The sequence below is a fragment of the Camarhynchus parvulus genome, chromosome 13 (assembly GCF_901933205.1).
Source record: "Camarhynchus parvulus chromosome 13, STF_HiC, whole genome shotgun sequence".
NCBI lineage: Eukaryota > Metazoa > Chordata > Aves > Passeriformes > Thraupidae > Camarhynchus > Camarhynchus parvulus.
Window position 1 is genome coordinate 11958509 of NC_044583.1, and position 60948 is coordinate 12019456.

A 60948-nucleotide genomic window follows, 5' to 3' on the forward strand; every position below is an offset into this window, starting at 1 on the left:
GCTCCAGCCCGGCTCTGGTGGAAAAACAACCGAGCAGGACGGTTCCTGTGAGGGTCAGCCTGCCCTGCACGGCTCCTTTTTGGAGCGGGGGATCCCAATCCTGCCGCATGCAGCCTCCAGCATGACGTGGAACAGTGTGTTGGGAACACTGGGTGACATGCCCAGGATGCCAGGGAAGATCAGTGGCAGAGAGGGAGTCCATTGGCTGTGTCTCATTAACTCCTTCCCCGTTCCCAACCTCCACCAAGGCTGATTTGGCACTGGGACCCAAGGAGGTGGGACTTGGATAAACAGGTCCCTTATTTTTATTTTGGTTTTAGGAAAACTGAGTCCAGGAGTGACTCAGACTTTCACTGCTCGTGGCAGGGATCAGGGACACGTGGAAGGGACACAACCACGCTGTGCCACACACCACTGTAACTAGATGTGGCTGTTCCTGTGGTGGGAAATGTGGGGCAAGGAGCACAGTCCTGAGCAGCTCCCCTGGCCTGTCCCAGCTCCGTTGCAGAGGTGGCTCAAGCCCTGGTCAGGGTCAGAAGTGTGAGCTGTGTTGGGGAGCACAGCACTGGGCACACACTGCTCCTGGTTGGCTGCAGGATGCAGAATGTGCAGGCCAGGAGCTGCAGCCCCATGGCCTCAAACCTCCCCAGAGCCTGGGAAGTAGGTGGGGAGGATCAAATCCTGGTTTTGGCAAGGAGCCACCTCTCTCCACTCACAGCCATATCTGTGAGAGTCATCCAGAGCACCCCTGTGGCTGGCCTGGCTCTTGGCATGTTGTGATGGGCTCTGTGCAGTGCCCAGGCAGTGGCTGAGCACTCTGAGGGTTTGCCTGGACCTGGCTGGACACCCCACACTGCCTGGGGTCCAGGCAGGGCAGAGCTAAGCCATTCCCACAGCAGCAGTGCAGGTTTAAAGCTTTGGGAAATGCTGCCAGTGACAGGGAAACCCACAGCTCCCCTGCTCTGTGCCTTTTCTGTGTGCTTGGGAGACGGACCCAGCCCCCAGCCCTCCCACGCCAGCTGAGGCTGCAGCTGGAGCCTCACAACACCAGCCTTTCCCAGGACATGGTGTTCCTTCTGGTGAGGAACACAGATTGGGAGGCTGCTCCCAGCTTCCTCTTAACCCATGGCCTCACTCCCCTTCCTTGGTGGCGTCTCCAGCAGCTGGCTCAGTGACAGCATCGAGGCAGGGCTGACCTTGCTTTCTAGCAAAGCCAAACCTCCTGCTGGCACCCATGGTCCCCCCAGGGCTCACCCCCTGCCACCCCATACTGTCCTCCACCCCAGGCCAGCCTCCCCCCAAAACCACAACTCCCCCAGCTCCCCTCCAGCCAGTTAATTCTCCCACTGAATAATTTTTTGGGGGGGGGATTTCAGGGAATTTACACCTCACCACGGATATTTTCCTTGGAGACAGCCCAGGGTAAATGTTCACATTCCTTGGCTAAGCAAACAGGACCCTGGAAACTCCAGTCCCTGGGGACACCCAGCAGTGCCCTGCCCTCGACCCCAGCAGGGTCACCGTGCAGCCACAGCCCTGGCAGGAGGGATCCTCCTCCGGAGCTGCCTCTAGCAGCACCTTCCTTCACCGGGCACACAGGAGAGGAGCGGGACCAGCCTTGCCCAGCCTTGCCCAGCCCAGCCCGAGCAGACATTGGGGGCACCCAGCGAACCCCGAGGCTGCTGCTGAGGGGTTTGGTCCGTGCTCCTCGCGTGCCAGCACCCCTGGGGGGAAATGTCACCCTGGCTGGGTGACCTGGGCAGGATGGGGCACCTCTCCCCCCCATGACCTCCTTCCCCCCTTCCCCCCATATCTCTCCCCCACCCCACGGGTTTAATCCCGGCTCGGGTGACACGTTGCATAAACCCTGGGCACATGCCGCTGCCCCGTGTCCCCCTGGATGCCACCGCCGGGCGGTGTCTGTCCATGTGTCCGTCCCAGAGCCCACACGGTTAACGCGGGCCCGGCCCGGCCCCCCCCGGCCATTGGCTCCCCCCTCGCAGCCCGCAGCTATTTCTCGGCCGCCGGGCTCCGAGGTGACAGCAGGCGACAGCGGCGCTTGTCCCGGCCGCTCGCCCCGGGCTGTCGGGGGGTGCTGGCACCCCGCACCCCGCACCCAGCCATGGGGGGCTGCTCCCGCAGCAGCTGGATTGTGCCCCTTTTCTTGGCTGGGCTCCTCCAGCTGGGCCGAAGTGAGGAGAGGGAGAAGGTAAGAGCAGGGGGACACAGCCAGGGGCGGTCAGGGGGGTTTAGGGGGTGTGTGACACCCTGGGGACGCGCCTGTTCCCTGGGCTCTCTGCAGGACTCCCCGGGACACGGAGGGACACGGCTGCCCGGTGAGCCCCCGTCCTTCCCCCTGCAACCCCGGTGCCTGCATCACGGGGAGATTTTCTGAGTTGTTTCTTGCCAAGGGCCAAGAATTGCTGTGCTGGGGTTGGGGACAAAGCCATGTGTTCCTCAAGTGACCTCCCCGGGGCAGACCATGGGGCTTTTTTCCCTGCAATGTCCGGATGGGTTCCCCCATGTCGGGAAGGTGTGGGACCCACCGTGTGCCACAGCCCAGCGGGCAGGGGCACTGTCACCCCCCCAGCCAGGCTCCCCACCTTGCCACAGGGACCCCACAGTCCCACGGCGCCTTCATTCCTCGAGTGCAACCCCTGTGATTTCACCCTTTGCCAGCTCCCAAAATAGCCCCTCGGTGGCACTGGGCTGAGCCTGGGTACCCTGCCGGGGACAGGGGGGGCTCCTCTGGGTTAACCCCTGTGGCCCCGGATGCAGGGGCTGCTCCAGCCCGACCCTTCCCGGCCCGTTCCCCATCCCACCGGCACCCCCTGCCCTGCCCCTGTCCCCCAGGGCTGGTGGGTGCTGTTCCCTTGCCCACAGCCTCGGCATTCTGGTGCTAGCCTCCCCCGTGCCCCGGCTGTTTTGCAGCCACTCGCCTTCCTGCTGCTCCCTGCTCCGTAAACATCCCCCAGCTGCAGCCAGACCCCCGCCCCAGCCAGCCTGTCCCACCAGGCGACCTTGGCACGCCGCAGCGTGGCTGCTGCCAGCGGCACTCAGGGCAGGGGACGCAACGCTGGCAGCTGTCCCACAGCAGCTGTCCCACTGCTGGCCGTGGGGATGGGGGTGGCTGGCAGCCCCAAGCCCGCTCCCATGGGATGCTCCTCGCCCCACAGGTGGAGTGCTACCCGTCGGTGAACGACACCATCTACAACTACGGGGCCCTGACCATCGATGGGGACGAGTACATCCCCTTCGAGAGGTACAAGGGCAAGACAGTGCTCTTCGTCAACGTAGCCACATACTGAGGCCTGACACTGCAGTATGTTGGTAAGGGCCCTGCAGGGCACGGGCACCTCAGGGTCAGGGCACGGCTCCATGGTCCATTCTGCTTCGGGGAGCTGGGGAAAGGGTTAATGCCTGCTCCCCAGGGCCTGGCCTGGCTGGAATGGTCCCAGATGGTAACTGCAGGTGTGGAGGTGTGCCCAGCCCTCTGTTAACCCACTTCTGGCTCTTCTTGCACACAGAACTGAATGCACTACAAGATGAGCTGAGAAACGAGGGGCTCGTAGTCCTCGGTTTCCCCTCCAACCAATTTGGGAAGCAGGAACCCGGCCAGAACTCAGAGATCCTCCCTGCGCTTAAGTGAGTACCGTGGGACACCCCTCTCCCCCAGCAGTGGGAGCAGAGGCTGCAGCTGCTGCCTCTGGACCCAAACAAGGGGTTTGGGGTCCTGTCACCACCCCTGTGCAAGCACCCAGAGCTGTCCATTGCACAACACCCTGCTCCCCGCCTTGTAGGTATGTCCGGCCAGGAGGTGGCTTTGTTCCCAACTTCCAGCTGTTCCAGAAAGGTGACGTGAACGGGGCCAAGGAGCAGAAGATCTTCACCTTCCTGAAGGTGGGTGCTATGGCAAGGGGAGATGAGGGGGACAGACCCAGTTTGCTTTCTGGAGGGGTAAGGCAGTGACGCATTGGCTCCCCATTGCAGAACGCCTGTCCCCCCGTGGTGGAGGACTTTGGGAACCCCAACAGGCTCTTCTGGGAGCCTCTGCGGATCCATGACATCAAGTGGAACTTCGAGAAGTTCCTGGTGAGCCCCGAGGGTGTGCCCGTCATGCGCTGGTACCATCGCACCAACATTGCTGTAGTGAAGAAGAACATCATGACCTACCTGAGGCGGCGGCAGCAGGAGAACCATGATGACCAGTAGAGCCTCAGGCTGCTGGCTTGAGGGCCAGCATCCCCCCGTCTGCTTCCCATTCCATTCCCTCCCCAGATGTTTCCCAGCAGCAGGAATCACGCCCTGTTCCCCCCATTGCTCCTTTGGCACCCCCCAGTCAGGATGCTGGGCTGAGGATCTCATGGCAGAGACCTCAGTAAATACTTCCAATATCCCTGTGTCCCCCCTCCACCCCTGGTGGTGACATCTCCAGCCTGCCCCCTCCTCTCCACCATCCCAGGCAGTGGGAGGATGCAGGGGCTGGCTGTCCCTGGAGGAGACCACATCTCCATGAAGGCTTGGCCCGAAAGCCCTGGGCTGGGGCGGGCCCGGCCTGAGCGTGCTGAGCACGGGGCAGCTCTTCAGTGCATTCAGGCTGCCTGTGCTCCTGGCACACAGACGTGCTGCTCTCCTGGTTGGGGGTGGCCAGCCCCTCACCAACCCACCACAGAAACACCAAATAAAGGCTCTGCAAACGTGCAGCCCCACGTGTTGGCCAGGAGCAGGGGAGGTAGAGTGGGGGGCACAGTGGCCAGCCTGGGGGTAGCAGTGCCTGACTGGAGAAACTCAATTTTTTCCACAGCAACTGCAGACATGGACTTATCATCGCAGCCCAGCATTTGGGGACAGGATGGGGAGGGAGTGCAGAGCACAGGTGGGCAAAAGGGGCTGGAGACAGGAGACCAGGGACAACCCTCAGTGAGGAGCATACTGGAATCCTGTGCCTCCTGCTGTCACACCTGTGACAGCCACGCTTACAGAAACTGCATTATGTTTGTTTTTTCCTCTCCAGACCTATTTCGTGGAGCAAGATTTGCTGTGTGCAACATCAAAGACTGTCCCCAAGGCCACTGCTGCATGGAAAGGCAGAGGGGGCAGCAGGGGATTCCCTGTCCTGGCAGAGGTGGGGGGCAGAAGAGGGGAGGGTGAGGGGCTCAGCACAGAGAGGGAGGTGGGGGCATGCACTTGGGGCAACAGATCCTGGGTGCCCAAGCAAGGGTTGGGGTCCCCTTGCACTCAGTCTGTCTCCAAGCACAAGGGGACCAACAGCCCTGGTATCCCTCCCTCTCCCCCTCCCCCTGCAGAGACTGCCCAGGACAAAACCAGAGAGACTCAGCCACACTTCAGTCCTTAAATAAATACGAAGACACCAACCACCCTCAGGCCAGGCCACGGCTGCGGCCAGCACCTGCCTGCGAGTGTGGGGTCTCCCACAACCGGGAGAGTCCCCGCTGTTACCCACTCCTCCAGGGGCTCTGCACTGGGGCAGCTCCTGGCAAACACTGGCTCCTCTTCCCTGAAGACCTGGCTCGGGTCTACAGCGCTGCCAGGCCAGGCCTGGCTCCTCGTGGGGAAGGGGATGGCCGCAGGGGACTGACCCCATGCTGGCTGTCACCACGATGGCACCTTCAGTCCCTCCTTCATGATATCCTTGGGGGAAGGTGCTGCTGAGCCCCCCACGTGCAGCACATGTCCTTGCACAGGCATTGGCGGCCGGAGGAAGCTCCTGGACACACACACACGGGCACACACACACACCCTACTCCTCTTCCACTGGTGTCGGAGCGTGGCCGGTCCTTGGCGTTAGGGCAACCCGGGACCTGCCTGTTCTGAGACACAAGAGAGGGGTGGCACAGGGTAAGCACAGCTCTTCATCCTCACACAAGCCCCACAGAAGGGATGCTAGCTGTGGCATGGTTGTTATCCCGGAGCACCAACTGCCTTAACTCCATGAGCTGTTTGGGCTCAGCCTGACTTTAGGTGCTGTGGGGATGCTGGCAGGGATGCAGCAGGGACCAACCCCATGGCAAAATCATCCCCTCAGCTGATGAGAGGTGGGGGCTAAGGGAAAATGGCCACTGCCTGGAAAGCTGTGCCCCCATCCCTCCCCCATGTATTTAGCCAAGTGCCCCAAGTCTCAGGGTGAAGGATGGGCACCCCTGTCAGGGAGGGTCTGAGCCTTACCCAAGTCCTTGGGGACTGGTTTCACCCCAGCCACCGGTTGGGCGTTCTGGCTGCGAGCCATGGCACAGGGCGGGCGCCAGGGGTACTCAGGCTGTGGGAGAAGATGGAACAGAGACAGGGAATTACCCGCCATGTGAATCATCAGGCAGCACTCTGACTGACAGTGTGTGAAGAGGAGAAGGAGGGGGAGGAAAGGGGGCTGAGCAGTCACATGCCACCAGCACACATGTGCTCAGCTCCCTGCCCTGGGACTCAGTGGCCCTGGAGGGCAGGGAGCCCAAGACCCACCCACACATCACCCTCTGCTCCTCCTCCTGCTGGCACAGGTGGAGTCTCACCGGGGGAAAATGGTGGAAGTTCTGTCCTTGCGTGTGCTCGCCCGGCATGGCTGGCGGGTATCGGATCTGCTGCCACTCCTCGTAGCCGTGGTACATGGGGGGAGCCATGGGGGGACTGTACTGGTACTGGTACATGGGGCAGGCTGGGCCCAGCGGCCCCGGGCCTGGCTCGGCGTGCAGCCTCTCTCCAGAAGCCTGCAAGGAGCCACGACAGATGCTGGGGAGATCCCAAGGGCAGCCCACCACCACCCATCGCCTGCAGCCCCCAGCCCCTCTGCCCAAGGAGGGTTTCCTCCCATCCTATCCCTACCTGTTTGTGCTGTTTCAGCAGCTTCTTCAGCTTCTCCTTCTCCTCCTTCTCCCTCTGGCAATCATCTTTGGAGGCTCGCAGCTGGGAGGAAGAGGGGTTAGTGCAGAGCCCACCCTGCCACTCCCCATCTTCATGAGTTAGGGTTGCTGAGAGAATGTCTGCACCAGCCTCCCCCCATCAGACCCCCAGGAGAGGTGCAGAAAGAGATGAATGAAAGGAGATTCTCTGGCAGTGACAAGCAGAAGAAAAAACACCCCTCTGGCCTTCCTGTCCTTCAGCCCCTACTCTTAGGTATGTACAAGGACTGTGACACTGGGGGTAAGCATTTCTGAGACACATGGGGTTCACATGGGGCTCCCAGAGTGCTAGTAACACCCAGCACTGCTCACCTGGTTGTTGGAGAGGACCAACTGCTTCTGCAGCTTTTCCAGCTGCTGCTTCAGCTCTTCCTTCTCCTCATTCATCCTCTCCCTGTCACTCCGTTCCCGCTGGAAGTCTTCCTCAAAAATTTTCACCTGGCAGGAAGGAAGAATGTGGGTGCACCTGGCTGAGGGCAGACACCTCCCCTAAGCAACCCCATCACTGTGCTGCCATCCTTGACTCCACCAGCCATGCCAAGCCTCAGGCATGTGGGCTGGCTCCATGGCCCCTGGCTGCAGTCCTTCCAGATGAATGCCTGGAGGATGCTGAGTTGGGTCCCCAGCCCCACCATCCCAGCACTGACACCTGCCCAGCTGCTGCTGGCACACAGGGCTCTTTGCTGTGGAAATTCAGGACATGTATTTCCTTGCCTGTCCCCAGTGGCTCCGTGCCCTGCCCTACCTGCTGTTTGAGTAGCTCATTCTGGGTCAGCAGCTCCTGCTGTGGCAGCTTCCCTGCTGGCTCCATGGCAAAGATGGGTGGTGGAGAGGCTTGGACATTAAGGGCCTCTTCTAGTGCCTAGAGAGAAAGAGAGGGGAGCAGGGTCAGAGCAAGTTCAGTGCCCAAGATGTCACTGGAGGACCCTGGGCATGTGCCCAGCATGGAAGTGGGTATAACTGGGCAGGGGCAAGAGGGACAACAGACTCTCCTTGAACCCCCCCTTCCTCAGAGCCCAGAGGGATGTGGTGGGCCCCACAGAAATGGTGGACCTGATACAAGTCTCTGCCTGAGCAAGAGTGGGTTATCAGGGTCAGTTTTGGATTTGAGAGAGGTGAAGAGACTGGAGAACATTAAAGACATTTTGCAGTGAGTGGTTGTGCCCTAGCCCCCACCTTGTTCAGCCTCTGGATCTCCTTTTCCTGGTATTCCCGCTGCCTGGTGACCGGAGCCAGCTGCTCCTGCAGGAACCGCATCCTCTGCTGCAGGTCCCTCACCTCCATGGCCAGCCTCTCCTTCTCTGCCTGCAGGACCCAGGGTGGGGGAGATCAGCCAGGGCAGGGCAACAGGGCTGGCAGTTCCCTGTTACCCTTCCCAAGGGACTCACCTCCTCTGTTTCAATCCGGGACTTGGCCAGGAGCAGCTTGCGGTCAAAATCCCGTTGTTTTTGCTCCCGCTCTGACTCCAGCTCGGTCACTGCCCTGCGGGCCTCAGCCAGCTCCTGGTGTAGGTCTGTGACCTGCCAGGAGGGAGTGGGGACGTTGGCCTGGAAGGACTCACGCTGGGGCAAAGGAGGCACAGGCAGCCTCCAAACCTCCCTACACCGTTTCCTCGGAGTGCCCACAGCCTGCACCCAGCAGGAATGTGTCCCCCAAGCACCCAGCCCTGAGCACCCAGCAGGAATGTACCCCCAAGCACCCAGCCCTGCGCACCCAGCAGGAATGTGCCCCCCAAGCACCCAGCCCTGAGCACCCAGCCCTACCTTCTGCTCGTACTTCTGCTTCATGGAGCGGAAATGCTGATCCCATTGTTTATTCACCTCCAACAGCTGCAGGGAGAGAGGGATGGCTGAACAGGAGCCCAAATCCTGCTATGAACCAGCTGTGGTGGTCCCCAGCAGACTCCTGTCATGAAAGCACTTTGGGGACCAGCTGGATGGAGATCCCAGCTCCAGCAGTGCTCCCTGCAGCTCTGAAGCCCTGCCCCAGTCTCTCGGTGCCAGCCCAGCCCTGTGCCCACTCTGCCCACTCCCCGCCTCCTTAGTGGTGCCTCCCTCCCAGCCTGGTCCTCACCTCCCTGCGCTGGTGCTCCAGGATCTTCACCTTCTTTTCCTTGGCCTCCAGCTCTTCTCTGCCCGGCGCCTTCTCCACCATGGCCCCGCTCTGCTGGACGCGCACGGGGGGGACCCTCAGGGCTTTTGTGGAGGCTGTGCCCGAGGCCGGCTAAACTCGAGCCAGTTCCCCTCCCACTACCTCCCCCATCCCCTTGAGACCCTGAGAAGTCCTGCTGGTCACACTGGGACAAACTGGGGGCTCGATTAAAATGAGGCCATCTTTGCTGATGTGTCAGCGGGCTCCCTGCCTCCTTCCCAGCCCTCTCCAAGGAGATGCTGCCTCCTCACCTGCTGCTGCTCAGCAGCTTCCCTCTTCCCACTGTCCTGGCTGCTCAGTGTCACCATCCTCCGGAGCTCCTGGTTCTCACACCTGTGGGCAGGAAGAGATGGGTCAGCAGGAAGAAGCTTCCAGGGCAGCCCTGTCCCCATCCACAGAGCCCATCCTCACCTGAGCTTCTCCAGAGCCTGGTTTCTCTGCTCCAGGTCGTGCTCCAGCTTGGTGCGCAGCTCCTTGTTCTCACTGTGCAGCGTCTCACACAACGTCTGCAGGGTGAACACTGGCAGCGTGAGGACCACGGCCAGCCCTGGGCCACCCATACCTCCCACCAAGCCACGCTAAGGATGTAGGTGTCCACCTCACGGTGAGCAGCATCGGTTTGGAGGGAAAAAACACCAGGGGGAAAATCTCCATGAAATGCCAGGCCAGGCCTTGCTCACCTGCAGGAACGACGTTCTCTGCTCATTCTTGTGCACCTTGGAGGCCAAGCGCTTGAGCTCGGAGGCCATGTAGCCCATGCGCACAAAGACCTGGTCCTTGCTGGCCTCCTTGGCACAGCCACTCAGCGTGTTCTCCAGCTGCTGCAGCTGGGGCAGCAGGTTGGCATCCTCGTTCGGTGCCTGCTCCAAGTCCTGGGAATGGGATCAAGTGTGGTCAGAGCAGCTAAAGGAGCATTGTAAAGTTCCTCTTAGGGCAGATCAACTTCCTGTCCCATCTGGGCTGTGGTGGGGAGCAGGGCGAGCACCAAAACACTCTGCAGCACCTCTCAGTACGCTGAAAAACTGTGGCAGCTTGGTAAAGATCTGATTCCCAGTGTGGATATGGCACACCAAGTCCCTGGGTGGAGGAGCAGCTCATGGATTCCCTGTGCCCCTTGGCAGTCTGAGCAGAACACACTCAAATCGCTGACAGCAATGGAGGCATCTCCACCCTTGGTCTCCTTCACCTGAGCTCTTCCCATCTGCACCAAGACTAAAAATCCTAGCTCCTGAGACTGCCCTCTCTACGTAAATCCTGGTTAGTGCTGGAAGGGGTGGTGGTCTTACCCCAATTCCCATGTTCTCCTTCCACCTGTCCTACTTCTGTGCTCCCTGCTGCTGTGGCATGCCAGGCACCAGGAACTCAAGCCCTTTGGCAGGTGACAGCCAAGTGGGTGATGCACCGGATTTAAACAGCAGCTGGGAAAGCCCAGGTCACACCCACCAGTGTCAGGGTGTACCCTGCCCATGGGGAGTGTCCCCAGGAGGTTTATGCTCCCCTGGTGTGGTTGGTTAACTCCTCTATAGCCTAGGAGGTGCTGCTGGCACAGCAGCTGGCACACACGGCACTGCTGGGAGGAGCTGGGGTTGTGCTGGCACACCTATGCCTGCTCCACTCCCAACCCCACTGACTCACCTGCTGCCGCTGGGAATGCCCCAGATTGCACCACAGGGCAGCCCAGTGTGTCCCCAGCACCCTGACCCCAGAGTTTACAGCCCCAAACCTGCTGTGGGAGGGTGTGTGTGGGGCACAGCACAGCCAGTTCCTCCCACCATGTCTGCTGGCAAGGGAGGCAGTGAGGACCCAAGCTGGGAGAATCCAGGTGTGGGCATATGGCTTGGACTTGGCTCAGGCACCAGCAGCTGGTGGCCAAGCAGATCCCATTCTGCTCTCCATCACCTCACAGCTGCACCCCAGGAGCATCCAGTAAGACCCAACCCCTCCAAGAGTGTCTCTGGGTAATGAGAACAGGATGTGCAATGAGAGCATGTCCTGTTACTGGTGCCAGCTAATGTTCATTGCCCTCGGGCTCCCCATCCCTTCTCCCCTCCATTCCATCACACAAAAAAACAGAGCAGGACAGGATGGGGCAATGACAGTCAGGAGGGCATTCAGATGGCAGCAAATGGAGCACACAGAGGTTCTTTGGCTAGGGCAGACCCTGTCAGCAATGACAGGGCTTGGAGGCCTGGTCTTCCCACCCAATGTGGGCACCAGCTGAAAATCAGAGCATCACTGACAGCTCCCTGGGCTGTCACAGCTCTTCCTGTCACTGCTGTGTGGCATCTGCAGACACTACTGTCCCCATCTGGCTGGGGCTGCTTCACTGGCCCCTCACCCAGGCCCAGCCAGCTCAGTTGTGTCTGGGGAAGGACCCTCACCCAGTTTATCCCTCATCTGTGCTTTGCCCAAGGGTTTCCTTGACATGGGTCAGCCAGCCCTGATGGTGCCTGCCTGGGCACTGAAGCCCTGCACATCCCCAAACCCCTGACACTGGCTCAACTCCCCACCTGCCAACACCAAATCCTGCAGGCAGCAGGGCCACTCGCTGCTCCCCTGCCCTCCTGGGGAAAACCCTGTGCTTGGATGGCAGCAATCTCAAACTCTGAGGAGGATCCCTGCAAGGGGAGACAGCAGATCAGAGCTCCCCAGGAAATGGCAGCCCAGGATGCCCATCACACAAAGAGAGGGACCACCAGGAGTACAGCAGGGGAGCTGACCCCTCCTTTCAGGTTCATCCCTGTTTCTAGAGGCTAAAGGCTTCCCCCTTTTGCTTTAATTAGATGGACAGTGCCTCGCTCTGCAGCCATGCCAGCAGCAGCTTCCACACTCAGCAGACTCACAGTGGGAGGTGATTTCTGTGCTTCCACGTCCGGCTGGGCACTGCCCGGGGCTGCCCGTGCAAAGCTGGGATCAGGGCCGACGGCTGCAGAGAGGGGAGAGGAGGCAGCCATGAGCCTTTTGGAGAGCAGGGCCTCTCCACCCAGCACAGGGATGCAGACAGCACACCCCTGCAAGGTCAGGCTGATGGATGATTTCTACCCCAGCTATGGGGATGGGACAGAAACCTCCTTTTAGAAGGGAGGATGGCAGTGGTTTGATACACTGCAGAGATGACATGGCTGCAGGGGACCTTCATTAAAGTCTCTTGCACAGCCTTTCCCTTCCCCCAAGCTCAGGATTCTGAGCCATCAGGTTATTCCTCCCCCATGAGCCTCACATCTCCTACCTCCAGTTTCCACCAAGTCCTCCAAGGAAGATGATCCAATCAGCATTTTATTGTCCTTCACAAGGTCCTCTGCCTTCTGCCGCAGCTTGGATGCCTCGACCTGGGACTCCTCCAGAAGCTCTCCTGTTGTGGGCAACAGAAGGGTGCTCAGCCTCCTTCCCCCAGGGCCTGTCCTGCAGCAGCCCCATCCACCAGCACTAAAAACCCCATCTGGCTGGAGCAGCACCCAGAATAGTCTTTCTCCATCTGGAAACAACTATTCTGGGATAAATCCAACGGCAAAGCTGGATCAGCGGCTCACTGGTTTCAGAGATCCTCATGCTGACACACAAGGACTGGTTACAGGAGGCAGAAGGCACCAGTGTGGCTCTCCTCTGCTTCCAAGAAGAGACAAATTTAAGCCTGAGTGGCGATCTTACAGGTCCAGCCTCCCCACTTTGGGGTCTGCCATGAACAATGCAATCCTCCTCCGATGAGGGGGGGCTGCTGTCACACCAGTGAGTCCCTGTCCCAGGTAAGGGCATGGTGACACGACAGGAATCATGAGGCAGGTGGAAATTCGGCTGCAGAAGCAGGACTCAAAGGAGGAAGCTGGCTCACGAGACAGAAAGCAAAACTGGGGGTGGAAGCGGGGGAAGGCTGACAAGGAGAAGAAAGAGGGTGGCACAACTCAGCTGGAACATTTCAACACTGGCATGTTCCTGCTGCTGCAGGGAGCACTCAACATCAGGTTCCTTGAGAAACACCTGGGAAAAGCCCCTGGCCCAACAGGGTTTGCAGGAGGTGGGGATTTTCATCAAAAGCAGAACTGGTCCCAGCACCCATGAACTCCAAGGAGTTGTCCTTGCTTCAGCACTTGTCTCTTCTTTCCAGCCATTTATTCCAGCATGAAACACCCCAGAAGTTCAGCAAAATTCTTGCTCCTTTTGCATTGCCATGTGAAAAAGCTCAGACATCCTGCTCAACCCTCCAGGACAGGGAGAGCTTTGCTTCTGCCCCAGTGCCAAGACCCCCAGCTTCTACAAGCACCCTTCCTCAAGCAAGCAAGCAATCCCTGGCTTTGTGGGCACAGGCTGGGCTGCCCCAAAGGCAGATCTCATCCCCCTGGCACGCAGCAGTTACCGATAGATTTGATCCCTTGCATCTTCTCCTTCAGGCGGGCGTTCTCCTCCACCAGCCGCTCCAAGGCCATGGATCCATTCTCCTCTGAGCCCCCACCAGGGTCATAGATATGATAGGGTCCTCTCCCTTCCATGCCTGCTGTTCAGTCGCCTGCCTCCCAGCCAGGCATCCCTGCAAGGCAATGGAGCACGGTGTCACCTTTCTCTAGCTCCTGGTGGTGCCACAGTCCCCTGGTCTCAGCTGTGTGGGGCTCTAGGGTGCTGTGCTGGTGCCTCACTGCTCGCCAGCCAGCCAACAAGTGACCCAGGTGAAGGCACTTCCCCCTCCAGCCCTGCTTGGGGAGAACGTGTGGGGTGACTCAGGGCCATGAGAACTGTCACACGAGCAGGCATCACCAGCAGCCCCACTTGGGGCTGGCTCTCACCCATGCAGGGCAATGCAGGCACAGAGAAAGCTGCAACCCCTGGTTGCTGCGTGCCAGGAGAGATGGAGACGCAGCTCAGGAGCATTCATCCACACCAGAGCAAACCTGGCACTGTCACCAGGGCATCCTGCTCAACACATGGTATTTCTGGGGTGCATGAAGGCTTGTCAGGGGCTTTCTGGGGACAGGCAGTGTCTGCAACTCCAAAAGCCTCAACCAGCAGCTGAGGGGAGGTTTGGGCAGTATTGGGGGATGAGCCCCAGGAGCCAGGCAGTGACCTACTCTGTCCTCCTGCTCAGCCAGAAAAACTGGCTGCCAGCAGCATGGCTTCCTGAATTGGGCACAGGGAACATCCAGGCATGAGCCGGGCTGGGAGCAAAGCCCAAGGAGACAAAACACCCACAAGCAGGATGCTGACTGCTTTCCCAGTCCCTTGCACTTGTGGGTGGCCTAAGGCCTCCCCCTTGCTGAAGTCTGGCCTGGGGACAGCTGGGCAGGATTCTGGCTCCAGGTCTCACCCATCTCCTAGGGGGATAAAGCAGCAGCTGTGAATCACAGCACAACTTATCAGAACTATCCCCCCTGATGCCAGCTTGTCAGGACATGGAGCAGAGCAGCAGCTGAGAAGGTCCTGGTGCCAGCTGAAGCTGGGATGCTGCCTGGGGGCACAACAGGAGCACCCCAAAGGGCTCTTGTCCCAGCCAAGACAGCTGGTGAGCAGGAGAGGGCTGAGAGGAGGCATTTAGAAAGGGGAAGGGGGTAGTCTGTACCCGAAACTGTCTGAACCTCAGACTAATGCTCATGGCATGAGTGATCCAGGCTGACCTCCAGTTTGGATGACCTGCCTCCCAGGGAGCGGCAGGGACTTTCCAGATGACAGCTGTCACCTGGCAGCATCCACAACTGGAACAGCAATTAATGCCTGCCTCAGCGACAGGGAATTGGGCCTGGCCTAAGCAGCTCTCTGCTTCTGGGAGATGCATTGGTGCCTCTCATCATCCTCCTGCCATCCATGGGTGCTGCCAAGCCCTCCATTGTCTCCCTTCATGGGGAGCCAGTGGCCCCATCCCAAGCAGCTGGAAGTGCCACTGGGAGCTGCCCAGCTGTGTGTTGTGGCGTGAGCTGAGGAGAGGCTATTCCTGGAGCCCAGAGCAGCTGACAGGAAGCTGTGGAAGAGCCAGGGCCATTTCCGAGCTGTGGCTCCCAGTGACGGCAGCACTGTCACAGCCAGCCTTAAACAGAGGGATCAGGTATTAGGGAGAGATTCTTTACTGTGAGGGGGTGAGGCACCAGAACAGGCTGCCCAGAGCAGCTGTGGATGCCCCATCCCTAGAAGTGACCAGGGCCAGGATGGATGAGCCCAGCACGTAGCCCAGTGGGACCCTCGTAGCTGGGAAATGCCATCACCTGTGCCCATGCTACCTGGCCAGCCTGGCAGAGGATGGGGACAGTGTCACAGGCTGGCTGGGGACCTGAGCCTGTTCTCACTGCTGTCCAGTCACCACATGCTGCTCCAGACCTGGGGCTCTGGGAGGAGCTGGGTACCAAACCCACCCTGCAGTGACCACCTTGTGGGGCATCTGCATCCTGCACCGGGATGAGCCCAGGTGTGTGTCAGGGAAGGTGGGAAGAGGAGGAAGAAGAGGGAAGAGCTGCCCTGTCCTGTGAAGCAGCCTGAAATACCAGTCCTCATTCTCTTAATGCCAAACCCCAAACCTGGAGGTTTTCTGCCTTGTCCCATAGCACATGGGGGGTACCTGTCCCCTGTCCACCTCTGCAGGAATCCCTCAGAGTCCAGCTGCACTGACCACCCTGCCAAACAGCACAGCTCACTCACAGTGATCCCATATTCTCCCAGCTGGATGGAGCCATTGCAAGCCTCTGATATTCCCTGTTATCAAGAGTCTGTCAAGAACTTTTCTACTCAAGGTCTGTACCCTACCAGGGAGGTTGCAGCAAAGGGACCACAGGAGCTGTTTTCAAACAACAGCTGTGGAGAGGAACTGGACTATCTCCAGCTGACCCAAGCACAGACCAGCCACAAATTCACAGCAAACAATAGCCAGCAAGAGGGAGGGGTTTCCACAGCATTCCAGGCCACCACTGAGGACAGGGTAGGTTTTCCTGGAGGGGAGGGACAGTCCAATTTCTGCAAGGCGCTGCTGAAACAGAGAGGTCACCCTGGGGACCAGAGACCAAGTCACCAATCCCAGTCTTGGCTTTTTGTGCTTTTTTTTTTTCTTTAAGAGTTCTGACAGGTGAGATTTACAGTGAAAAACCTCATTTCAATAAAAACACAAGTGGAGGAGAGAGGAGACCATATACCAGCACCTAGCGGTGGTTAGATACGCAAAGAAAACACAACTACCACAAACTCCAGCAGAAACCACCAAACCACCAGAAAACACTTCCCTCTTTGCCAGTCAACAGTTCCTAAGGTGATCTGACAATATTTCACAGCCCTGGGGGCTGAGGGCCAGGCTCAGACCGTGGCTGCAGCTCACTGGCTCCATGCCCAGCTGTTGTCAGAGACTGCCAGACGGGCACCTGTGGGCATTGCTGGTTCCATGTGGGACACCAAGACCTTTAGGTAGCAAATTTTTAAGGCGACTCAGCAAAAGTAGAGAATGAGAGTGTGAGTGGGCAGAGCAGATTCGTGGGCAAAGATGAAAGCAGAGTGGTGTTTAAATAGCTGCGCTGTGGCTTGGGAGTGAGCTGGAGCTGTCACTGCTGTCACCCAGAACAACACGGAGCACTGCCACAGCCATCACTGCTCCAGCCATGCAGAAGTGGCAGAAAGATGTGATTCCTGCTTTAAAATTACTGAACACTGAAGATACCAAGGCTTAGGATGTGAAGCCTGTGCAGGAGGGGGCTGGCACTGCTGGGGGGCTGCTTTGGGCAGTGACCCCAGGGTAGGGAGCAGCCTCCCAGAGCTTGGCAGCCCTTCAATTCCCATCCTGTGATGGGAACCCCCTAAGGAGAAGGGGTTTTTCCTTACTCCAGTGCAGAAGATTCACAGGAAGCCTCCTCCGCAGCAGGATCACAGGAGGTGAAAGCAAATCCCTGCAGGCTGCCAGCATCATTTTCCCATGGCTGGGGCTGCTGGGTCCCCAGTGTGCCTCCTCAGAGGGAAAGCAAAAGCCACTCAGACACCATGGAGTGATTTTTTTTGCTTCTTTGTTTCATCATTTTACTGGAAAACACTGTAGCCCCCAGATTGGCTTTCTTCTATACAGGGCTCCAGCAGCTTCCCAGACAAGGGAAAACCACTCCTGGACTGGTCTCATTTGAGGGAAAGCAAAAGCAGAGTTTCCTTTAGGAGGCAGCAATAATGAGACTTTTTGGGCACTGCAGTCCACTGGCCTGGGAGTAATAAAAGAAGAGGAAAGCAGGCATTGCAAGGCTTGGGTCTCAAAGGGAAATGTCTGAACCTCCACTTGCAGTGTGCTCCTTTCCAGCCAGTTTCGCCACAAAGAGAGGGCGGGAAAGGCAAGAGCCCTACCCAAAACACAGCAGGTATTAAAGATGTCCCCCAGCCAGAAATCCCACTCTTGCCTCAAAAACCCACCTTCCAAAGAGGCTTCATGAAACAACCTGCTTCTGATGAGGCTGCTCACAAAGAAAATAAAGCATTTCCCTGGGTCTGCCAGGTTTACAAACACAGCTGACCACACACAGCTGCAGATCTCCTCAGAATGGGCTCAGGCTTCAATGCAGGCAGGACATGCAGCCAGGCACGGTGGTGGTGCTCTCCTGGCAGCACAGGGGTGGGGATTTATGCAAGACCCTGTCTTCTGCTGCAAAGACATCTGGCTCATCCTGCCTGCTCCACTTCTCCCTGCAGAGCTCAGCAGCATCATGGCTGCTTGTCACAGCACTCCAAAGCAGAACAAGGCACAGCCACCCCTTTCCTTGTAGCCTTTTCCTTGCTTCCAAGCTCCTGCTGTCCAGCTTGGTGTGCTTCAGCTGAGAGGTGATAGCAGATAGTGACACCACAAAGCTGCACCGGCGAAGTGCCACCCAGAGTGCAAGAACTGCTGCTTTAGAACAAAATCTGCAATGCCACAAGAGTAGATGGTTCGGTTTCCTCCACCCACGAGAGTTTTGTACCAGCTGCTGGCAAGCAACAACCCACGGCCCCGTGCTAAATAGGTCTGCCTGGCGTAGGTCGGGCTGAAAGGGCGTCGTGGGATTTCTTGCAGAACCAGGAACGATGCCAAAGGCAGCAAAAAGCCTCTCCTGTTTTCTTCTTGCTTGCTTCACCTCACCACAGAAACAGCTCTCAAGGACGTGCCTGGTTGGAGCCTTCCTGTCTCCAGAATTCACCCCAGTGCCCAAAGTCCAGTCTCAGGAATGCTTTAGCTGACAGCGCTCTCCATGAAATGTACACTCCACAAGAGCTTGTGGCAGCAGAACAGCTCCCATTCCCCCAGGGGCTGGGAATAACCCACCCAAGTGATGGGAATAACCTGCTCAAGGGAAAAGGCTGTGTTTGACTTCTTGACACAGGGGGCAACCTGTGTGCCAGGGACACGGGAACAGGATAACCAGATCTCTGAGGGGATGCAGACCCCCATGAGTCCCATCTGGAGCTACTCTCACCCAAAAGCAGCAGTGACAGGCAGCATCTTTTCTGTTTTTTTTTTTCTCTCTGCCCTCCGTGAGGGTCTTGAATGGAATTGAGGGAGTGCAAAGGGGGAGACAAGCTGTGCCCCCCTCCCAAAGGAGGATGCTGCCATCCCTACTCCAGCTGTTCAAACCTCTGGATGAGCATCCGCTGCGGACACGCGCGGTTGGCCCAGAGGGAAAAAGTCAAAGGGAAACAGCACGGACAGGGGGGTCCCTGAGGCCGTGGCCGCCGCAGCCGCCCCGGAGGGGACCCAGGAACCGGCCCTGCCCGGGGGGGATCGCAAACCGGGGGCAGCCGGGAGGCAGAGGCGTGGGCCGGGGAAACGCCGGGGTTGTGCAAGGCGGGGCGAGGGAGGAGCGGGGCCGCCCCGGGCACCAGCACCGCCCGGGGGCCCGGGGGACCCCCACCCGCTCCCCCCGGGCACCGTCGGCAGCACGGACACCCCGCCTGTCCCCCGCCCTGCCCGGCAGAGGGGAAACTGAGGCACGGCACGATTACCGCGACACCGGGCGGCTTCGGGACAAACCCCCGGGGGACGGCGCGGCCCTGGCCCCCTCCGGGCTCTGACCCCGACCACCCGAGAACCGGCCAGACACGGGCAAGGCGCAGCCCCGATCCCCGCAGCTCCCTCCGGGCCGGGCCCCTTCGCTGGGGCGGCGCGACCCCGGTGCCCGTAAGCCCCCGGTGCCCCGGGCAGGGCTCCTGTCCGCGAGGGCGGCAGGGCCCCGCAGCGCCCTGAGCTCACCTGCCGAGCGCCTCACGGCGGGGCCGCCACCCGGATCGCGGTCGGGGTCGGATCGGGGTCGGGGGTCTCGGTCCGGGTCCCTCCGCTCCGCCACCGGCACCGGGGTTGGGTCCGCCCCCGGGAAATTCCCAGCCTGACGGACAGGCGGCGCAGCCAATGGGCGCGCGGCGGGGGCTATAAAGGGGAGGGCGGGGAGCTGGAAGGGACGGTGCCCGTCATGGCGGAGGCGCTGTGTCTGTGTGTTGTGGGTTCCCTGGGGGTACCCGGGGGTCCTGCCTGGCTTAGTGGGGCTTTGAGGGGCGGTGTCAGCCGGCCTGCGCCTTCTTCCTGCGGGAGGTTGCGCTGGTAGGGGAGCGGCGAGGCCGAGCCCTGCAGCGGCTCCCCCGGCTTGTGCAGACACAAAATGGCGGGGCCGGGGGGGCTGCTCGTGTACCCCCTCCATGGCTGAGGGGAGGCTGTGCCGAAGCGATCGGGTGGCCTCGGCCCTGGGAAGGAGGAGGGTGGTGCTGCCGGCTGGCTGAGGCTGGCGTTCTTCTGAGGCACAGAGAATTCCCCACCGAGCCTCCCAAGTTAATGTTAAATGAGGGAATTCCACCCTCTAAGCGGAGCGTGTATCCCTGGGATCCTTTTGCTCTGTGCTGCTGCTGCGATTGTGCCGTGGTGAAGCACTGAAATCAGCCAGAGGAGCACCATGCACAGGGACATCTGAGTTCACTCTGCTCTTTGGGACTCGCTCAACAGCTACCTGATTTTCTTTGTCCTGTTGGTTTTGTTACAAGGAGAAGGTGGTGGGTTTTTATTAAATATACGTGTAAAGCAAAGAACCAGGAGTGAAGAAATCCTGCTGTAAGCGTCTGTGCTGCTGTTTGCCTGTACTCCAGTTGTGTCCTCCTTAGGTGACCTGGTGCTGGGTTCAGCGAGGTCCTTCACTGCAGATTGAGCTGTTTCCAGCTGCCTCAGTCCTGGCTTCTTACTCAGCTGTATTCACACAGCTCCACCACTTCTTGGGGATTTGATGTTTTGGGTCGTGAAAATTAAAACCCCAGAAAATCCATTTCCTGATTGCCCTTCACTGGCAGCAGAAGGTCACCCTGGCAGCCTGTCTGGGTTACGAGAGCTCAGTCCTGATGGGACCCTGATGGGCTCTTTGTGCTCGTGTCTGAAGTCTCAGCTGGGGATGAGAGAGCAGGACCCCCCACATGCCCAACATCTTTCCTTTTGTTCCCTGAAAGTCGTGTTTTACCCCAATGAGAAGCCCAGTGCTGTTCTGTAAACCCTCAAAAACCCGTTTTCAAAGCTAAATGCTGTCCCACAGAACCAGAAAACACCTTGTCTATAAATTAATGCCTCAACAAAATAACAAAACCCTGCTTATTTCTTTTAGGAGCAAAAGGGGTGGCTTGGTTTTGCAGCACCCCAAAAGCTGCCTGCCTTCCCCTCACTCCATCACGGGAAATCTCCCACCGAAAAAATCATCGTGCTACTCACCAGGCTGGGTCCTGGAGGGGCTGGGGGAGGGAGAGCCCTTCAGAGCAGGAGCTCTGTGCCTGCGATCCCCAAATGCAGGAAGGCTGGCCCAGCTGAGCTTACTTTTAGGCATGGAGAAGGGGAATTCCCCATGATGGAGGTCCCAGACAGCCTCTGTGTGGTTTTGATAGGGAGCCAGGCACCACTTAAAGGGTTCTCCTATGCTGTTCCTCCCAGGGGCCCTTCGTGTCAGGTATTAGTCAGCAAAAAGGGGTGGGGGGGGCTGTCGTAGAGGCTGTGATTCACTTTTGGACAACTGGAGAGCCTCGTTACATCATTTTCCTTGCCTGGTTTCTGGGCAGCTTCACTGGGATTGCAAATGTGCTTTTCCTCAGAGAAACTGCTGCACCTGGCAAGAGGCATTATTGTTCCACCTGTATTTCCATCTCATCCTTGTCCCTAGCTGGAGTCAGAACAGGATGCATCTTCCTGGGGGAGCAGGGAAGAGCTGGGTCTGTTGATGGAAGTGCACAGCTGATGGTTTTCCTGGGTTGCAGAGAATCCCTGGAACCCATCCACCAGGAGAACTGGTGGTCAGAACCAAGGCTGGAGCCAGCTGGTGCTGGAATAAACACCAAAGCTTTAAATGTTTCTATTTTATAGAGGCTGATTCCAGCTCCCCAGCTCCTTGCCAGCAGGTAGAGTTGTACCTGGCAGGGCGTGTGGTCTACACTTGGCAGGTGTGAGCTGCAAGGCCTGAAGAGGGCTCAGTTTTAGTCCATCTGGTTTGGGTGGCAGGAGTGTGAGTGCTGGGCAGGAGGGTGAGGAGTTGGGGGTCTGAGGTCTGCCTGCACCTGGGAACCTGTGGATGGCACAGCCTCACTCGGTGCCTCTCCACCTCTCTGGCCAGCTGCTCTTTGTGTTTTTACCTGAGGTTGCCAGCTCAGGCTGACCCAAACGCCAGCATGAATTTCACTATGAAAATGAAAGGCTTTTGGTCCTGCTGGTCCTTCCTCATTCCTTTGGTCCCACCATGCTCCCAGGGGAGAAGACTCCCCTGATGGCAGCTGTGGTTTATGAGCACGCCTGTGTGGCTGTGAGGGTGTGTTCACAGCTGACACGTTGACACACTAGGTTTTTTTTTTTTGTTACAGAAACTTGGGTTCAGCACCTTCAGTTGCAGCTTATTTATGTGAACATGCCCTGATTGCTGCTGTGCTGTGGGAAACGGGCTGAGAAGGAGCACAGGCTGCAGATGGGGAGTGGTGGACTCCCCTGTCCCCAGGTCCTGCTTGTCTCAGATCAAGTCTGGCTTCCTTCAAGTTGATCCCACTCTGGAGTGAGCAGGGTGGGCCCAGTGATGTGAATTCAAAGTGGCATTGGCCCAACAGCTCTTATTGCCCAAAAAATCCCCCTGCCCTCTGCTGCTGGGCAAAGAGAGCTCACTTGAACCCTGATGGGGCCAGCCAGGACCTGGCTGTGCCTGGAGCTGGCCCTGGAGCAAGGCAGGAGCAGAGCAGGCAGGGGATGCAGCTGATTTGGCACAGCATTCCAGGGCTCAGCTCTGCAGGGGGCTGCCGAAGGATCCCTCTCAGATCAGCAGCTGGGGGCTGCTGTTTGTGGAATGCTGGGAGCTGCTGTTTGTGGAATGCTGGGGGCCGCTGTTTGTGCAGTGCTGGGGGCTGCTGTTTGTGCAGTGCTGCTGGGATGTGTCCCGGTGCTCCGGCAGCGAAAGGAAGCAGGAGGCCGACAGTGACGCTGTGAGAGTGGGGAGGAAGCTCTGGCTGCAGGAGGGGATTTCCAGAACATTGTGATCTGCTGCTTATGCAAATCAGAAACTCAAATTAACCTGGCAGGATGGGAGGGCTCTGGGATGGAGGGCAGGGGAGAGGCAGGAGAGGGAGCCTGGGATAGTTGGCTGCTGGGAGGGCAGAAGGGAGTGTGGAAGGGATCCAAATAGGAGAGAAAGGATGTATTGGAGAACATTCCTGCTCCACCAAGCCTCAGCTGTACCCTGCCTTCACAGGGGCCTGGATCACACCTTGGCTTTCCAGGGATGCTGGGCTGCTTTACCCTCTCACTGAATGAGGGCTCCCTTCTCCCTTCTTCCTCTGCCTCTGGCATGTGAGGCCAGAGTCAGTGTCACCCATTTCACAGGAGATCAGCACCTCCTGCCATCCTCTCCCTCCTCCACAGTCAGCAGGATGGGCTGTGGTGGGACCTGGTGCCGTCCCATAGTGGGGCCAAAAACTGTGGGAACCAGGTGTGGGATTGCTCAGAGGATTTCCTTGCATGACTTAAGTTTTGAATAATTTGGAAGCTCATTGTACAAAACCAGCAATAGGCTCAGAGGGGATTTTCCCCTCTTCCTCTCTCCCCAGGCTGTGTCTCATCCAGTTGCAATGCCCGAGAGCAGGGCTCAGAGCAGTCATCATGTCCTGTAGAGCTGCTCCAGAGATATGGGAACACTCCTGGAGAGCTCAGCTGTTTCCCCAGCCCCAGCTCACCACCTCCCAAGGCTGAAGGCTGGGTTTCTCCCTTCAGAGGGCAGGTGGGATGGAAGTGGCTGCCATTGTTTTAAGGATTTAGGCCAGCATCCCCTTTGCCTCTGTGGCTCCTCCTCTCCAGGGGCTGGCAGCAAAGAGGATCTTTAGTGGCTGACTCAGAGCAGAGGTCCGGCCCTCTCTGCGCAGCAAACATGGGCTCGTGGGGTTTTCTGGATGTTGCAACCTGTGAAATCTGGCCTTGGCTTTGCCTGGAATTGAGCCCTTGCCCCCGACATTGCTGGTCAATGTGCAAAGTGTAAATCCCAGGCTCTTCCCTGCAGTACCCCTGAAAGCTAAAGCATGGATGGCCAGCACAGACCTGCCTCCAGCCCTTACCCTGCTCACAGCCTTGCTGATTTTTTCCCCCTTTCTTTCCTAGCCTTCTTTGAAATGCTCACCTCCTTGTTGATCTCAAGAGATTAGGCATGGGATTTGTCACTGACTGCTCTCAGTTGGGTGGGTTGGAGCCAGAGCAGGGAGCAGAGGTGTTCATGGACAGTGGTGCTATGGAGTGTATTTTCTCTGGAGACTGGGGTGCTACAGAGATAAGGATGAAGTTGCTTTATAAGTGAGTCCCAGAGGCCATGCTAGTGCTTCCCAAGATCCCATCACCCTCCTGGCATTGCCTTAGGATAGGTAGCTCTGCTGAGCTCAGGCCAGCTCGTGGTTCTTTGTAGGGCAGACCCAACCCCAGCACGGGGCGGGTGCTGAAATAACCTATGCTCAAATGGGGTATTGACTGTGCTGAGTATTTGCAGAAATTAAAATACCACCAGCTGTTTTCTGCTCCAGCTGAAACAGTAGGTGCTGCAGGAGATGGATTACTATGGCACTGGGGCAAGACAAAGGATTTTTGGGTGCAGGACTTTTCCAGAAGAGGGAGTTGTTCAAGGGGGAAACCCCACCTCACTCTCCCTTCCGGTGCCCAAACACTGTGTGACTCTGCTATCTTGTTTGCATTGTTGGAGCAGCCTGCAGCAGGCACCAGGTAAATTCCTGCCCTTGGGAACAGTGTGCTCTGGTCAGCCAGTCCTCCTGGTTGGTGGCGTCACCCTGAGCTGGGCTGGGGACTGGCCCTGAGGGGCTGACTTGTGGTGCTGTGGCATTCTGAGACATCCAGGCTGTGGGTGGTGAATGGCCCTGGCCATTGGTGTATAGCAGTCATGGTACAGTCAGAAAATCACTGATAAAGAGTGTATTTCCCAGGAGTGTTTACCCCTGGGAACATCCCCCCTGTACCAACCCCTCGAGTGTGTTTTGGCAACAAGAATGAAGCAGATGATGGCTCACATGTCGTGGCCCTGTGCTAACACCGAGCAGGTTCCCCCTGCTCTGGAGGAACAGGGCTCCGCTGCCCCAAATCCGGCTCTCCCAGGGGTGATGGGCTGTCACCCAAGCCTCACAACTTCCTTGGGCCTTCCTCACTGCTGATCCCTGTTCCCAGCTGCAGGGAGGTGCCCAGCTCTGCTCCCTGCAGTCTCAGTGCCCCCCTCATCTCCAGAAGGCTCTGCTGCAAAGCTCGGAGCTGCAGCACAGAGCCGCAGGAAGAGACAGGCAGATGGAGGTTGGAGTTACATCCTCCCTTCAAAACAACTTCTGCAGCTGCTCAGTCTTTGCAGCAGGTTCCTGGCCAAGCAGGTGATCTGTAGGCTGCTGCAGGTGTGGGGTATGTTGAGCCCCCAAGATGCTGTCTGGACAGGGATGCCCAATCCTACTTACACACAGGGGCTAGACAGAGGAACCCAAATCTCTATGGGGAGTATGGGGAGGCTGAAAAAGCTTCATCCAGACTGTTTTCCACCAAGAAAGATTATTTTGTTACAAGGGGATGTTTTACAGGAAGGCATCAAGGGAATTTTTAGTGGGATAATACCCAGCTGAGTTGTTTCAGCTTCCCTGGTTTGTCTCTACATGTTGCTGCTTCTTGACCTCAGCTGGTTTTGAAGTGTTGTAATAATATTGTGTTATTATTCCTAACACTGCTTTGATATTTTGAAGGTGTAGCTTTCCTCACCCAGCTGTTCTGAGGAAGACTAGGGTATTCACAACTTTTTGTTCTGACTTGGAAACAATTGAAAGTGCTGGAATTTCCCACTTTTGGAAATTCCAGTTCTTTTCTCCTGAGTGTTGGGGGAAGTGCAAACAAACTGTTTGGGGGTGTAGCCTGTATGGCATGTGCCTTTCAACTGCTTCTTCAGCAGCTTGAAAGCACAGGAAACCGCGTGTGAGGACGGGTGGATGCCATCAAGTCTGATTTGTATCTCTGGTTTATGAAAGCATCATCCACACAACGGCATGAACCCTGCCGGGGATTTTCAGAGGCATGAAGCGAAGCCCTTGGTGAAGTCCCTGCACTGCTGCCAGCCCCACATGCATTTTCAGCCCCTGTCTCAGCAGAAGCGTTGCTCAGAGAGGTTTTGTGGTGTCTTCAGGGCCCTCCCTGGAGCTGGGGCTGGGCTCTTACCCGAGTTTGCCTACGGGAGCAAGGAGACACCAAGGCTTCCCAGTCCCACCCAAACCTGCCCCAGTAAGTCAACTGCTCTCGCCCCAGGGTCAGCAACAGTGAGGTTTTATTTATCAGATTTAAAATTGTCTTTTCCATCTGGGTAAATTCTTTGGTTTAGTGGCATGTTCGGGTATGAATTATTTTGCTTCAAGACAGACAACCTCCCTACCCAGACCCCTCTGCTCCCCTCCCCGAGACTCCCCCGCTTGCAATGTGGTGCTGCTTTCCAGCGCAAAGTGAGTTGTTCTCTGGAGGGGACTGAGTGTCCCCTGAAGCCCCCGAAGCTGCGGTGACATCAAGGCAGTGGCTGTGTGCTGGCTCAGACACAAAGGGTCCCAGGTGCCACCTAGTCCTCCCCACCACACAGGGCCAGCAGAGCCTTACGGTAGTCGCCAGAGGTGTCCTTCTGCAAGAGGGAGAGCTGTGTCAGAGAACCAGCCCTGGGGAAGCCTGGTTCAAGGTGCTGGGCACAGCTCCATGTCCTGGACACCCTGCAGGCATCCCTGCAGCAGTGAAAGATGCCAGCACATCCTCTCTACAGCCAGACCAGCCAACTCTGGGGCTGCTGGGGGCAGGTTCCCCCTGCCCAGGTGATGCTCAGCCCTTGTGCCACTCATGGCTCAGGTCCCCTCAGGGCTCAGCCAGATAAGGTGATGAGCCAGGAAGGGATGTCCCTGCCCCCTCACCTCAATCATGTGGTGCAGTGATTTGTCAAACAGGTCTATGAACTCGCCCCGGATGTTGAACAGGTCAATCTCGCTCCGAGAAATCATGATCCGGGTCAGGGTCCTCTCATCTGTGCCTGCACCCTGCAAGGGAGAGCTTGAACAAAAAGCCCTGCAGGGACTGGGGCTCACAGATGCTCCTGGCATCTCCAGCACAGTCCAAGCTGTGGCCCACAAAAATGAGCCTGGAACACCTGTCCTGTGAGGAAAGGCTGAGGGAACTGGGGTTGTTCTGCCTGATGATGAGAATGCTCTGGAGAGACCTTATTGCAGTCTTTTAATACTTAAAAGGGGCTTTAGAAAGATGGGGACAAACTTTTTAGTGATAGGAAAAGGGGTGATGGTTTTAAGTTAAAAGGGAAGATTCAGACTAGTTACAAGGAAGAAATTTTTTACAGTGAGGGTGGTGAAACTGGCACAAGTTGCCCAGAAAAGTGGTGGCTCACCCCTCTATGGAAATATTCATGGCCAGGTTGGATGGGGCCTTAAATAGTCTTGAAGACGTCCCTGCTTATTGCAGGGAATTGGACTAGATGAAACCTTTGAAGGTCCCTTCCAACCCTAACTGTTCTATGATCTCTCCTTGGACATATGCTGGACTTGCTGCCAGCAAGACATCAGCCTGACACATCTCCTGATACCCCCAGATGTTGGTTTGAACCCAGCCGTTCCCTACTCCCCTAGGCACAGCCAGAAGACAAACCCCATCCCTTCCTCGGGGTTAAAGCATGGTCCCAGAGGAGCCCAGCACAGCCCTCTCCCACAGCCCAGCCCTAGGAGGGTCTGTCCTCACCTTCATGGACTTGTAAAGCTTGTCAGCGAAGAAAGCTGGCTTGTTCTTCACACTCCGCACTGCAACACACAGAGGGGACAGAAAGAGGGTTCATGGCACCCAGGGCACACAGCTCAGCAAGGAGCTGTGGCACCACTGTCTCAGCCACAAGCCCTCCTTGGTACAAGGGTGCAGGCCTGGCCCTCTCTAGGGACCCCACAAGTGCCCCAACCCCATGCCCCAGTGGGAGTCTCCATGGCCCAACATGAAGATTCCCAGCAGGAATCTGGTGGCCCCCTGCCTTGGCAGTGACAGCTGGAGGGGCTGCCTGCCCTGGGGAGCCCTGTGCAGAGGGAGCACTGACCGATGGCCACGAAGGCGTCCCGCACATCTCCCGACATCCGCTTCTTGATGGCGTGCTCCACGTCGTGGTTGGTCATCTTGATGAACTCCTGGAACACTGGGCATGGCGGAGAGGAAAGGGTCACTGCTGAGCTGCTCCACCCCAGCCCTGGGCACCCTGGAGACTGGAGCCTCAGCTGTAGAAACTTCTGGACCAGGTGGGACCACCAGAGCAGGATTGGGTGGCTTTAACAAACCACCTCAAATGCCAGGCCATACCATCTCTTCCCACTGCCTCATCCCCACCACAGCTGGGGAGACAGGGCTCAACCTCAGCCTTGAGGGGGAACCCCCATCTCCCCATCTCCCACCCAGCCCAAATCCCAGCACTGGTGTTGCAGCTGATGGAGAAGTGTGATCCTACCTCTGCGGAGGTGGGGGTAGCTGCGGGTGCAGAGGATGCTGAGGAATCGGGTCTCCAGGGAGTCACTGGAGTCATTGCTGGACACATCAGCAAGTTTCTGGGAAAGAACAAAGAGTGAACATGGAGACATAGCAGAGAGGGACACAGGTGTCAAAAAGCTCTTCCTGGGACAGCCAGTCCTGACTGGAAACCCTTTTGTAAAGAGATTATGAGCAGGAAAATAGCTGGGGATTTTTCTCCCTAAAAAAGGCATTTCCTCTGCATGGATGTGAAGCTGTACACTCACAGGTTATCTCTAAGAAAAGATGTTTTCCAGTTTTTATGGAAAAAGCTCTAAAATGCTCATGGTTAAGACTTTTTTTGTCCTTTGTGGAGGATATTTCAGGGATGACCAACACCACCTGAAGAGCAAATTGAGGGCTGCCAGATACAGAAGCCACCCTGGGCCACAGCAGTGCTGCCCATGAATGAAATGGCTGCCATTCCTCTGTGGGCATCAGTGGGAGGCTGTGCTCATCTCATCCATTAGGCCATTGCAGGAGAAAGTCACCCCTTCCCCAATTCCCACTTTTGGGGAGCCAGGGAAGCCAGCCCTGAGTCCCACACTGCCTGGAACATGCAGGCAGCAGGCAGGCTTGGTCCCCAGGGGCAGGGCAGGTGCCTTTCTCCCTCTCCTGCCCCACACTGCAGGAAGTGCCCTCATTGCAGGTCCCACTGTCCCCTTGTCCGCTATCCTGATGCAAGAGTCCCAAGCCAGTGAGCACAGCCCATGGGGTCAGAAAGGCCTGGCTTGTGGGGCTGCAATTCCCAGCCCCAGCCCTGCACCCCAGGACTGCAGCATCCCCTCAAACGTGCAGAAGGGTGAGGAGCAAAAAGGCAGGCACTCACCAGGGTCTCAGCAACAACCTGGTGGAGAGAGAGAGACAGGAAGACAACAGGGTCAGAGGGTGCTGCTCAACCTTTATCGTTCCCTGACACAGCAAGGGAAGTCTAGCAAAATCCCTTAAAACTCCCTGTCCCCAGGTCCTCTGCTTCCCCATGAGCAGAACCTGTGTCCTCCTCCAGTTTGGCCTCTACACCAGGACCTTGGGAGGGTGATCTCTGGCCAAACAAAGTGAATCCTCCAGCCCTGGAGCTTGGGTGCCAGCCTGTTGCTCCTCTTGGAGCATCCTTGCCTGGCTTTAGGCTGGCTCCCACCAGCCCACCTCTGCCAGTGGGACGAGGGGAAGGGCAGCTCTGCTGACAGAACACAGCGTGGTGCCAGGTCAGGTGCCACCTGGCTGGCTTGTCCCTGTGCATGTCATCCCTGGCTCTCTCTGTGCAGCAGGGTGAGGGGAGCAGCAGAACATGCAGCAGGGGTGCAGGCAGTGAAGGGGCAGTGATGCTTTAGGATTTTAGCTTTTGTATTTTTCATATATTTGTAATCCTGCAGTGCCTTAGTGTATAACTCTAAACTCCATATAGAGTTAAACTCCATTAGCTACTGCTTTCCCATTTTAGTCAGACAAAACAATTCCTCTCTAGGCCTGGGAATCAAGGACACCTTATTGTCTCAGGCCTCAAGACATGTAAACAAAAGGGAGCTGGGGGGGAGCAAACTTGGGGTAAATGACTTCATTACCCGAAGCTGTAATTGGAATATTAACCCCTAATATGCAAATGGAGCAAACTTATAAAAGTATGAAAACCTGTGACCTGTCATCCATTTTTGGGTGTAGCCCCTGGGGGGCTACGTGTGCCCTAAATGAACCTGAAGGCCCTTCAATAAATATAACTGCTTTTTATTCCCTTAATTTTGTCTGGCTTCTGTTTTTAGGTAGTTCCAAAAAGGCAGGAGCAGAAGTACAGGCAGAAAGGGTGGCAGGGTGCAGGCAGTGCATGGACAGAGGTACAGACAGAGTGTGGCAGGGTGCAGGCAGTGCATGGACAGAGGTACAGACAGAGAGTGTGGCAGGGTGCAGACAGTGCATGGACAGAGGTACAGGCAGAGTGTGGCAGGGTGTAAGCACGGACAGGCACACAGGCAGAGGGTGGCAGGGTGCAAGCAGCACAGCATCCACTCCCTCTGCTGGTGGCAGCCCTGCTGGGAATGCTGTGCTGTGCTGTTCTCCTGTGCATTGGAACATCCAGTGCTGGCACAGCACAGCCAAGCAAGATCTCGGGTTGGACCCTGCACAGATCTTCCCAGCCCCTTAGAGAAAAGATGCAGCCCTGAGGAGCAGGGGGTCAGGGGAACACAGCCCGTGGGTCACAGGTCTCCTGGGACCAGGAGCTCAGCCAGGGAATGGCCCCCGCACCTCCCTGCACTGCTTCTGGCTGCTCAGCCTCCCCCCTCCAGTTGTCTCACCACACCAGGAGGGGTGTGGAGCACCCCAGTGTGTCAGGGCTGCCCCCTGCACAACACACAGAGCTGGGTGGCTCCTGCAGACCAGCCCAAAGCTGCATTTGAAGGTCAAGAGCCAAATTTCAGCATCAGAGTATGCTACTGAACCCCAGAGTGGCAGCTCTGCAGCCTGCAGGTGGGGAACTCCCTGGGGCTGCTCTCCCCATGCACGGAGCAGCAGAGCTTCAGGAATCAGGCATGGGAGCTTTACCTCCAAGGGTTTCATTCACCTGGCATCTCCCCCTGCAGTTTACAGAGACCCTGGCCCAGCAGCATTTGCTTCCCTGAGAATATCAGTTCCAGACCAGGGCATGCATCATCCTCTCTTTTTTTTTAATGCAAAGCCCACGAGAGCACTGCCAATATGGGTCTTACCTTGGCATCTTCGTGTGCCTGGGTGAGGTTCTCTGGTCCTTCGTCACGGTTGCCCTGTGGTTGGATACAAAAATCATGGAGATGGAGAGGGGACATCTCCTGGGAGAGCCCCAGGTGAGGGGGTGGCAGACAGAGTCCAGCAGCACTGGCTGGGCGGGCAGGGCTGCTGTGTCTTCTCCAGCCACTGTCCTTCCAGAGCCCAGCACTGCCTGTGGCAGGGAGAGGAGAAGTCCCAGTGAGAGCTGTCCTTACCAGAGCCAGGGAGACGAGAATCCTCTTGAAATGCCCCGATGTGTCAGAGCTCAGGTCATCTTCCAGGCTCTTGTGGTAGGCTGTGGAGAAGGGATGGCTGAGCCCTGCAGCTCAGACTCCCACCCACCAGTGCCTGCCATGGGAAGCAGGGCTGAAGCAGATGCTGAATTTAAACCCAGGGAAGAGGGGATCACCCCAGCAGCTCTAATGCCCTGAGCATAAGCACAGCCTCTTCTCCAGGTACTCTGGAGGAAACAGGATCATTGTGAAAGAGCTCTCAGGGAAGGAGACAAAGATGGCAGAGCTGGGGCATGTCACCATGAGATGGAGAGATGTGAGAACCAGCACTCTGCTGGAGGTACTAGCAGACCTTCACAGCTCCAAGCCACGGACCCAACCCAGAGATAAAACTTTGCCTGGGCTCTGAAAGGGCCTTGCACAGGGTGCTCTGTGCCCAGAACCTGGGTGCTCCCCTGTCCCTCCTGTGCCCTACCTTCCTGATAGGCCTCGTTGATAGCCCTGATCTCCTGGTTGTTCCGTGTGGCCATGATTTCGATGAGGACACTCTCATCTGTGCCAGCCCCCTGGAAGAGAGAGCCACAGTGGGTGCTGCAGGTGCCAACACCAAATGGGGACAGGATGGCACTGCCCTGCAGTGCCAGGCAAGGAGGGGTCCAGGCCAACCCTGTGGCAAAAGTCTACATCCAGCAAATGGACTGGTAGGAATCAATGTGGAAGTGTCCAAGTACACTGCTGGTGGGGTCCCAGCTGGTGTGACTGGTGGATAGCAGTGCATGTCACTGGTTTGCCCCTACCCTGGCTCTCCAGTGGCCACCAGCTGGCTGAGCATGCTGGGCTACAAAGAGGCATGCAAACCAGGTCTTGAGTGCAAACCAGGTCTTTGTCCTGGAGCTTTCTGATATTTTCTTCTCCATAGGAGAGAGACCCTGGGGCTTGTGAAGCTGTGGGCATTGACAGCCCTGGGTCACCAGCAGTGTGACAATTACCTCCACAGCCTTCCTCAGCTGCTTGGCGTCGTACTGAGCCGGTGTCAGCATCAGCCCGAGGATCAGCTTGGCCAAGCTGCCAGACAGCTCAGACTTCAGGTCTGCCAACAGGTCCTGCAAAAGCATTTGAGGAGTCAATCCCCAGCTGCTTCTGCAGGGATGGAGCAGTTGAGGCAACATGAGAGAAAAAAAGGGGAGGAGAGCTTAGGGATTGGAGACATCTGTGAAAACCCATGGGGCAGTTTAAAGTGACATATTTGGGTGGCTCTGGGGAGATTCTGGCTCTGGAGTTCTCTGTGCAGAGTGGAGGATAGGGCAAGCAAAGGGGAAGGGACATCCTTGCTTGGGCTGGTGGGACAGCCTTGCTTGGGCTGCTGTGACAACTGTTTCCCTTGGGGGAGCCATGCCAGGGCATGTGGGTGTGCCCCAGCTGCCCAGGGCTCCCTGGGCAGGATTCCTTCCAGTGAGGGGCTGATCTCCATGTGGGAGGGGGCAGGATGTGGGCAGGAGGAAGCAGGGTGGGATGGAGGCTGCAGTACCCTGCCATAATGAGCCTTGTAAGCCTTTATGATCTGTTGCCTCTGGGCGTTGCTCCTCTTGGTCACCACCTCTATGATGGCCCCTTCGTCGGTGCCTGCGAGGACAGCAGAGCCACACTGTCACCAACAGCAGAGTCACACTGTGTCACCAAGTGCAGAGCCACACTGTGTCACCGACAGCAGAGCCACACTGTGTCACTGACAGCAGAGCCACACTGTGTCACCGTGTCACCCCTGATCACAGGCACATCGCCACCCCCACAAACTGTGTAGGTGAGGAAGAGAGAACTCCCACAGCTCCATCTCTATTCCCCCTGGGGCTTCTTCTATGCAGCCCTGTGTGGGCCAGGATGGATTTTGTGCCCCAGGAGCTGCTGAGGAGCAGCAGGAAGGGTCCAAAGTCACGGTCCCCACTTACCCAGGCCCTTCATGGCCTTCCTCAGCACCTGTGCATCCCCGTCGTCGTTGAAGTCTCCTGCAGGCTGCACGGTTCCTCGCAGCTGTGGATGCAGAGAGGGAGTCATGGTCACCCTCAGGATGAGAGGGAGGGAGGAAGGGATGAAGGGATGGAGAGAGGGAGGGATGGAGGGATGGAGAGATGGAAAGAAAGAGAGATGGAAAGGAGGGAAGGTGCCACCCAGCAAGCTGAGGCCAAAGCAGGTTCTGTGTTAGTGCAAGCACCTGGGGATCAGTGAGGATCTCCCCACCACTGTCACCCCTTCCATGAAAGGGCAAACCATAGCCAGACCAGCAGAGAGCAGGAAGAGGACAGCAACAGACAATCCCTGGAGTCCTGGTGTCCTGCCCAGTGTCACACCTGCCTGCCCTAGCCTGGAACATCTCAGCCTGGGCTGGCCATGTCACTGAGAGACATGAGTCACTAAAAGGTTGCTCACTCCTGCTCTACAGTTCTATCCTCCTGTGTCCTTATGCTCCAAACACATCTCCATCCTCACAGTGTTCATGTAGGGCTCAGGGTGTATTTTCTGCACATCCCAAAGCACCCTTCTGTGGGAGTTTCAGCTGCATGCATGTTGCCACTCCCCATACTGCAGCCATGCCCTGGCCAGCTCTGGGCTGCCCCAGGGGGCAGGAGTTCTTTGGTGGGGCACTGGAGCCAGGGCTGCATGTGATGCATTGCAGAGACATGCAGGACCCACTGCCCCAAGGGAGGAAGGCCTCAGAGAGAGGAGGGGGTTAGTGGAGCCCACGGGGGGCAGCCAGCCCTGCCATGGTTACATCCTGCCAGCCTCGTACCCCAAAACCAGAGAATGGCATCGAGAGAAGCCGGGGAGCGAGAGTCAGAGCAGAGGAGTGGGGCTGGCTGTGCCCCATGGCAGAGAGGAGCAGCCAGGGGTCCCAAGCTGGCAGGCAGCACAGAGGGGTGCAGGGGGGTGGGGTGCTGACCTCTACTTTGACCGCACTAAGCTCCCACATCCGATAGGCCACCTGCGCCGCCTCGGGGAAGAACTCACCTGCAGCACTGCAACGGAGGGCAAGGACAGGGGACAGTGAGCCACGGGGGCCCTGCACCTGCCAGCAGCCCCCCTCACCCTGTCTTGCGCCTCCACGAGGGGTGTTTTGTATCCACGGGGCACAGGGGCAGGAACCAGGTGCTTGCTGTGGGGCTGGATGGGTGGGAATGGGAGGAAATGTGTGGTGAATCCCAACTTCCCCCACCAGAGCATCCTCCCTCCAGGGGTTTGGCCCTTCCCTGCAGGGCTCCCATGTGCCAAGAAGGGACCATGACACTGTGGCTGGCCATGAAGAGGGGCCACAGGGCCCTCTGTACTGAACCACAGTCACTGTGGGTGCTGCTGGTCCAGGTGCCCCACCAGGCTCTGAGCCAGATGTTGTACCCAGCACCGAGGGAACAAGGAGGGAAAAAGGGGGGTGACAGGGGGTCTTACTCATCGTCCCCTCCGCACAGCTTCAGCAGAGCCTTCTTGTACTCCCCAGATGTGTCCTCCTGGAAAAGCAGACGGAGACAGAGGGCCATGCAGTAGGTAAAAACATGGTAGTGCCATGGGATGGGCTCATGGAGAGGGGTCTCCCTGAACCCAGCACAGCCCTCCCAGAGGCGCTGGCATCATGAGGGAGGCAGCACCAGCAGCTGCTGCAGGGTGAGCAGGGACCCCCAGCACTTACCTTTATCATGTTGTAGAGAGATTTCTCATACTTGGTCCTGAACACCTCCCGGATGTCCAGCATGTCGATCTCGCTGCGTGACACCATGATGCGGATCAGAGTGTTGTCTCTCGTGCCCAGACCCTGCAAGGGACCAACCCCACGTCAAGCCTGGGATGGCCAAGCAACTCTGCTCAGCCCATTGCATGTTGGACCCTCTATCTGAGTTCTACCTAGCTCTGGTTCTGAAGGAATAACTCCTTTGGAGGGAAGGGCAGAGACCCCAGGTCACCTAAGTCCTGCCTTCATGGAGCTGTGTCACCCTGCTCTCCAGCAGCACCCCGTGGAAAGGGGACCCTGCAATGCTGGGGGGACCCTCTAGAAAAGGGGAAATCTACTCACCTTCATGGCCTTGTAGAGCCTTTCAGCAAAATACTCTGCTTTGCTCCTGATGCATTTCACTGCAGGGAAATTGAGGCGTGGTGAGGGATGCCAGCACCCAGCTTCACCAGTGCCCCCAGTGCCCCCAACCTCTGAGCAGCACCCACACCCCATGGGAACCACATCCAGCATCCCCACCCCTCCTGAAGGAGCCTCCCTGAGCTCCCTGATACCAGGTACAGCCACAGCCCTGACCCTGCTGGCCCTGGTGCTGAGCCCTCCCAGCCCAGGAAGGGCAGTGGTGTGTTTTTGCAGGATCCCCATGTGGGGCTGGCTTACCCACGGCCAACATCAGCTTCTCAAAGTCACCAGAGAGCTCCCCCCGGATGCTCCTCTCAATGGGCTTCCCAGCAATCTTCAGATATTCATCAAAGACTGTGGGATGAGAGCAAGGAGATGCCTGGAGAAGCTGCCAAGGCACCTTCAGGCCCACCCTGAGCTCGCAGGTGATGCTCACCCAGGCGGAGATGCTGCCTGCTCCTCCGGCCAAGGATGTAGATGAACTGGGCCTCATCTGTGCCCCATTTCAGCTCCCCAGCTTCCAGCAGGTCCTGGGGGGATGGGGAAGGTGGCACAGCCTAACTCAGGGTGCTCCCCTGGCAGCCACCCACCTTTTGCAGCCTAAATCCAGATGTCCCAGTGCCACCAGCCCCATCCCTGCCCAGATACCACCTACCAGAGTGACCCACCAATGCTCACCTTGGCATCCTGCTCCACCAAGTCCTCGCTCACCACATCATCCTCTTCCCTGGCACCCTGTGGGAGAGAGATGGGCTGAGCCCTGCAGGGCACTGGCACCCACCACCTACAGATGCTGGACAGATGGACATACCTGAAGCAGAACAACGAGCATCTTCTTGAAGTGGCCTGATGTGTCTCCAACAATGTCAGCTTCCAGGTCTCTCCCATAGGCTGGTGGAAGAGGAAGGGAAGAAGTCAGGCCTGGAGACCTGGATCCCTTCACCTCTGCCCTTTTTGTGGCTCAAGAGGACACAGGGCAGCCCCTTCCCTTTCTCAGCCCTCACCATCTTTGTAGGCAGCCACCAGGTCATGGATCTCCTGGTTGGTGCGGGAGGCGAGGATCTCAATGAGGCACTTCTCATCTGTGCCGACGCCCTGCGGGCAGACACACAGCCCCATGAGCCCTGGGCTGGCTGGGGTGCCCTCAGAGGGGCCCTGGGCAGCCTGCCCACCCCTGGGAGGGTGCCCACCCCTTCCTCACCGAGATGGCATCTTTGACCTCTTTGGCATCTCCATAAGCTGGGGGCCGCATCAGGCTCACGATCAGCCGCTCAAACTTCCCCGTCAGCTCGTACTTCAGGTCTGCAATCAGGTCCTGGTGGAGGGGGAGAAAGGGACTGGGGGATCCTTTGCTCCACAGCATCTCTGCGTGGCTCCAGGGAGTGGTGGGTCCCTGTGTGGGCTGGGGGCTGGCAGCCACGGCCATTTGTGTTTGCAGTGGGGTCACGGGCCAGGGCGTGTTCCTGGCTTTACCTTCCCATAGAGGGACTTGTAGGCCTGGCAGATCTCCACCCGCTGCTTGTTGCTTCTGGAGGTGATGAGGTCAAGAATGGCCTCCTTGTCACTGCCTGTGGGGAGAGCCAGGAGTCACCACAGCCAGCCTGCTGTGCCCAGAGCTGGGGCTGGGGGAACAAGGAGAGCCAAGCTGGCTGCAGGGAGGAGAGGAAAGCAGGAGAGTCAGCCAGCTGAGAGGGGAAGGGATGCAGGACACCCAGCCATGCAAGGGTCAACCAGGGAATAAGGGACACCCAGGAAATAGGGACACCAGGGGTAGGCCTGGGACAGTCTGGAGGAGCATCCATACCAAATCCCTTCATGGCATTGTACAAGGCCTCTGCATCCTGGTTGGCGTCAAAGCCCTGGAAATCCTTCACTGAGCCCCTGTAGATCTATGGGAAAGCAGGAGAGAAGGTTCAAGAGGAAGGAGCAGCCCCAGTGGGATGGGGGAAGGAGAAATTGAAGCTGAGCAGGACTGAGGTGAGATCCTTTATGCTCAGGTTGCCCAAGGCAAAGCTCAAGCTCAGACATAAACAGTTGTTTTCCTCTGCAGTTGTTTCCTTTCCTGTTTACTCTCCCTACAGAGGAATTAATCTTCCACTGCCTGTTGCAAGCAAGGAACCACTTTGGATGCTGAGGATGAGACAAAATTACAGGCACAAATGGGCTGCTAAGTGGAAAACTCTGAGAAGCACCAGAGCTGCCAACAGCGTGTCCTGCTCCAGCGTGCACTGCCATGGGGCCCAGGCTGATCCGAGGGGCTGGAGCAGGGACCCTGGGCACTGGGAAAGACTTTCCTGAGAGCCTGAGGAATCCTGGGGGTTGATATGATCCATTTCTATCTGCTCTTCTGCCACTTCCAGACTGCCCAAGAATGACACCTCCAGAGAGCTCAGGAAAAAAGAGGGACTGAAATCCCCCTTGCCAGGTCAGCTTTGTTCAGGGAATTCACCCATGGGAGCCTGGAGCCTGAATGAGATCAGCACCCCCCTGGGTGGAAGCAGAGGTGAAATCATCCTGGCCCCACGTAAGGAACTGGGATTCATCCCCACCAGAGGCACAGAGTGGGAAGAACCGAGCAGCAGCATTTCTTTAGCAGTCCTGCTGACAAACAGGAGGGCTGGGGGCTGAGCTGGGGCTGTCAGCTGTGTCAGCATTCTGGGAAACTGAGCATCCTCCCTTGGCTGTGCTTGTGCCAGCTGGGTATGTGCACCTCCCTGGGCTCATCTGCTCAGGATCTGCTGCACGGCTTCCTGAAGGTCTCAGGAGCTGCACAAAGGCCCAGGCCTGCTGCCAGCATGGACATCTAAAGCCAACACATCCTCAGAGAAGATGGGCATCAATGTCCCTGACCCAGGAAGTGCCTCCAGGAATGAGCCCAAGGGGATGGACTCAGGGCAGCTCCACTCCCACCACTCTCCTGGCTCCCATCCAATGTCACAGCACAGCAGCTCTGCTGCACATCCCCCCAGCACCTTCAGAAACAAACCAGCCTCTCTCCTCCTGTTTTCCAGAGGGAAGCTGGGCACATCCCACAGGCCCTCCTGGGAGGAGCTGCTGGCACTCGTGTCCCCAGGAGGAGATGCTGCCCTTCCAGGGAACCAGGCAGGCACAGGACAGATCGTATTGCAGGTGATTCATCAGGAGAGCTGGATTTAGCCCCACTTCCCAGCAGCTCCCAGACCCTCCTGGCTTGGCACAGCTGCTCCCACACACATGCCTTACAGGGATGGAAATAAATTGCAAGGCAAAGGAGGTGCCTGGAGGCAGCAGGAGTGGACAAGGGTGGCTGGAGGGTATTGGGAAGTCGAGATGCTGGCTTTGGTTAAATGGAGAGGAAGAGCAGGGCTGTGTTCCTGCCTGCTGAGCCATTGAAGCATGAGCTGCCTGCCTTGCTGGGGCAGGGGAAACTGAGGCAGGGGCTCAGTGCTCTGCATCACCGCACACTCCCTGCATTCTCTGTGGGAATGAGCCCCAGGCAAGTGTGGGAACATCAGTCAGGATGGAAACAGCATCCTGCCCACTGCATACTCTTCATACCCCCTTCCCACTTTCCATGCTGTTCCAGCTGCCAGGGGCCTCCTGCCTCCCCTCCTCCAGCCTCTGAGTCATCCTGGCCTGTCCGGGACCTCCCAGCTAAAAATAAGCCACACTGGGGCCAGGAGGGTGGAAGCAAAATTCCCAGCATGGCTTTGCTCTCTTCCACCCCATGGCTGCTTGGGGTCCTGGACTACTGCAGGAAAATGCTCACCTGCACTGTGCCTCAGTTTCCCCGCCCAGAGCAACCACTGCCAGGTAGTCAGGTTGGAGGAAATGATTGCTGGGTTTCTCCAGGGAATGGGAAGCAGAGCCTGGCCCCAGCAGCAGAGCAGAAGGAGGCTCTGGGCTGGGACTCCTCCCCTGGCAGCAGGAAGGCTGCACTGAGCCAGCCACGCCTGCCCATCGAGGCAGGGCTTTCCACCCACGCTGAGACGTTTTCCTGGCTGCAGGGGAGCACCTGCTCACCCAGCTGCCACACAGCACCAGTCTGGAGTGGGAAGTAATCCAGGCTGGGAGAGGGGAAGGGCCCAAACAGGGCTGCATGCCTTGCAGCATGCTCAGGCAGGAGTTTTCTCCATCAAATGCCCAAATCCCCAGAGCAACATCTCTCCTCCTCCCCTTCCCATGGCCCCGCTTCTCTTCCCCATCCCACTGTGGTCCCAAAAGGATTTTTGCTCCTTGCTGTCCCTGCTCCCCAGCCCAGCACTTCCCCCATCTGCATCACATCCAGACAGCACTGGCTGGAGAGGCAGGAATGTAAACAGGCTCTGGGCAGCACGGTGTCCGTGCACGTCACCCCATCCTTGCTGCTGCTGCTGCTGCAGACACTGCCCCAGCCCTGGGCCCAGCCCTGCCCTGTGGAGGTCACCCTTACCTTTCCCTGGGGTGCCATGGTTCAAAGCTGGAAACCACTGGAGTGAGGGCAGGGAGGAGCTGTGGAAGGGAACAGAAAGGTCAGTGTGAGGCAAGGCCCCTCTCTGCAGGCTGTGTGAGTCGAGGGAGGGTTTGCTCCCTCCTGGGGGTGGTGCCCATGGGAGAGCACTGCCAGGTGCTGCAGGACGGATCAGGGAGAGGGGCTTTGCACAGCCACCCTGTGGTTACTGAGCCTTTGGTATCTGGCACTGAGGGCACCCCACAGGCCACGGCAGAGCAGAGCCTGCACAGTTTCCTGTCAGTACCAAGAGAAACCAGAGCAGAAAAATGTGCTGAATACGTGGAAACGGGCTGAGCACCCTCTGCAGGGCTGGGCCTTCTCACTGCACCCCTCAATGTCCCTTCTGCTCCCCAAGCCCTGGGGCCATCCCAGCCTCAGCAGCTGCTGGGGACTTTTCCTTGTCTCGTGGTGCTGGGCAGCCCCCACAATATCCCCAGAGCTGTTATCTGAGTTTCTGTGCAGCCATCAAGGCCACCAGCAGTCCCACACATCCTTGGAGACCAGGAAACACAGCTGGGTTTCCAGGGTAACTTGCAGGTTGTTTTCTAACACCAGCACCATTTATAACTGCAACCCACTGCGGTGTGGGCTCTCCCCACCCTCCCAGAGGAAGTCCCCCAGCAGCGCCATTTGCTCCAGAAGAAGCTGGTAGAGGGAGAAAAACAGCTGGAAAATGGATCCCGGCCACGAATGAACCGCTGAGCGTCAGCTGAGGCACGGCCCCGCCTGGCTCCTTCACCCTCCCTCTGAGACACGTTGCAGAAAAATTCAGAGCAGAGCAGGGCCACCCCTGGGGGATTTCTGACCCCAGAGGAGTTCGGTTTCATGCCATGGAGCGGGCAGGAGAAATCACATGAACTTCCCTGCCTTGGCTGCACATCCCTGCAGGGGCTCCCATGCAAGGGAGACCCAGCCCTGCAACCATCCGTGCAGCTGGGTGCCCCTGCTTGGGTACAGGGAGATTTTAAAAGCACCCACAGGCGCCGTGCTTGAGGGGAGGGGGTTTTGCAGGAACGCAGAGCTGCTTTCACCTCCCCTTTCCCCTCCAGCCGGGGAGGGTGTGAGCCTCGCCCCTTGCCGTGGTGTGGGCCGGGGACAGCCCCACATGTCCCACAGGCAGTGGGGCCGCACTGCGGATGCCGGGTGGGTGCCAGGGATCCCACCCCAGCACAAGCAGCCTGGTAATGCTCCCTTGGAGCCTGTGAACCCTCCTGGGCATGGGGAAATCCCAGCATGGCACAGCCCTGCTACCTCACTCCACGCATGTGGCAGCGGGGCTGAGAACCCCCAGCTCATCTCGGCAGCGCTGGGGAATCGCCGACCACACCCAGTCCCCGACCTGTCCTTGTAGTGCCCCGTCCCTGTCCCCGCTGCTGCCGCTGCCACCTGTGCGGATCCCGGCAGAGCAGCCCCGGGAAAATCCCCGCACAAACACACCCTGTCCATCGGGCAGCATGGGGGTACACCCGCCCCCCACCCAACAACTCAGACACGTGGGTTACGGGGATCCCGTAAGAAATCCCAAGTGATGTGCACGGCCTCTGTGGAAGCCTGTTTTGCCAGCAGTGCACCCCTGCAGGCTCTCCAAAGCCCCCCCAGAGGTGTGAGCTCAGGGCTGCACCCCAAGAGCCCGGCTGGCCTGGGGGGCTCCCCCAGCACAGAGGCCACAACGCCCAGCGCCCCGCCACCCGCTGTCCTGAAGCAAAGCGAGCTTCCCCGGCTTAAAAATACCGGACCACGCTCCTGACAGGGCTTCCCCAAAATGCCCTGCCCCACCCCACTGCCAAAAAGCCTCCCAGGCCTTCAGGAGCTCCGAGCCTCGGGGCTGCTGTGGGCTGCGTTTACCTGTGCACAGCTTGGTGGGTACCAAGGCAGGGGGATCCCCAGCCTGGATCCCGGCTGGAAGGAGGGATGGGCGTTTCCGCAGCCGCCGCAGCACCAAAGCCCGGACGGACTAAGGCGCATCCCGGCCGGGACACACCCAGCGGGGCCCGCAGAGCCCACCTCAGGAAGCAGCGCCGGCAGCGCAGCCCCCGGGGTTTGTCAGGAAGGAAAGATTTTTCATAAAAAGAAAAAACCCCAGGGTTTCCCCCTACAGCCACCCCTTGGAGGGAGCCTCCGCTTGCGCAGCTCACCGCCCAGCCCAGCCAAGGCTTTCCACGACTTTCCTCCCCCCAGGCCATTGCGGAAAAAAGTGCCCGGCCCCTTCGGGCACCCCGCCCCGCAGCCCGGCCCCGCAGCCCGCGGTGCCCCGGCCCGGGCGGGCACTGACCGGCAGCGCGGAGCTCTCGCTGGGTGCGCTCGCAGGAGCCGCGGCCGCGCTCGGGCTGTTCGCGGGGCCGAGCGCTCGTCCTTGGCCAGCAGCTGTTTCCTCACGGCCACAACGTCACCGCCCCCTGTCCCCGCCTGCCACGGCCACATCCCACCCCCGGTGCCGTGCCAGAGCTCAGCCCGCGGCCCCCAATGTCACCGCAAAATCACCCGCGGTGCGGCGGCGCCCGGTGTCACCCGCAAAATCACCCTGCAAAATCACCCTGCTGTGGGGAAGGGGTCTCCTGGCACAAGAGCCCCGCTGGTGTGTGCGGGGCGCTGTGCCAGCGGCGGTGGCTCGGTGCCACACGCACACCGCCGGGCAATGCCGGGGGTTGCATTGCAGGGCGGAAATGTCGCCCCTCCTGTCCCCCCAGCTGTGGTTTCCTGCCAGGCACAGGGTACCCCAGCGCCTCTCGGTCCTGCCGCCAGCCAGCCACCTCCTCCCGCACCAAATCACCCCAAATCATCCCAAATCACCCCTTCCCTGCTCACGGCTGGGAAATGTCCGTCCCTGACCCTCTGCAGGAGTCTGAGGAGGGAAGAACGGCCTGACCTTGGTCCCCCAGGACCCGCTTAAGGAGGGAGGTGCTGACCCAGGCTCTGCAACGAGCACCCACGGGGCAGGAGCCGAGCTGGAACGATGAGCTGGTTTTGCCCCTAGTCTTCTCTTCCCTGCTGCAGACACGGATGAGATGCAGGCTGAGTCTCTCCAGGATGCTCCTGGCAGGCTGCACCGTTGCCTGCGCTGCCCTGAGGCCGTTTCCTTCCCCGCCTCACCCACGTTTAACCTTCTTTGCCACCACCCAGCCAGCGCAGAGGCCGTGGCAGGGCTGGAGGAGCTGGTGGGGCCGTGCTATCTGACACCAGCCAGAGCAGAAAACCCCAAGGGACTCCTGGGGATGCTGAAGGCTGCTGGTGTGTAACTTTTCAGGCATCCCAGCCCTGGTGGTACCCACTGGCCTGAGCGTCTCTCTGGGGCTGCAAGGCAGCTGAGCTGCTCAGCCCTGCCTGTCTGGGGCAGCACAGCCCCCAGGATGGCTGGCATGCAGCCACAGGGCTGTGCTGCCCTGGAGGAGCCTGGCAGGGTGAGACCCTCATGGCCTCCCAGCACTGGCTGCTCCTTCCTGCCCTGTTTTTCCCTCAGAGCAATGTTCCCCTGGGCTGGCGCTGGTATCTGGAGACCTCGCTCATGTGAGACGGCGTGGGTGACAAGCAGGGCTTTGTTCAGGCTGTGCTGCAGTGTGGGACAGCAGCCCTGCTCTCCCTGCCTGGTGTGCTGAGCCCCCCTGCCCCAGAGGTGCTCACAGTGCCCAGCAGCTCACAGGGTCTCTGGATAGGGGGCTGCCCCATAGAGCCAGAGCAAGGCAGCCCTATGGTTAGAGTGTGCATCTATGCTTTAGATGCTCTGGATCCTTCCTTGCTTTCCTCCTCCATGGCTCCTGTTCCCTTCCTCTGCTCCTTGCAAGCTGAAAGCCAGAGGATGGGCTGAGCCACAGCCTGAGAGGTTTTTGTCTCAAAATACTGTAAGCAGATTCAGCCTGAGTGCTACCTACAATAAAATCAAAGTTAGCTCTTCACACCAAAACACCTTCTCAGAGCCCAGACTTGGTCCTCTTCTCTCAGGATGCTGATGACCAAGCAGGTCACCCCATCACTTCCTCCATGGCCTCTCCTTGCCAGGAGCAGCCGTGCAGAGCAGCTGTGCTGGTGCCCAAGGACACTCATGTGCCCTTCTGGCCCCAGGGAGCCTCGCCTGGGACCCCCATCCACACGGCCCTGTGCCCTCATTTAGGCCCAGCCCTGGACTTACCCCTGCCCCTGCTTGCACTCCTCTGCTCAGCCCCTGTGAGCTGCACCCCAGGGATGCCCAGATACCAGGGAAGTGCAAGCAGCCTCAGGGTTTTGCTTTGGGGAGTTTCAGCTGGACATGCTGCTGCAAACATCCCATGGAGCTGGGTCTGTGCTCCTCTGCCTTGCTGCTGCAATCCATTTCACCTCCCTCTGTGTTCCCCAGGGGCTGCTGGGGTCAGTCACAGCTGTAGGTGCACAGACCCCTAAACCCCAACCCAGCCTTGTTACTGCTCCTCTCTGCCTGAATTTCCTCCAAAAGCAGCTCCACAGACTGAGATGTGGTCCTGGTGCAAGGAGCAGGGACAGAGGGAAAGAGTTCCCCTTTCCACCTGCCCAGGGAGCTTGGAAAAGTGAATTAAACCCCCTCAGTAATGCCTCTGAGCCTATTAGCATTGCAGGCTGTGTGTATGATTTGGAAGGCGTTGTGGGAAAAATATTTCTGCATAGATTTCCCATTGTGCAGCCCGGAGCGGTGGTCAGCAGGGGGAGGGCCAGGGTGCTCCCAAAAGGGATTTAAGGGCACAGCCTCAGGGGGGCATGCCTGGTGCTCCCTGTCCTCAGCAGCTCGCCGCTGGAGCAAAGGATGGCTGGGGTGAGTCATTTGTTTGCAGGAGAAGGGAAAATCCCCGGGGCGAGGTGTCCTGGGCAGGACTGGGGCTGTGCAGAGGGTGGGAGATGCTGGGGGCGGCTCCTCCTCACCCGCAGGGCACAGCATTTGTCCTGGGCATTGGAGCTCCCTGTGACACCAGGAACGCCTCGTCCTGGGTGCGGGCAGGGCTGTCCCTGTCCCCTCCAGTTCCAGGCCACAGCAGGGATCACATGTCCCCTGTGCCCCAGGGATGTGCCACTGCACAGGGTGCCCAGCCATGGAAGTAGCAGATGGTGGCATTTGGAGTGTGTGGCACGGCTTTTGCTTTGCTGTGGGGTGACCCGGGGGTCCTGGCAGCACAATGGCGTGTGGAGGCAGGTTGTCCAGACCTGGAGCTCCTGGGAAAGGGGATGGATGGTGGGGGAAGGCACACAAATCCCAGGCATGCCATACCAAGCACACCTTCCCCCAAGCACAGATGTCACACAATTTGGGGTTTCTGCCAGGCTGACATCCCCACTGGTGCCCCCAGCAAGCCAAAGCATTACTGCACAGGCTGATGGCCCAGTCTCCCCCTGAGCTGTGCCATTGACCCACAGTCAGAGGCGCTGTGGGAGCATCTCCAGCTGAGCAGGTGAGTCCTTCCTGGCACACTTCAAGGCAATTTCCAGGAGCAGAGCATCTCCCATCCTTCCTTGTCTGGCATGGGTTCTGTATTTCAAATAGTTTCAGTGTCAAAGCTGGGATAATCCTGACTGTGTGTCCCTGCTGAGGCTGCTGGAGCAACAGGACTTTTGAGCTGGCAGGGGGGTCAAACACTTGTCCTTGTCCCCTCTCACAAATTGGACAGAGCCAAACAAACCCCAGCCATCCATAGCTCCACTTGTCACTGGGGATGAGAGAGCAGCACAGCTGCTTGAGCCCCATCTTGCTCCAAAACGGGCTGTTTTACTGGCAGGGACAGAGAGCAGGCAGCACCCAGTGAGTCCAGGAGCACTGTGGATGGTGGCAGCTGCAAGCACACCACTGAGGCTGGGTTTGTGTCACGTTAGGGTGGTCAGTGGGTGAGGCAGAGTAGAAATTTTCCAGGGTAGAAATCCATTTTGATTTAGGTGGAACGTACATCTTTAAGTATGTAGCTTGCTGTGTAGCCTGACTGCAAAAGCCTAGGCTCAGAGAAGCTGCTTCAGCGAAAGACAGAGATAAAGGGGGGGAGCCAGAAGGTGATAGAGACAGACAGAGACTGCTGTGAGAGCAGGTCAACCTGACCTAGGAATTCTTTCTGATAAAGAAGAACTACTGGCAAATGTCACACGAAATTTGTAAAAATGAATCTGTATGAACCTATTGTGAAATTGTATGCATATGTATTTGAGAGGGGGATAAAAAGGGACCTGAAGTTCCCCGAGGTACACATGTCATTTTAGGAGAACGATTCCCACATGCGTCCAGTGCTTTACAACTTTCACAAAAGTTGTGTAGTTCTGTTTATCTCCGCAAAGCAGTGGGGCAGCAGTGTCCTCACCCCTGCTGCTTTCCTGTCCTGCAGGTGCCGTGCTGGAGCCAGCTGCGCTCTGTTCCCCGGCTGCTTTCCCGCAGGAAGCGACTCCCAGCCGGCCCGGGGGGCTCCAGCCTGCGCCGCTGCCTCTCCCCCCTGGACCTGGCTGCCCTGGGGGTGGGCAGCACGCTGGGGGCTGGGGTCTACGTCCTGGCAGGGGAGGTGGCCAAGACCAGCTCTGGCCCGAGCATCGTGCTCTCTTTCCTGATTGCAGCTGCGGTGTCTGCCCTGGCAGGGCTGTGCTATGCCGAGTTTGGGGCCCGTGTGCCCCTGGCTGGCTCTGCCTACCTGTACAGCTACGTGACAGTGGGTGAGCTCTGCGCCTTCCTGGCTGGCTGGAACCTGCTGCTGTCCTATGTCATCGGTATAAGGCCCTCTTGACCCCTCCCACCATGTGTTGGTGGCTTTGCTGGGTGTCCTTTGAGACCCCACAGGACCAGACCACAGCCATCCCCTCTCCCCAGGCACTGCCAGCGTTGCCCGGGCCTGGAGCGCTACCTTTGACCAGCTCCTCGGCAAGAAGATGGGGAGGTTTTTGGGTGCTCACGCAGCCATGAGCTCTGTGGGGCTGGCAGAGCACCCAGATGCCTTTGCTGCTGGCCTGGTGGTCCTGCTGGCAGGTAGGATGTTTCCCCCTGTGCCACCCTCCATCAGGTAGGATGAGCTCCTCACCCCACCGTGGGCTCTTCAGGATGGGGCTGAGCCCTCTGAGGCTTTGCCATTTCCCTGGGCAAAGAACGGGGAATGGAAAGGGAATCTGGGGAAATCTGCAAGTTGTTCTGAATTTGTCCCCCTTTTCCACCCTCCCCAGGAAAGTTTACCCTGGTGTTATCCAGTTTTGATTTTTTATTCTCCAGCGCTTCTTTCCTTTGGAGTGAAGGAGTCCACCACAGTCAACAAAGCCTTCACAGCTCTCAACGTGCTCGTCCTGCTCTTTGTCACAGTGAGTGGCTTCATCAAAGGCCACCTGAGCAACTGGAAGCTCAGGGAGGACGACCTGCCACAGGCAGCTGCCCACGAGGCTGGGTATGAGGGGCTTCACTCTCCCTGTGCTGCCTTCAGAGTGGGGAGTCAGACCCCCAGTGCTTTATGCCAGGAGACACCACTTTATCCCAGGGGACACCACGTTATCCCAGGGGACACCACTTTATCCCAGGAGACACCACTTTGTCCCAGGGGACACCACTTTATCCCAGGGGACGCCACTTTCTCTGTTTCTCTGTTTCAACGTGCCAAAGAGACAAAATCCTAAGCCCTGCTGGGTTGATGCTGTGGGCTGAGCGGGTTGGATGGACTGTTCAGCTTGACCCCATCCTGGGACCCCATTGCACAGACTCCCCTGCACTGCCTGACTCTTCTTCCTCCCCAGGAACCAGTCCATGGCTGACAACAGGACCAGTGCCTTTGGGGTGGGAGGCTTCATGCCCTATGGTTTCACTGGCACCTTGGCTGGAGCCTCTACCTGTTTCTATGCCTTTGTTGGATTTGACTGCATTGCTACCACAGGTAAGTGGGGTGGGGTGCTGCTGGTGGGACCCTCCCTGCAGGCTGGGCTGGCAGTGACCGTCCCCACAGTCCTGGGAACTGGTGTGAGGCTGGGAAATGGGCACATTCCCAGCTCTGTGCTGCAGCCACTCTCTCCTGCCCTTTCTAAGAGTCCACATGGAATGTCTGGGCTAATCCTGGAGCAGAGACATTCTCTATCCCAATATCCCTGGGGCCCAGAACATCTAGTGGTCCTTGCTAGAAGGTCTCTGTATCCTCTCTTGGGGGCATATAGGATCTGCTCTCCAGCCTGTGCCGGGCTCTTAGCATGCCATGCACTTTAAGTGAGCCTCTGTTCCTACAGCTGAGCTTGTCCTCCCCAGGGGAAGAAGTGAGGGACCCCCAGAGATCCATCCCCATGGGCATCATTCTCTCCCTCCTCATCTGCTTCCTGGCCTACTTTGGGGTGTCTGCTGCCCTCACCCTGATGATGCCCTACTACCTCCTGGACACCACGAGCCCGCTGCCAGTGGCCTTTGAGTACATTGGCTGGAGCAGTGCAAAGTACGCCGTGGCTGTGGGGTCGCTGTGTGCCCTGACCACCAGGTGAGGGGCATCCTCTGATGGCATTTCTGTGGTTCAGAGCAGCTACTGGAGCTGAACACATCCAGGAGATATCCCCAACCCCTCCCTCCTGAATCCCTCCTTGCCTTTCCTGCTTGATTGAAATCCCTTCCACACAAGGATGTTCCCACCCGGGCCCTTCCTGATCAGGGAGAGCAGCCAAGCCCATTGGCATGCTACTGAAGGAAGTGGCCAGGTGGCACCATGTCCACAGGAGTGGGCTGGGGTGTTCTGGCATGCACAGGTGACTGCAGACATCTCTTCCCTGACACTGTCCCTCATCTGATGGTGAGGAAGGTGATGATGTTGTTAGATGGTCTTGAGAAGGTTATGGGCCATACAGATCAATGGGATCTCCCTTGGAGGGGCAAAAGGCAGGATGGCACCTCCTGCTTTCCTCCCCTCTTTTCCCCCATCTCCTCCCCTGTCTCATGCAGCCTCCTAGGCTCCATGTTCCCCATGCCAAGGATCCTGTATGCAATGGCTCGAGATGGGCTCCTCTTCCAGCCTCTGGCCAAAGTCAGTCGCCGTCAGTGCCCGGTGGTGGCAACCCTGGTGTCTGGGGCAGTGGCAGGTGGGTGAGTGCTTGGGTTGCCCTTCACCGTGAGCAGGTCTTGGTGGGTGTCCTCTCTCCCTCTAGCTTGACTGCAGCTGTTTGAGCCATGTCTCTTCACCCAGAGACAGATCTCCTCATGGTGGTGAGGGCCATTTGGCCTTGATGGTGTCCCAGACTCTCTGCAGTGCCAGGCAGGAGGTGACAGGATGCTTTGTGCTAGTGACCAATCAAGGTTGTGTTGCAGTGGGTGTCAAGGGGACATGGGGAACTCAGGAGAGGATGAACTGAGGTGGGCACAGCAGCACTGCCAGCTCTGAAAGGGCTTCTCTTCCCCCCAGCTCTCCTGGCCCTTCTCTTTGACCTGAAAGACCTGGTTGACACCATGTCCATTGGCACACTGCTGGCCTACTCCATGGTGGCTGCCTGTGTGCTGCTGCTCAGGTGAGACTGCTGGGGACAGGGGGCTCACCCAGTTCTGCTGTGGGCCATGCTGGGACAAGGCGGGTGCAGGTTTGTGTGCATTGACACCCAGTGCCTGCTCCTCAGGTACCGGCCTGAGCCCAGCCCTCGGGACACTCCTGCGGGGAAGGTCCCAGCTGTGCAGCCATGGTGGAACCACCTGGTCCAGCCACCCCCCAATCCCACCCCTCGCTCCTCTGCTCTGGTGCTCTGGGCTCTGACAGCTGCAGGTGTGTCTGGGATGATGGATGGGCTCTAAGGGAGCTGGCCTGGGGGGACCCATGGGGACATCCCTGCTGTAGCAAGGGCTGGCCTGGTGGAAACCACCCAGCAGCAGATGCAGGGGCTGCCTGGCTCCTCCTGCCCTCACCCCACTGCCACACAGCTGGCTGCCCCAGTGGGACCTCAGGACACCCCCCAGAGGGAGAGAAAAGCCAAACCCACCATGAGAAACCACCCAGCCATGTCCCCCAGTTGTCATTTGTCCCCCCATGGCAGCCTGGCAGAGGGATGGGCCAGCCCAGGGGAGCTGCCCTGACCCTGTGGTCCCTCTGCAGCTGCCCTGGCCTGTGCCCTGGGCTGGGTGAGCACTGCTGGGCTGCCCTGCCTGCGGGCTGGGGGTGCCTGGTGCATCACAGCTCTGGCCCTGCCTCTCCTGGGGATCCTGGCAGCAGCTCTTCTCATCTGGAGGCAGCCTCAGAGCCAGGACAAAGCGTCCTTCATGGTGAGCACCCAGCCCAACCCTCGGGGTGTACCCAGGAGGAAGGACCTGGGGCACAGAGAGCAGGAGGTGCTGCAGCCCTGTGGGGAAGGGGCCATCTGGGGCTGTTCCCTCAGCTGCAGGTCAGGCACATCTTTGCTGCACCCACATTAATAAGGTACTGCTGGAGGCAGCATGTGGCTCGTGGGGTTTTCATGGGGACCATGAGGGTTCTTCCTCCCAGAGGGCTGAAGGGGCATCTCCCAGCTGAGCCCAGTGCCTGCTGAGGAACCAGGGCTGCTCTTCAGTAAAAAGATACCTGGCCTTAACACCTTGGCTTACTGTTACAAGTGCCTCTCAGCTCAAATCCTGCAGTGCAGGATCTCTCAACCAAAACACCCGCCACAAGCATCCCTCTCTAGCACAGGCTGCAGTCCCAGCTTGGATCTCTGAGCCTCACAGCCAGGCTGGGCTTCCCCTTGCCTGTGGACAACCAGCCAAAGCAGCAAAGAGCTGCATTTAGCCGTGGAATTTACCCTTGTGCTGCCTGCAGGTTCCCTGCCTGCCCTTCCTGCCTCTCCTCAGCATCTCCATCAACGCCGTGCTGCTGGCCCGGCTCAGCGCGGCCCCCTGGCTGCGGTACCTGCTCTGGATGGCTGCGGGTGAGCACGGCCACTCCCGAGGCCCCGGAGCTGCCACCAGCCCCTCTGGGTGGAGTGCTGGTGGTTTGAGGCACTCATATTGCTCTGAGCAGCGGTGGGGAGGGAGGAGATGCTGACCTTTGATGTCCAGCAGTGATGGGAGCACCGTGTCCTCTGAAATGTGGCCCAAAGGAAGGGGCCAGCACTTGGTGGCTGGGAGGGGAAGGAAGAGAAACAGTCCATACACACCCCATTCTGCCCTTTCCCAGGTTTCCTCATTTACTTTGGCTATGGGATCTGGCACAGCACTGGGAGCCAGTGGCCTGAAGGGACAGGTCCCCAGGAGCTGCCCCAAAGCAGAGCCAGGGATGTGGCCCTGGAGCCCCGTGGGCCTGCCCTGTGCCCATCTGCTCCAGGGCAATAAGAGGGGATGGCCAGTTCCAGAGGGCCTGGCTCCCTCCACCCTGTGCCCAGGGGGCAGGGAAGCCCCTTGGGCTGTGGCTCCTGTCCCACAGAGGGGCCAGCCCTGCCAGAGCTGCAGGAGCTGCTTCCCTGAGTCTGGTGAACCTTTCTGAGCAACCCAAATCCCCACAGCGAGCCTCTGCAGACAGAGTTCTCTTTGGACAGGATAAAGCACACAAGTGGTTTTGCTGCTGTTACTGGGCTGTGTTTTTGTGTTGTTTTTTTTTCCTTTGAAACCTTTCCCTGCAGCCACCCCACAGGCCCCTTGCCCACCCTGCTCCTTCAGCTGCTCACAATGAGGTGGAGAGGCTTCTTGTGCTGCCCTGACCCTCCATTTCACCTGGGCACCATCCTGAGCTGTTATCATCCCCCCCCCATGACTGCCAAGGTACTGCCTGGTCCAGGCTTTCCCCCTTCAGAGTGTGCAAGTCCTTTTCTGCACTCATTTATTCCTCCTCCTCAGTTCCCAGTGTCCCCTTTCCCAGAGTCGGGCACATTCTTCCAAGTCCCACGCAGGATCTGCCTCTGGGGCTCTGGGACATGGTACCAGGTGTCCAGAGCAGGATCCCAGAGCTCACCAGCCTCACATCCCTTTGTCCAGAAATCCTGATCCCTTCAGCCATAGCCAGGCAGGATTTGGGCTATCCCTGCTTTGTGTTACAGCACCTGGGGGAGGCACAGATGGTGTGTGGAGCAGAGGGTGCCCTGGTGGGACATGGTTCTGACACAACAGGCTCCCCCATTTCCCCCTGTGGCCACCCCATGGAGGTGTGTGGGTCAGAGCTGACCCCACATCCACGTTGCCTTCCTGGCTGCCCGTTCAGCTGCTGTGTTTGTGATTAGGGTCAGCACAAAGGACGGAAGTGGCTGATGCAGTGGCCCTGATGCTGGGAGGGTCTGGGTCTGCCCTGAGCTGGGAACCCATTGAAATGAAGGAAAAGGAGCAGGAAAATGGGGATCAGCCTTGAGGGCCTCATCTGGAGCTTCCTTGTTGAGTCTTTGTGGTGTCAGCTCCCACCCTTCCCCTTCTCCCCACTGTATGGGGTGTGGAGCACACAGCCCCACTCTGGGACACTCCTGTACCAGTCCCCCAAACCACTGACATGGGATTCCTGAGGCTGCTGCTTCTTACAGATCTGTAATCCTTACAGCCAGCAGCACCTTGGCTGGTGCACACACACACCCACACACCCACACACCCACCCACACACACATGTACAGCTCTGGCTAAACAGCCCTGGGGAGGGAGGGCACAGGCCTGGGACAGCCCCAGAGCAGTGACTCCCACCACACTGGTGCACCCAGGGGAAAGTGCTTGTGTGCATCCAGCCCTGAGCCACAGCCTTGCTGGCAGCGTCTTCCCTGCTGGGGATGCCCTGCCTCGAGCAGAGGGATGGGACCTGCCAAAGCCTGGTATCCCCTGGGAGGATGCTCTGCTCCCTGACGTGCAGCTCCTGCCTCTGTCCAGATTTTGGGGGAGGAGATGGGACTGGTGGTGCTGCTGATGGGCAGCAGGACAAGCAGGGCTTGGGGTCTTTGTGAGCTGGGACATGTCTGAGCTGCAGGAGCTGTACCTGGGACACATTTGCTGAAGGTGAAGGAGGTGATGGGAATAGGAGGGTGGGAGCCCTGCCTGGTGAGGTTAACACCATGTCCCCAGTGCCCTCCTCATCCTCCTGGTGCTTGTCCTAGTGGCCTCCCCATCGTCCTCACGCCCTGGGGCAGCACTGGTGCTGTTTATACTCAGAGCCAAGTGCTGGGTCAGATTTGGCCCAAAGCAAGTCTGTGTGTCCTGGCCGGCCCCTTTCACCCCCAGGCACCCCTCACCAGAGGAAGGGGCAAGGGGACTGCGTGGGTGGGAGGCCAGGGTCCCTCTGCATCCCCACACGGGCTGGGGAAATGCAGGAGGGAGCCTCCCGTGAAATGCTCCAACGCTGCCGTGAATTGCTCCATCACTGCGGTCCATGAGGCGCCCCGAGGGCTCGGCCAGCCCGGAGCCCTGCCCCGACCGGGGGCACTGGTGAGAACAGCCCCGGTGAGAGCAGCGCTGGGCTCGCAGGGCAGCCCCGGCAGTGCCCGGTGCCGCCGGTGCTACGTGGCGATGAGGGGCACCTCGCCCGTGGCCATGGGGAACGGGGCGCCGTCCCCGGCGTGGAGCACTCGGTACAGCAGCTCCTCCTTCTCCCGGCGAGCCTGGTCCAGCAGCTGTGCCTCCTTCTCCAGAGCCCCGCGGGCCGCCTGGAGCTCCTCGGAGAGCTGCCTGCGGGCAGAGGGCACGGGCTGAGGGCACGGGCTGAGGGCACGGGCTGAGGGCACGGGATGAGGGCACGGGATGAGGGCACGGGATGAGGGCACGGGATGAGGGCACGGGCTGAGGGCACAGGATGAGGGCACGGGCTGAGGGCACAGGCTGACCACGGCGCAGCTGAGGGCACAGGATGGGACGGGGGGGCACGGGCTGAGGGCACAGGCTGGGGGCACAGGATGAGGGCACAGGATGAGGGCACAGGATGAGGGCACAGGCTGGGGGCACAGGATGAGGGCACAGGATGAGGGCACAGGCTGGGGGCACTGGATGGGGGCACTGGATGAGGGCACGGGCACAGTGCACACGAGCCCCTCTGCTCCCTGCAAAGCGCCTGGTGACACTGCAGGCTGCAATGTGCTCCCGCACTGCCACCTGTCCCCCCCACCGCAGGTGTCACCTGTGCACCGGCTGGGTGGGACCTACCTCGCCATGACCAAGTGGTTCTGGGTGCGAACTTGCAGGTCCTCGTTCTCCTGCTGGAGAGTTTTCACCTTCTCCTCCAGCAGAAGGTTCCTCTCCTCCTGGAAGGGGGCAGGAGGGTGAGGAGAGAGCTTTGAAGCACTTCTGAGCCCCTGCCACCCCATTTTGGGTGAAATGCTGGTGTGGTGGCATTGCTCCCCTCCCCATGACAAGAGAGGAAATGGGCTCCATCCACCTTTGCTCCAGCTGCAGTTTCTGGGCAGAATGTAGGTGGGTAGAGGAGCTGAAAAGAGGAAAGCCTGTGACCCCCCGCTTTCAACTCACCACAGTCTCCAGGTGCAGCAGCTTCTTGTCCAGGCCGTGGATGTGCTCATTCTTCATCTCGATGACAAAGTGCAGGCTCTCCAGCTCCTGTTCCCAGAAGGGGCTGGGGCTCCCGTGCTCCTGCAGGGCCATCAGCTGTGTCCAAGGGAGCTCAACACCTCCCAGGACAGGCTTTGCTCTCCCCTTCATGTGTCCTGTGCTCCCCTCTGTTTCCAGCCCCCCTGCCAGGGTCCATCAGAGAGGCCCCTTGGCTCTGGGTCAGCACCCCATAGCAGGTCCCTCCCTGCCACCCTCCCTGCACCTGGATGTGCTTCCTGTAGTCTGTTCTCAGGAGCGACTCCTCCACCCGCTTCATCCTGTCCTGGAAGGATTTCAGCTGGGAATTCAGTGTCTGAATTTTCTCCTAGGACAACCAGGGAAAAGCAGAAATAGAGGTATCTGAGATTTCTTTCTGAGCCAGGGGACTGCTGGGCTGTGGTACCCAAATAACACTGAGGTGGCCACTGAAGAATGTGGGGCACCATGGCAGAACCAGGTCCTCAAGCCCTCCACAAGCCCCCCCTCCCCAGGGATTTCTCTGCTGGTACCTGTAAGGCTGCCTCAGACCTGTGGTGGGACTCTGTCAGCAGCAGCTTCTCCTGCTCATGTGCTCCCTGGAGCTCTGTGGGGGAACATGAGCTGAGTGCCACCAGTGTGGGGACATTGGGGCAGCAGGCCCCACCTGAGCCCCACAGAGGTGGAAAGCAGGGAACAGAGTCCCCATGACCCCACAGGCAGCCAAAGGGACATGGCAGTAGCAGGGAGAGGGGAGGGGAGCTGCAGGGAGCCCCAGTCCTGGCACACACCTTGCAGGGTTTCTGTGTGCTCTCTCCTCAGCGCATCAAGCTGTTCCTTCAGCTCCAGCTCTTTTCTCTTTTCCACCTGGGAAGCAGTTGGATGAGATATCTCAGTGTAAGGGATGCAGAGCTTCACTGCTTTGGGCTTCCTCACCCTTTCTTAGACCCATCCTTCTCCCAAAAATGGGAGAACCCAGCATGTGCCAGGGAAGACCAGGCTGGTGACATGCTCCATGGCCAGCTGCTGCCTCCAGCAACACCAGCTCTTCCAGCTCACCTGGATCTCAACGTCCTGGGAGATGCTGGCAGTGCCTGCCTGGCCCGCATCCTGCTCCTCCTCCTCCTCCTGGCCTTGGAGGAATCTCGCACTCTCCGCCCACTCCTCTGGCCGTGCCGCCTTCTCCCCGTGCTCAGCAAGCAGGCAGGCATTGGCTGCAGGACAAACACGGCTGAAGCAGCACTGGCTGCCTCCCCCTGGCTGGGCTGCCTGCACATCCTGGGCAGCTGAACCTGCCAGTGCCATGAGCTGGGTTCAGCACTGCCCTCTTCCCACTGGAGAAACACCCCCCTCCATCTCTCTGGTCCAAATTGTGATGGTGCTGGCAGGCTCAGGAAGGACAGAGAGTTTGTCAGGTGTCCTGTTCTGGGGATGATCTGTCTGACTGACAGGAGGGGCTGCCATTGTCTCTGGGATGCCCTGTTTGCCCTCCTGCACCAGCATGCACCTCCATCCTCCCCATCCTCCCTGGTGCCATGCTGGGGCCTGTCCAGTGCTTCCTTAATATCACTCTGAGAAAGCAAAGCAGGGGGAAAACACATTTTTTTCTCACCATTCTGTGTCTTCACGGCTGAGAGCTCCTGGGAAGACAATCCCCTCTGCTGCTGGGCTTTTAGCTGTCTCTGGCAGAGAGAGAGGGGGCTGGAGCAGGGGGGAACAGAGTGTGGCAGGTGGCTGCAGGCAGAGAACACCCTGAACTGAGCCCCCATCAGCTCTCCTAAAACACAGGTCCTTGGGGAGCAGCGGCCTCTCCCCAGCCCCCTGCCCTCTCCCAGCACTGGGCACCCATGGGTGTGCATGTACTGCCTATCAGGCAGCCTCAAGCTCACGCCAATTCCCTGCATCCCTGACAATTCACCAGGTAGCATTCAGCAGGAAAACCTGGGGGATGCCACCCCCACCAACATGGTGCTGGTGCAAAATAGGCTCTATTAGCAAAACTTTTGGTGGGGGAGAGCAGGCAGCACTTGGCAGGGCTCAGCTTTGGCACTCCCTTGTCCTGGGATGCTCAGCTCAGTCTGGTCCCTGGCACCTTGTAACCCCCCAAACACATGCCTCTGCCAGGGCCTTGCACAGATGGGCTTTGACACAGCTGGAGCAGGAGTGAGAAATGAAAAATAACCATAAATCAGAGGCGATAGAGCCCCTGTCCAGGGCTGGCAGCAGGCGGGAGCAGGCGGCCAAGCAATGACCTCAGGAGCGCAGGAATGCGCTGCACAGCCCCGCACGCTCCCGCCGCTGCCTCGGGGCTGAGATAACCCAGAGCCGGGAGCTGCCTCCAGCAACACAGCTCCGTGGGATGCCTTCCAGCCCTGCGTGGGTTTAATTTAGTCACTTGGAGGGGAGAAAAGAAAAAAATAAAAAAAGGACTGGATATATTTTTATCAGTTGCTGAAAGATAGAAGCAAAGCTCGCAGGCTCTCATGGCTCGGCCTCGCCGGCACAGGGCAAATCTGGTCCCTGGTGCCCATCACTGAGCTGTGCTTCTGGATATTGCATAGGTGCACGGGGGGTGAGAAAATTCACCTGAAGGCACGGTGCTGCTCTCCAGCCCCCGGCAGAGCCGTCCCTAAAAATCCCGATCCCTAAGGAGAGCAGCCCTGTGCCCGCTGCGCCGGCTGCTCCCCGGCTCAGCCCCGCACAGCGGCGCGGCCAAATCCAGCCCGGATTAGGGAGCCTGGCTTGGGAAAAAGCAAGGGAAAGCAAACAGCCGTGCCTGTCTCCGCCTCCCCTGCAGCCCCCCTTCTGGAGCGGGAGGGAGGCGCAGTTCCAGGGAGCAGGAGAGCTCCAAGCCTCTGGGAAGCCACGGCTTTATCTTCCCTTCTATGGCATGAGCAGCCGCGGCGTTGAACGTGGCCCAGGCGAGAGGGCGAGGAGGCACCCGGCAGTCCGAGTTCACAGGGCTCGTTTTCCTTGTCCATGCAGCTCACCCAGAAAGCGAGGGGTGCCCTGGGATGCTGCTGAATCCTGGCACACCTGACTGCAAAGTGTCCCCAGGAATCCCCGCCTGTCCCCTGACACATCTCGTGCCAGCACGCATCTCCCTGACATTTAATGTACCCGTGTCTGTGAGGGGTTTTGAAGTCAGGGGATGGGGGGCAAGGGGAGAGATGGATGAGACAGTCGAGACTCTGCAGTACTGAGGGCATCATAGGAGTCCCAAAAGGCTTCCTCCCTTAGCCCCACACCCCATATCCCCCCCCCTCTTTTTCACTGCAACAAAGCAAAGGCTGTGTGGGAGGACCCTGCTGGCACAGGGGGGTGACACACACCTCAAGGGTTTTGGGTGATCTCAGCAGAGCTGACAGCAGGATGCTGTTACCACCTCCAGGAGGGACCCCAAACCCCCAAACCAAGCCACCTCTGCTGCATTTGTCCTGCTCACTGGCATAAGTGATGCCTAAGGACAGAGGGCCCAGGGCTGGTCACCTCCATAGCACAGGCAATGTCCCCAGCACACACCCAGGGAATCTTCACCTCTCCCCCACACCCCAAATCCAGCAGGATGGAACCTCAGAGTCCCTCATCCTCTAAAGGAAGATTATTTGAGACACCAGCACTGAACTCAGAAATAAGTGAAGCGAGCAACAGGTTCACCAGCATCAACAGACAAATCTAAATACTTGCCCTGAGGCTATGAGTGAGGCACCTTCCTACCTCTAGGAGCAATTAAAATAGTATCTAGAGCTAATTTTAGTCATAAGCACTCAATTGTCCTTTGGAATGAAAGCTCCACCTCTGTGGTGAACAGCAAAATTTGGCTGAAAGCTCTGAAATATGGAGGGACTTTCCACTGTCACTTCCAGAGGAGCTTTGTGGCACCCAAACCTCTGGTATCGCCTGGTGCATTTTGAAGAGCTGGAAAATCATCCTGGAATCCACAGTGTGTGCAAGGAGAAGGTTGGGAATTGCTCCAGCTGGAACAGCTTTGGCCAGGGAAAAAGCAGCCTGATACATCCTGCAGGTGGGGGCCATCCACAGCGTAGCTTATCCTGTAAGTTCTTGGAAACCTCTGCCAAAAATACCTTCCAGCTATGAAAAACCAAAAGTATCTACATTCTTAGAACTAAATATTTCTAAAAGTCTGGAGCAGAACTGTTTATGGATGGATTAATAGGGATTTCCAACAGGACCTGAGTCATCTCCAAGGGTTCTGGGGTGGGGAGCACCAGTGCAGAGCAGCTGGCACAGTGTGGGCAGCCGGGGTGGCTGCAGCCTCTGCTTCAGCTCTTAGTGTGAGGTGGGGTTTTGGGCTGTATTTTTCTTCCTCTTTTCCTGTTTTACAAGTACATTAAGCAATTCAACCATGCAACCTAGCAAAGGAAATCACAAAGAGGCAGGAAATGAGTATTTAAATCCTGACTCCGCTCCTGGGGAGGAGGTTTTGCTTTGTGGCTGTGGAGAAGGGGGCCAGGATTTGGTCCATGACTGTAACACCTCCCAGGACCTGCAGCAGATGCTCAGTGCTGCCAGAGCAATGCTGGCACAGGTCCGTGGGACCTGTCTCTAACCCTGCTGCTGTGTTTCCTCCAGTGATGGTGATGGTTGTGTTAGGAGGTGATTATCACCTCTCCTGCAGTCAGATCTGTGCCGCAGACCATAGGCAAACACTTCACACTGTTGACAGCTCCGAGTTTTGCATTCTGACCCTTCCCTGACTCCTAGTGCTACATACAGTTCCTAGCACTTCAAAATAAATTCACCCCAGCCCTGGAAGGCGGCCAAGCCTCAGCCCTGACTTTTGGGAAGGCAGCTTGGCCTCTCTCACGCCAGGAGCGTGACCAAAGCGTGAGCGGTGACCATGAGTGGCCAAGCAGGGGTGGATGGAGCAGAAGGGGAAGGAAACCCCAGGGGCAGCACCCACAGCTCAGGGCTGGGTTCTCTCTGTGCCTCCCTTATCGCCCTGCTGCCCGCAGACTGGTGCCAGGGAAGGATGAGGCTGCCAAGGCACCTCCCCCAGGGCACACACTGGCTCCTGGTATGTCATCCACCCACCAGACCCAGCCCAGCACCAGTTCCTCAAGGTCACCTCAAACCTGGGACTGGCTTCAAAAGCCTCTGCAGCCCCCAGCCCCATTAGAGTCTCCAGCCCCATGACCTGCACATGGGAAGTCTCCCCTAACCCCAAACAACCTCAAGAGACCAATTCTGCAAGTCTACCCATCAGCAGTGGGAGGTGAAGGTCTCCCATCCTGCCTTTTGGCACTCTGGACATGAGAACATGGGCAGGAGTGGCCCTATGCCTGCCCTTATGCTTTTTAACCATAATGGGGATTTTAGGTGCTTCTTTCAGAATGACTTTCAGTCACAGCAGCAGGGCTGTTTCTGGGTAATGACTGTTGGTGACACGGGGCTGAGCAGAGCTCGAGAGCAGGCAAGTGCAGGAAGGGAGACGTCTGTAGGCAAATGACAAATTTCCGTGTTTCAGTAAATGTGGGGCTCTCAGCACCTGGGGCCTTGGGGCTGTTGTTTCTCCCTGTTCTTCAGAGCTCTCAGAGTCACAAACCAGCCCAGGAATATCTGATCTTATGACATAGCAAAGAGTGGGATTTTTTCCATGATGTGGAGAAGTGACCAAGCCTGCAAGTGCTGTAGATAAATGCACTTTTTGGCTGCAGGGCTGTGTGAGCCCCGTGCCTGCTCCCCCTGCACATCCTGTAGTGGGCTCTGCGGTCCCAAGTGGGGACTCTCACAGCTGGATCTGCAAAGGGCCACCCGTGCCAGGGGTGTTTCTGCCTTCCCTCCTTCCCCTGCCACCCTCCAGCGATCACAACACCCAGCAGCAGTAAGCACAGCACATCCAACAGCAAAAACATCTCCCGAGGTCAGTGGTGAGGCACTGGGGCAGCATAAGCACATCAAATGATAACAACAACAATGATAATAACAATGAGCAGATAATTTCAGACCTTGCTGAAGAGCTTTTCAGTACAGAGAAACGTGCTGAGACTGAGGGGACTCAGAGTGTTCCCCCACAGGAGCGATGCCTTCAGCACGAGGGGACACAGCCTTTGGGATGAGGGAGGATGCTGTGGGAAGCTGGCAGAGGTCTAGCTGGGGGAACCCATCCCTGTCATCTCTGGGACCAGCATTTCCAACAGGCATCATCATCCCAGATCCTGCACCCCCTTAGCTATAAAATTCCCGTGATGTCGGGGTGAGCCTGGAGGGGTGCAGGAGGATGCAGGAGGGCGGGTGGCTGCCAGCTTTCATTGTCCCCGCTGCCACCTCCCCCACCACAATGCCGGTGGGGTCCCACGCAGCCGGGGACAGCCGCACCACCCGGCACCACCGCTCCCGGGACAGGGAGGAACCCACGCCGGGTGTTCCCAGCACCCCTCGTCCCCAGCAGTGTAAGCAGGACTCCCCGCAAACATCAGCCCCACGCGAACCCCAACTCCATCGAACCCCGACAACGTGTGCGCTCGGTCCCACGAGAGCCCGTCCCCACGGAGCCCCGACCCCGAGAGAAGCCCAGCCCAAGCCCAGCTCAGCCCAGCCCAAAAGCCCCCGCAGCCGCTACCTCGGCACCGACGGGGCAGCAGCGCAGGGCGCTGCCGGTGCAGCCCATGGAGCCCCGGCGGGACCCGCTCAGCCGCGAGGCGCGGGGCGCGGCATCCCCCGGCGAGCGGCACCTCTCCGGGACGGGACGGGATGAGCCGCCCCAGCTGGCAGGCAGAAAAAAATAATTTAAAAAAAAAAGTAATAAAAACGTCCGGCAGCTGCTGACAGGCAGCGCCGGGAGAGGGTGCTCTGCACCCCCGAGCCGCGGGCAGGGCCCCCGGCCGCAGCCTGCCCGCCCCCGGGGCTGGCCCTGGGCCCCCTCCACCCCGGGGTGTCCCCGCCCTGGGCCGGGGTGCTTCGGGAATGCTCTGTCCCACGGGCCCCCTGCACTGAGGATGCTCCGTTGTGGGTATGGGGTAAGGAGAGC

At 58.4% G+C, this 60948-nt stretch overlaps 5 protein-coding genes across 12 annotated transcripts; 2 read left to right on the forward strand and 3 right to left on the reverse strand.

Annotated features, from left to right (window-relative positions):
- The first annotated feature begins 2037 nt into the window (after nucleotides 1-2037).
- Nucleotides 2038-4705, forward strand: GPX3 (glutathione peroxidase 3). The gene is made up of 5 exons (XM_030957401.1): nucleotides 2038-2209; nucleotides 3177-3330; nucleotides 3528-3645; nucleotides 3801-3900; nucleotides 3991-4705. Exons 1-5 carry the CDS (start codon nucleotides 2123-2125, stop codon nucleotides 4210-4212), a joined length of 681 nt encoding a protein of 226 aa, XP_030813261.1. The 5' UTR covers nucleotides 2038-2122; the 3' UTR covers nucleotides 4213-4705.
- Nucleotides 4706-5339: 634 nt separating this feature from the next.
- Nucleotides 5340-19346, reverse strand: TNIP1 (TNFAIP3 interacting protein 1). Of its 5 annotated transcripts, none has more exons than XM_030957663.1 (17): nucleotides 19216-19346; nucleotides 13414-13584; nucleotides 12292-12414; nucleotides 11906-11988; nucleotides 9743-9934; nucleotides 9474-9568; nucleotides 9314-9395; nucleotides 8985-9074; nucleotides 8675-8740; nucleotides 8300-8431; nucleotides 8088-8216; nucleotides 7657-7773; nucleotides 7224-7349; nucleotides 6835-6915; nucleotides 6525-6719; nucleotides 6187-6277; nucleotides 5340-5831 (listed from the first exon to the last, which is right to left on the reverse strand). In XM_030957663.1, exons 2-17 carry the CDS (start codon nucleotides 13544-13546, stop codon nucleotides 5806-5808), a joined length of 1761 nt encoding a protein of 586 aa, XP_030813523.1. In that variant the 5' UTR covers nucleotides 13547-13584; nucleotides 19216-19346; the 3' UTR covers nucleotides 5340-5805. The 5 variants fall into 5 exon arrangements, with proteins under 5 accessions (XP_030813523.1, XP_030813519.1, XP_030813521.1 ...); XM_030957659.1 differs by having other exon boundaries at nucleotides 5340-5826; nucleotides 8985-9077; XM_030957661.1 differs by having other exon boundaries at nucleotides 8985-9077.
- A 6435-nt stretch (nucleotides 19347-25781) lies between these two features.
- On the reverse strand, nucleotides 25782-42013 carry ANXA6 (annexin A6). 3 transcript variants are annotated; one of them, XM_030957474.1, is made up of 26 exons: nucleotides 41886-42013; nucleotides 39554-39612; nucleotides 36947-37031; nucleotides 36616-36710; nucleotides 36344-36457; nucleotides 36147-36237; nucleotides 35954-36033; nucleotides 35821-35877; nucleotides 35579-35672; nucleotides 35401-35496; nucleotides 35083-35141; nucleotides 34702-34824; nucleotides 34464-34522; nucleotides 33961-34036; nucleotides 32972-33053; nucleotides 32554-32648; nucleotides 32015-32128; nucleotides 31501-31591; nucleotides 31008-31087; nucleotides 30756-30809; nucleotides 28886-28903; nucleotides 27998-28094; nucleotides 27596-27691; nucleotides 27253-27311; nucleotides 26421-26543; nucleotides 25782-26140 (listed from the first exon to the last, which is right to left on the reverse strand). In XM_030957474.1, exons 2-26 carry the CDS (start codon nucleotides 39569-39571, stop codon nucleotides 26081-26083), a joined length of 2016 nt encoding a protein of 671 aa, XP_030813334.1. In that variant the 5' UTR covers nucleotides 39572-39612; nucleotides 41886-42013; the 3' UTR covers nucleotides 25782-26080. The 3 variants fall into 3 exon arrangements, with proteins under 3 accessions (XP_030813334.1, XP_030813335.1, XP_030813336.1); XM_030957475.1 differs by lacking the exon at nucleotides 41886-42013 and adding an exon at nucleotides 41459-41696; XM_030957476.1 differs by lacking the exon at nucleotides 28886-28903.
- A 2301-nt stretch (nucleotides 42014-44314) lies between these two features.
- Nucleotides 44315-50813, forward strand: LOC115908852 (cationic amino acid transporter 2-like). Its single transcript, XM_030957711.1, has 13 exons — nucleotides 44315-44369; nucleotides 44966-45000; nucleotides 45916-46288; nucleotides 46389-46544; nucleotides 46782-46950; nucleotides 47294-47430; nucleotides 47793-48015; nucleotides 48471-48607; nucleotides 48928-49030; nucleotides 49136-49278; nucleotides 49606-49772; nucleotides 50302-50410; nucleotides 50659-50813. Exons 1-13 carry the CDS (start codon nucleotides 44315-44317, stop codon nucleotides 50811-50813), a joined length of 1962 nt encoding a protein of 653 aa, XP_030813571.1.
- Nucleotides 50814-51314: 501 nt separating this feature from the next.
- On the reverse strand, nucleotides 51315-60698 carry CCDC69 (coiled-coil domain containing 69). Of its 2 annotated transcripts, none has more exons than XM_030957632.1 (9): nucleotides 60541-60698; nucleotides 55570-55639; nucleotides 55017-55171; nucleotides 54749-54824; nucleotides 54491-54564; nucleotides 54205-54306; nucleotides 53904-54023; nucleotides 53583-53680; nucleotides 51315-53107 (listed from the first exon to the last, which is right to left on the reverse strand). In XM_030957632.1, exons 1-9 carry the CDS (start codon nucleotides 60586-60588, stop codon nucleotides 52804-52806), a joined length of 1047 nt encoding a protein of 348 aa, XP_030813492.1. In that variant the 5' UTR covers nucleotides 60589-60698; the 3' UTR covers nucleotides 51315-52803. The 2 variants fall into 2 exon arrangements, with proteins under 2 accessions (XP_030813492.1, XP_030813493.1); XM_030957633.1 differs by having other exon boundaries at nucleotides 52816-53111.
- Nucleotides 60699-60948: the final 250 nt, after the last annotated feature.

What these genes read in the sequence shown, in the direction of transcription:
- TNIP1 (XM_030957659.1), bottom strand. Translation starts at nt 13,546, where the DNA reads ATGGAAGGGAGAGGACCCTATCATATCTATGACCCTGGTGGGGGCTCA. An exon ending in GGACTTGGTGGAAACTGGAG is followed by an intron (nt 11,989 to 12,291) that starts GTAGGAGATGTG and finishes CCCTCTCTGCAG; the next exon opens with CCGTCGGCCCTGATCCCAGC. An exon ending in AGAGAACGTCGTTCCTGCAG is followed by an intron (nt 9,569 to 9,742) that starts GTGAGCAAGGCC and finishes TTCACCCTGCAG; the next exon opens with ACGTTGTGTGAGACGCTGCA.
- ANXA6 (XM_030957474.1), bottom strand. An exon ending in TTAGTGCGGTCAAAGTAGAG is followed by an intron (nt 33,054 to 33,960) that starts GTCAGCACCCCA and finishes CTGCATCCACAG; the next exon opens with CTGCGAGGAACCGTGCAGCC. An exon ending in AGCTTTACAAGTCCATGAAG is followed by an intron (nt 26,544 to 27,252) that starts GTGAGGACAGAC and finishes TCTCCCTTGCAG; the next exon opens with GGTGCAGGCACAGATGAGAG.
- LOC115908852 (XM_030957711.1), top strand. Translation starts at nt 44,315, where the DNA reads ATGCCTGGTGCTCCCTGTCCTCAGCAGCTCGCCGCTGGAGCAAAGGAT. An exon ending in CCTGGTGGTCCTGCTGGCAG is followed by an intron (nt 46,545 to 46,781) that starts GTAGGATGTTTC and finishes TTTATTCTCCAG; the next exon opens with CGCTTCTTTCCTTTGGAGTG. An exon ending in CCTGCTCTGGATGGCTGCGG is followed by an intron (nt 50,411 to 50,658) that starts GTGAGCACGGCC and finishes GCCCTTTCCCAG; the next exon opens with GTTTCCTCATTTACTTTGGC.
- CCDC69 (XM_030957632.1), bottom strand. Translation starts at nt 60,588, where the DNA reads ATGGGCTGCACCGGCAGCGCCCTGCGCTGCTGCCCCGTCGGTGCCGAG. An exon ending in TGCTGCACCTGGAGACTGTG is followed by an intron (nt 53,681 to 53,903) that starts GTGAGTTGAAAG and finishes GCCCCCTTCCAG; the next exon opens with GAGGAGAGGAACCTTCTGCT. An exon ending in AACCACTTGGTCATGGCGAG is followed by an intron (nt 53,108 to 53,582) that starts GTAGGTCCCACC and finishes GCCCGCAGGCAG; the next exon opens with CTCTCCGAGGAGCTCCAGGC.